Below are 72,089 nucleotides of genomic sequence, written 5' to 3'. Positions count from 1 at the left end.
TCCTTCTTGCCCTATTATTCTTCGTAGACCTTTCCTTACAACGGTTGGTGCGATTATTGATATGAAGGAAGGGAATATTAGATTTCAATTTCCATTAAAAAAGGGCATGGAACACTTTCCAAGAAATAAAATAAAATTACCATATGAAACTATCATGAGAGCCACTTATGGATTGCCTACCAAAGATGGCAATACCTAGATCTATCCTTGCTTGTTATGCCTAGCTAGGGGCGTTAAACGATAGCGCTTGTTGGGAGGCAACCCAATTTTATTTTTATTCCTTGCTTTTTGCTCCTGTTTAGTAATAAATAAATTATTTAGCCTCTGTTTTGGTTGTGTTTTTTTCTGTTTAATTAGTGTTTGTGCCAAGTAGAACCGTTGGGAAGACTTGGGGAAAGTCTTATTGAACTTGCTGTAAAAAACAGAAACTTTAGCGCTCACGAGAACTGCTGTCATTTTTATTTGAAGAGTGCTATTTAGTTAATTATTTTTGCAGATGATTAATAGATAAATTCCTCACGTCCATCAATTTATATTAGAATTTTTGGGGTTCCAGATCTTGCGCTAGCTACAGATTACTACAGACTGTTCTGTTTTTGACAAATTCTGTTTTTTGTGTGTTGTTTGCTTATTTTGATGAATCTATGGCTAGTAAAATAGTTTATAATCCATAGAGAAGTTAGATTACAGTACGTTTAACACCAATATAAATAAAGAATGAGTTCATTACATTACCTTGAAGTGGTATTTTGTTTTCTTTCGCTAACGGAGCTCACGAGTTTTCTATTTTGAGTTTTGTGTTGTGAAGTTTTCAAGTTTTGGGTGAATTCTTTTGATGGATCATGGAACAAGGAGTGGAAAGAGCCTAAGATTGGGGATGCCCATGGCACCCCCAAGATAATCCAAGGACACCAAAAAGTCAAAGCTTGGGGATGCCCTGGAAGGCATCCCCTCTTTCGTCCACTTCCATCGGTAATTTACTTGGAACTATATTTTTATTCACCAACATGATATGTATTTTGCTTGGAGCGTCTTGTATTATTTGTGTCTTTGTTTGTTAGTTTTCCACAATCATCCTTGCTGTACACACCTTTTGAGAGAGCCATACATGAATTAAAATTTGATAGAATGCTCTATGTGCTTCACTTATATCTTTTGAGCTAGATAATTTTGCTCTATGTGCTTCACTTAGATATTTTAGAGCACGGTGGTGGATTTGTTTTAAAGAAACTATTGATCTCTCATGCTCCACTTAAATTAATTTGAGAGTCTCTTAATAGCATGGTAATTTGCGTAATAATAATATGCTTGGTATTCAAGATTTGTGAAACTTTCTTTTGAGTGTGTTGAATACTAAGAAAAGATTGAAGCATGATAATTGTTCTGAGATATGGAGGTGATAATATTAAAGTCATTCTAGTTGAGTAGTTGTGAATTTAAAGAATACTTGTGTTGAAGTTTGTGATTCCCGTAGCATGCACGTATGGTGAACCGTTATGTGATGAAGTTGGAGCATGATTTATTTATTGATTGTCTTCCTTATGAGTGGCGGTCGGGGACGAGCGATGGTATTTTCCTACCAATCTATCCCCCTAGGAGCATGCGCGTAATACTTTGCTTTGATAACTTCTAAATTTTTGCAATAAGTATATGAGTTCTTTATGACTAATGTTGAGTCCATGGATTATATGCACTCCCACCCTTCCACCCTTGCTAGCCTCTCTAATACCGCGCAACTTTCGCCGGTATCATACACCTACCATATACCTTCCTCAAAACAGCCACCATACCTACCTATTATGACATTTCCATAGCCATTCCGAGATATATTGCCATGCAACTTTCCACCATCTAGTTCATCATGACACATCCATCATTGTCATATTGCTTAGCATGATCATGTAGTTGACATAGTATTTGTGGCAAAGCCACCGTTCATAATTCTTTCATACTTGTCACTCGTGATTCATTGCATATCCCGGTACACCACTGGAGGCATTCATATAGAGTCATACTTTGTTTTAGTATCGAGTTGTAATCATTGAGTTGTAAATAAATAGAAGTGTGATGATCATCATTAAATAGAGCATTGTCCCAAAAAAAGGGAAGGCCAAAGGAAAAAAAGAAGGCCCAAAAAATATAAATAAATAAAAAAGGGGAAATGCTACTATCCCTTTTTCCACACTTGTGCTTCAAAGTAGCACCATGATATAGCAAGTCTCATATATTGTGCTTCAAAGTAGCACCATGATCTTCATAGTAGAGAGTCTCTCATCTTATCACTTTCATATACTAGTGGGAATTTTACATTATAGAACTTGGCTTGTATATTCCAATGATGGGCTTCCTCAATTTGCCCTAGGTCTTCATGAGCAAGCAAGTTGGATGCACACCCACTTAGTTTCTTTTTGAGCTTTCATATACTTATAGCTCTAGTGCATCCGTTGCATGGCAATCCCTACTCACTCACATTGATATCTATTGATGGGCATCTCCATAGCCCGTTGATACGCCTAGTTGATGTGAGACTATCTTCCCCTCCTTTTTGTCTTCTCCACAACCACCATTCTATTCCACCTATAGTGCTATATCCATGGCTCACGCTCATGTATTGCGTGAAGATTGAAAAAGTTTTGAAAAAGTTAGAGTATGAAACAATTGCTTGGCTTGTCATCGGGGTTGTGCATGATTTAAATACTTTGTGTGGGGAAGATGGAGCATAGCCAGACTATATGATTTTGTAGGGATAACTTTCTTTGGTCATGTTATTTTGAGAAGACATAATTGCTTTGTTAGTATGCTTGAAGTATTATTATTTTCTATGTCAATATAAACTTTTGTCTTGAATCTTTCTAATCTGAATATTCATACCACAATTAAGAAGATTTGCATTGAAATTATGCCAAGTAGCACTCCGCATCAAAAATTCTCTTTTTATCATTTACCTACTCGAGGACGAGCAGGAATTAAGCTTGGGGATGCCTGATACGTCTCCAACGTATCTATAATTTTTGATTGCTCCATGCAATATTATCTACTGTTTTGGACTATATTGGGCTTTATTTTCCACTTTTATATTATTTTTCGGACTAACCTATTAACCGGAGGCCCAGCCCAGAATTGCTGTTTTTTTGCCTATTTCAGTGTTTCGGATAAACAGAATATCAAACGGAGTCCAAATGGAATAAAATCTTCAGAAACGTGATTTTCTCACTGAATGTGATCCAGGAGACTTGGACCCTACTGCAAGGGATCAAAGAGGTGGTCACGAGGGTGGGGGCGCCCCCCTGCCTCGTGGGCCCCTCGGTGCTCCACCGACGTACTCCTTCCTCCTATATATACACACGTACCCCAAACGATCAGAACAGGAGCCAAAAACCTAATTCCACTGCCGCAACTTTTTGTATCCACGAGATCCCATCTTGGGGCCAGTTCCGGAGCTCCGACGGAAGAGGGCCGTCATCACGGAGGGCTTCTACATCATCCTAGCGCCTCCGATGAAGTGTGAGTAGTTTACCTCGGACCTTCAGGTCCATAGTTAGTAGCTAGATGGCTTCTTCTCTCTCTTTGAATCTCAATACAAAGTTCTCCCCCTCTCTTGTGGAGATCTATTCGATGTAATCTTCTTTTTGCGGTGTGTTTGTTGAGACCGATGAATTGTGGGTTTATGATCAAGTCTATCTATGAATAATATTTGAATCTTCTCTGAATTCTTTTATGCATGATTGGTTATCTTTGCAAGTCTCTTTGAATTATCCGTTTGGTTTGGCCAACTAGATTGGTAGTTCTTGCCATGGGAGAAGTGCTTAGCTTTGGGTTCGATCTTGCGGTGTCCTTACCTAGTGACAGAAAGGGCAGCAAGGCACGTATTGTATCATTGCCATCGAGGATAACAAGATGGGGTTTATTTCATATTGCATGAATTCATCTCTCTACATCATGTCATCTTGCTTAAGGCGTTACTCTGTTTTTAACTTAATACTCTAGATGCATGCTGGATAGCGGTCGATGAGTGGAGTAATAGTAGTAGATGCAAAATCGTTTCGATCTACTTGTCACGGACGTGATGCCTATATACATGATCATGCCTAGACATTCTCATAATTATGCTCAATTCTATCAATTGCTCAACAGTAATTGTTCACCCACCGTAGAATACTTATGCTCTTGAGAGAAGCCGCTAGTGAAACCTATGGCCCTCGGGTCTATTCTCATCATATCAATCTCCATCACTTTTATATTGTTTTGCTATTTACTTTGCTTTTACTTTTTACTTTGCATCTTTATATCTAAAATACCAAAAATATTCTATCTATCAGATCTCACTCTAGTAAGTAACCGTGAAGGGCTTGACAACCCCTAATCGCGTTGGTTGCGAGTAGCTATCGCTTTGTGCAGGTACGAGGGACTTGAGCGTGGGCTCCTACTGGATTAATACCTTGGTTCTCAAAAACTGAGGGAAATACTTACGCTACTCTGCTGCATCATCCCTTCCTCTTCGGGGAAAACCAACGCAAGCTCAAGACATAGCAATGGACACCAAGTTTTTGTGATGAATATTGCCCAGCTCCTGGCTTCGATTTGGGGCTTGATGAAATTTTTGGAACAAGTATCAAGAAATATGTGGAAAGGCCCGCAGCAGCATCTGACCAGCATCAGCCCCCATGTGTTTCTGTTATTGCACCCGTTGATTTTACAGAAACAAGCTCTGATGACCAAGAGGGAAAGACCCTGTGACAATCGAAATACCTGATGATGACTATATGTGGGATTCAGGTGAAATCGATTTAGCATGTGAAGAAGCAGAGAAGATGGCTCAAGGTAGGAGAGTTATTGATAACAATGCCAACCTATCACCGACCAACTTCGAAACACCAGAGAAAACATGCTTCAAGGATGGAGAACTTGGATCCAGCAGCAGCTCAGGAGAAGTGACCAACAAATTTGGGAGGCGAATCATCAAGCCAACTGCATGCAAGAGGTCACCTTTCGTGGACTACAATGAGAAAAGGAATTTCCATTGCACTCCAGCAGTAAACAAGCTATATGCCTCTGTTATTCTGCACGCAAGACTAAGTGAAGAAGAGACTGGAGACGACGACAAGAGGTAAACTGGTTTTTTTCTTTTTCTTTTTCCAAGCAATTCTTATAATAAGTTGTTAGGCAAACAATACATAGAGAACAGGCAACTAGGTACACCTACCTGAAGAGTTATTCTTTTGAACCAGCCTTTCTAATTTGTTTCATTGCCTTTTTAGGCAATATATGAATAAGGAAGCAACGCAATAAGTAATTTTAACTTCCCTTCCTTTTTGTCAAGTCCATACATTCTCTGTTCTCACAGATTTTGCTCCAAATTATTATCTGCAGCCCTACTATCATACAGTACGATGGCTACCATGTCAGTCTCAGAGAACTTGCAAACTCAATGAAGAAATATGGGTTCGTCAACAGTCACGTCTTTGAACTAATTATTGAGTCTATAATGCGGAACTTGCCTCTAGATTCAAAGAAGATAATCATGCCCGTCAGGTTTTCGGTAAATCTCATTGAAATTCTCTTCTATCTTGTCAATATTGGTTCCTTAATGTTTTTACACATGCAGTTTTTGTTGGGTAACGTAGTAATTTCAAAAAAATTCCTACGCACACTCAAGATCATGGTGATGCATAGCAATGAGAGGGGAGAGTGTGATCTACGTACCCTTGTAGATCGACAACGGAAGCGTTTGGTTGATGTAGTCGTATGTCTCCACGGCCCGACCGATCAAGCACCGAAACTACGGCACCTCCGAGTTCTAGCACACGTTCAGCTCGATGACGATCCCCGGGCTCCGATCCAGCAAAGCGTCGGGGAGGAGTTCCGTCAGCACGACAGCGTGGTGACGATCTTGATGTTCTACCGTCGCAGGGCTTCGCCTAAGCACCGCTACAATATGACCGAGGTGGAATATGGTGGAGGGGGGCATCGCACACGGCTAAGGAACGATCACGAAGATCAACTTGTGTCTATGGGGTGCCCCTTGCCTCAGTATATAAAGGATGGAGGAGGAGGAGGCCGGCCAAGGCAATTGGTGCGGCCAGGATGTGGAGTCCTACTAGGACTCCAAGTCCTAGTAGGAGTCCACCAAGAGGGGAGGAAGGGAGAAGGAAGTGGAGGAGAAGGAAAGGTGGCCGGCCCCCTTTTACCTAGTCCAATTCGGACCAGAGGGGAGGGGGGGCGCAGCAGCCCCTTGGCCCTTTCTCCTCTTCCCACTAAAGCCCATCAAGGCCCATTGCTTCTCCCGTAACTACCCGGTACTCCGAAAAATAACCGAATCACTCGGAACATTTCCGATGTCCGAATATAGTCGTCCAATATATCGATCTTTACGTCTCGACCATTTCGAGACTCCTCGTCATGTCCCCGATCTCATCCGGGACTCCGAACTCCTTCGGTACATCAAAACTCATAATATAACTATCATTGAAACCTTAAGCGTGCGGACCCTACGGGTTCGAGAACAATGTAGACATGACCGAGACACGTCTCCAGTTAATAACCAATAGCGGAACCTGGATGCTCATATTGGCTCCTACATATTCTACGAAGATCTTTATCGGTCAGACCGCATAACAACATACGTTGTTCCCTTTGTCATCGGTATGTTACTTGCTCGAGATTCGATCGTCGGTATCTCAATACCTAGTTCAATATCGTTACCGACAAGTCTCTTTACTCATTCCGTAATACATCATCTCGCAACTAAGTCATTAGTTGCAATGCTTGCAAGGCTTATGTGATGTGCATTACCGAGAGGGCCCAGAGATACCTCTCCGACAATCGGAGTGACAAATCCTAATCTCAAAATACGCCAACCCAACATGTATCTTTGGAGACACCTGTAGAGCACCTTTATAATCACCCATTTACGTTGTGACGTTTGGTAGCACACAAAGTGTTCCTCCGGTAAACGGGAGTTGCATAATCTCATAGTTATAGGAACATGTATAAGTCATGAAGAAAGCAATAGCAACATACTAAACGATCGGGTGCTAAGCTAATGGAATGGGTCATGTCAATCAGATCATTCAACTAATGATGTGATCCCGTTAATCAAATAACAACTCTTTGTCCATGGTTAGGAAACATAACCATCTTTGATTAACGAGCTAGTCAAGTAGAGGCATACTAGTGACACTCTGTTTGTCTATGTATTCACACATGTATTATGTTTTCGGTTAATACAATTCTAGCATGAATAATAAATATTTATCATGAAATAAGGAAATAAATAATAACTTTATTATTGCCTCTAGGGCATATTTCCTTCAGTCTCCCACTTGCACTAGAGTCAATAATCTAGTTCACATCGCCATGTGATCTAATCATCAATAGTTCACATCTTTATGTGGTTAACACCCATAGTTCACATCGATATGTGACCAACACCCAAAGGGTTTACTAGAGTCAGTAATCTAGTTCACATTGCTATGTGATTAACACCCAAAGAGTACTAAGGTGTGATCATGTTTTGCCTGTGAGAGATGTTTAGTCAACGGGTCTGCCATATTCAGATCCGTAAGTATTTTGCAATTTTCTATGTCTACAATGCTCTGCACGGAGCTACTTTAGCTAATTGCTCCCACTTTCAATATGTATCCAGATGAAGACTAAGAGTCATCTGGATCAGTGCCAAAACTTGTATCGACGTAACCCTTTTACGACGAACTTTTTGTCACCTCCATAATCGAGAAACATATCCTTATTCCACTAAGGATAATTTTGACCGCTGTCCAGTGATCTACTCCTAGATCACTATTGTACTCCCTTGCCAAAATTAGTGTAGGGTATACAATAGGTCTGGTACACAGCATGGCATACTTTATAGAACCTATGGCCAAGGCATAGGGAATGACTTTAATTCTCATTCTATTTTCTGCCGTGGTCGGGCTTTGAGTCTTACTCAACTTCACACCTTGTAACACAGGAAAGAATTCTTTCTTTGACTGTTCCATTTTGAACTACTTCAAAATCTTGTGAAGGTATGTACTCATTGAAAAAACTTATCAAGCGTCTTGATCTATCTCTATAAATCTTGATGCTCAATATGTAAGCAGCTTCACCGAAGTCTTTCTTTGAAAAATTCCTTTCAAACACTCCTTTATGATTTACAGAATAATTCTACATTATTTCCGATCAACAATATGTCATTCACATATACTTATCAGAAATGCTGTAGTGCTCCCACTCACTTTCTTGTAAATACAGGCTTCACCGCAAGTCTGTATAAAACTATATGCTTTGATCAACTTATCAAAGCGTATATTCCAACCCCGAGATGCTTGCACCAGTCCATAGATGGATCGCTGGAGTTTGCATATTTTGTTAGCACCTTTAGGATTGACAAAACCTTCTGGTTGTATCATATACAACTCTTCTTTAAATCCATTAAGGAATGTAGTTTTGTTTATCCATTTGCCAGATTTCATAAAATTGCGGCAATTGCTAACATGATTTGGACAGACTTAAGCATCGCTACGAGTGAGAAAATTTCATCGTAGTCAACACCTTGAACTTTGCCAAAAACATTTTTCGACAAGTCTAGCTTTGTAGATAGTAACACTACTATCAGCGTCCGTCTTCCTCTTGAAGATCCATTTATTTTCTATTGCTTGCCGATCATCGGGAAAGTCAACCAAAGTCCAAACTTTGTTCTCATACATGGATCATATCTCAGATTTCATGGCCTCAAACCATTTCGCGGAATCTGGGCTCATCATCGCTTCCTCATAGTTCGTAGGTTCATCATGATCTAGTAGCATGAATTCCAGAACAGGATTACCGTACCACTCTGGCGTGGATCTCACTCTAGTTGATCTACGAGGTTCAGTAGTATCTTGTTCTGAAGTTTCATGATCATCATCATTAGCTTCCTCACTAACTGGTGTAGTAGTCACAAGAACAGATTTTTGTGATGAACTACTTTCCAATAAGGGAGAAGGTACAATTACCTTATCAAGTTTTCTACTTTCCTCCCACTCACTTCTTTCGAGAGAAACTCCTTCTCTGGAAAGGATCCATTCTTAGCAACGAATGTCTTGCCTTCGGATCTGTGATAGAAGGTGTACCCAACAGTTTCCTTTGGGTATCCTATGAAGACATATTTCTCCGATTTGGTTTTGAGCTTATCAGGATGAAACCTTTTCATATAAGCATCACAATCCCAAACTTTAAGAAATGACAACTTTGGTTACTTGACAAACCACAGTTCAGATTGTGTCGTCTCAACGGACTTAGATGGTGCCCTTTTAAACGTGAATGCAGCTGTCTTTAATGCATAACCCCAAAACGATAGTGGTAAATCGGTAAGAAACATCATAGGTCGCACCATATCCAATAAAGTACGGTTATGACGTTCGGACACACCATTACATTGTGGTGTTCCAGGTGGCGTGAGTAGTGAAACTATTTCACATTGTTTTAACTGAAGGCCAAACTCGTAACTCAAATATTTTACCTCTGCGATCATATCGTAGAAATTTTTTATTTTCTTGTTACGATGATTCTCCACTTCACTCTGAAATTCTTTGAACTTTTCAAATGTTTTAGACTTGTGTTCCATTAAGTAGATATACCCATATCTGTTCAAATCATCTGTGAAGGTCAGAAAATAATGATACTTCCGCGAGCTTCAACACTCATCAGATCGCATACATCAGTATGTATTACTTCCAATAAGTCAGTTGCTCGCTCCATTGTTCCGGAGAACGGAGTCTTTAGTCATCTTGCCCATAAGGCATGGTTCGCAAGCACCAAGTGATTCATAATCAAGTGATTCCAAAATCCCATCAGCATGGAGTTTCTTCATGCGCTTTACACCAATATGACCTAAACGGAAGTGCCACAAATAAGTTGCACTATCATTATTAACTTCGCATCTTTTGGTTTCAATATTATGAATATGTGTATCACTACGATCGAGATCCAACGAACTATTTTCATTGGGTGTGTAACCATATAAGGTTTTATTCATGTAAACAGAACAACAATTTATTCTTTTACTTAAATATAACCGTATTACAATAAACATGATCAAATCATATTCATGCTCAACGCAAACACCAAATAACACTTATTTAGGTTCAACACTAATCCCGAAAGTATAGGGAGTGTGCGATGATGATCATATCAATCTTGGAACCACTTCCAACACACATCGTCACTTCACCCTTAACTAGTCTCTGTTCATTCTGCAACTCCCATTTCGAGTTACTACTCTTAGCAACTGAACTAGCATCAAATACTGAGGGGTTGCTATAAACACTAGTAAAGTACACATCAATAACATGTATATCAAATATACTTATGTTCACTTTGCCATCCTTCTTATCCGCCAATCACTTGGGGTAGTTCCGCTTCCAGTGACCAGTCCCTTTGCAGTAGAAGCACTTAGTCTCAGGCTTAGGACCAGACTTGGGCTTCTTCACATGAGCAGCAACTTGCTTGTTGTTTTTCTTGAAGTTCCCCTTTTTCCCTTTGCCCTTTTCTTGAAACTAGTGATCTTGTCAACTATCAACACTTGATGCTCTTTCTTGATTTCTACCTTTATCGATTTCATCATCATGAAAAGCTCGGGATTCGTTTTCGTCATCCCTTGCATACTATAGTTCATCACGAAGTTCTACTAACTTGGTGATGGTGACTAGAGAATTCTGTCAATCACTATCTTATCTGGAAGATTAACTCCCACTTGATTCAAGCGATTGTAGTACCCAGACAATCTGAGCACATGCTCACTAGTTGAGCGATTCTCCTCCATCTTTTAGCTATAGAGCTTGTTGGAGACTTCATATCTCTCAACTCGGGTATTTGCTTGAAATATTATCTTCAACTCCTGGAACATCTCATATGGTCCATGACGTTCAAAACGTCTTTGAAGTCCCGATTCTAAGCCGTTAAGCATGGTGCACTAAACTATCAAGTAGTCATCATATTTAGCTAGCCAAACGTTCATAACGTCAGCATCTGCTCCTGCAATAGGTCTGTCACCTAGCGGTGCATCAAGGACATAATTCCTCTGTGCAGCAATGAGGATAAACCTCAGATCACGGATCCAATCCGCATCATTGCTACTAACATCTTTCAACACAATTTTCTCTAGGAACATATCAAAATAAACACAGGGAAGCAACAACGCGAGCTATTGATCTACAACATAATTTGCAAAAAACTACCAGGACTAAGTTCATGATAAATTTAAGTTCAATTAATCATATTACTTAAGAACTCCCACTTAGATAGACATCCCTCTAATCCTCTAAGTGATCACGTGATCCAAATCAACTAAACCATAACCGATCATCACGTGAAATGGATTAGTCTTCAATGGTGAACATCATTATGTTGATCATATCTACTATATGATTCACGCTCGACCTTTCGGTCTCCGCGTTCCGAGGCCATATCTGCATATGCTAGGCTCGTCAAGTATAACCCGAGTATTCTGCGTGTGCAAAACTGGCTTGCACCCGTTGTAGATGGACGTAGAGCTTATCACACCCGATCATCACGTGGTGTCTGGGCACGACGAACTTTGGCAACGGTGCATACTCAGGAGAACACTTCTTGATAATTAGTGAGAGATCATCTTATAATGCTACCGTCAAACAAAGCAAGATAAGATGCATAAAAAGATAAACATCACATGCAATCAATATAAGTGATATGATATGGCCATCATCATCTTGTGCTTGTGGTCTCCATCTTCGAAGCACCGTCATGATCACCATCGTCACCGGCGCGACACCTTGGTCTCCATCGTAGCATCGTTGTCGTCTCGCTAATCTTATGCTTCTACGACTATCGCTACCGCTTAGTGATAAAGTAAAGCATTACAGGGCGATTGCATTGCATACAATAAAGCGACAACCATTTGGCTCCTGCCAGTTGCTGATAACGCGGTTACAAAACATGATCATCTCATACAATAAAATTTAGCATCATGTCTTGACCATATCACATCACAACATGCCCTGCAAAAACAAGTTAGACGTCCTCTACTTTGTTGTTGCAAGTTTTACATGGCTGCTACGGGCTTAAGCAAGAACCAATCTTACCTACGCATCAAAACAACAACGATAGTTTGTCAAGTTGGTGTTGTTTTAACCTTCGCAAGGACCGGGCGTAGCCACACTCGGTTCAACTAAAGTTGGAGAAACTGTCACCCGCAAGCCACCTCTGTGCAAAGCACGTCGGGAGAACCGGTCTCGCGTAAGCGTACGCGTAATGTCGGTCCGGGCCGCTTCGTCCAACAATACCGCCGAACCAAAGTATGACATGCTGGTAAGCAGTATGACTTATATCGCCCACAACTCACTTGTGTTCTACTCGTGCATATAACATCAACATATGAAACCTAGGCTCGGATGCCACTGTTGGGTAACGTAGTAATTTCAAAAAAATTCCTACGCACACTCAAGATCATGGTGATGCATAGCAACGAGAGGGGAGAGTGTGATCTATGTACCCTTGTAGATCGACAACGGAAGCGTTTGTTGATGTAGTCGTACGTCTCCACGGCCCGACCGATCAAGCACCGAAACTACGGCACCTCCGAGTTCTAGCACACGTTCAGCTCGATGACGATCCCCGGGCTCCGATCCAGCAAAGCGTCGGGGAGGAGTTCCGTCAGCACGACAGCGTGGTGACGATCTTGATGTTCTACCGTCGCAGGGCTTCGCCTAAGCACCGCTACAATATGACCGAGGTGGAATATGGTGGAGGGGGGCACCGCACACGGCTAAGGAACGATCACGAAGATCAACTTTTGTCTATGGGGTGCCCCTTGCCTCAGTATATAAAGGATGGAGGAGGAGGAGGCCGGCCAAGGCAATTGGTGCGGCTAGGATGTGGAGTCCTACTAGGACTCCAAGTCCTAGTAGGAGTCCACCAAGAGGGGATGAAGGGAGAAGGAAGTGGAGGAGAAGGAAAGGTGGCCGGCCCCCTTTTCCCTAGTCCAATTCGGACCAGAGGGGAGGGGGGCGCAGCAGCCCCTTGGCCCTTTCTCCTCTTCCCACTAAAGCCCATCAAGGCCCATTGCTTCTCCAGTAACTACCCGGTACTCCGAAAAATACCCGAATCACTCGGAACCTTTCCGATGTCCGAATATAGTCGTCCAATATATCGATCTTTACGTCTCGACCATTTCGAGACTCCTCGTCATGTCCCCGATCTCATCCGGGACTCCGAACTCCTTCGGTACATCAAAACTCATAAACTCATAATATAACTGTCATCGAAACCTTAAGCGTGCGGACCCTACGGGTTCGAGAACAATGTAGACATGACCGAGACATGTCTCCGGTCAATAACCAATAGCGGAACCTGGATGCTCATATTGGCTCCTACATATTCTACGAAGATCTTTATCGGTCAGACCGCATAACAACATACGTTGTTCCCTTTGTCATCGGTATGTTACTTGCTCGAGATTCGATCGTCGGTATCTCAATACCTAGTTCAATATCGTTACCGGCAAGTCTCTTTACTCGTTCCGTAATACATCATCTCGCAACTATGTCATTAGCTGCAATGCTTGCAAGGCTTATGTGATGTGCATTATCGAGAGGGCCCAGAGATACCTCTCCGACAATCGGAGTGACAAATCCTAATCTCGAAATACGCCAACCCAACATGTACCTTTGGAGACACCTGTAGAGCACCTTTATAATCACCCATTTACGTTGTGACGTTTGGTAGCACACAAAGTGTTCCTCCGGTAAACGGGAGTTGCATAATCTCATAGTTGTAGGAACATGTATAAGTCATGAAGAAAGCAATAGCAACATACTAAACGATTGGGTGCTAAGCTAATGGAATGGGTCATGTCAATCAGATCATTCAACTAATGATGTGATCCCGTTAATCAAATAACAACTCTTTGTCCATGGTTAGGAAACATAACCATCTTTGATTAACGAGCTAGTCAAGTAGAGGCATACTAGTGACACTCTGTTTGTCTATGTATTCACACATGTATTATGTTTCCGGTTAATACAAATCTAGCATGAATAATAAACATTTATCATGAAATAAGGAAATAAATAATAACTTTATTATTGCCTCTAGGGCATATTTCCTTCAGTTTTTTGTGCAATCTAAAAAATGAAAATGAGTTTCTGCATCTGAATAGTCACACATTTTGATGTTGACCCTTTTTACATTACCCATGTGACAGTAGAAACTTAAGTATTTTCCTAAATTGTTGAGAACCACAAGCAATAGTTGCCCAATATTCACACATTTTTTACTTAGAACAATTTGATTAACTATAGTTTTTTTATAAATCCAACTGGAAACTTAAGCTGTAGATGTTATCCATGCATGTTGACCCCTTTTTAAATTACTCATCTAAACAAATTGACAGTAGTAAGCTGTATATATTACACATGCAGTTGCCTATAAAGTAAACATGAGTTGCCAATTTTTATGAACATGCGTGTGTTTTCCCACCTTTTTACCAGATAAGGCTTCAGCAGATGATCTGGAACACACAAGAGATAAGGAACAGATTCAACAAGAAAAATCACTTGGATCGAAAAGACATGGTCAGTAGGATCTTTTGTTTTTTACATCATTTTTTCTCTGCATGCGACCGCCCTTTTCTTTGACTTCCTCGAGCACACATTCATAGGATGTTGTTCTCACTTCATCTTCTTCCTTTTTTTTCACCCACATCATGCAGATAATGTTTCCAATTCTAGAGAACTTAGACAGTGCAAAACCAGTAACAGGGAACCACTACTGGTTATTTAATGTCAACATACGGGATCGGAGGTTCGTAGTCCTTGAATCATGGAGAACTCTAGCAAAGAGCAAAACCTTGGATGACAATGCTAGGCTGATCGCAGCAACAGTGCGTTCCTTATGGGATGAGCACTACCCTGATTCCCGTGTGAAGTTGGATGCCTTTAGCTTGAAAGAGATCAATGTCCCGAAACACGACAATGAGTAAGTGTTTTAGTCTGCATCCATGCCATCGTACATGTTCAAGAAACGCATTTGTCCCTCATATTTTTCTAGTTTTCTTTCTCAGTTCAATTTTTTTTCTTCATCATACTATGATTACAACTTGACTGCATCTTTTTTTTCGAATTGCAAGGTATGATTGCGGGATTTTTGCTACAACATTAGCAAATCTTTGGGAAGCTAGGGTCGTGCCAAACTTTGGTCCTAGCAATATCAGCAACATCAGAAGGATCTTGACAAGCGCGCTAGTAAATACTGATGATAACAAGGCACTATGGCGTGATATCCTCAAGCTCTCAACCTGAGAGGTGGCTAGCTTCAAGGTTTTTTTGCTTGAAACCATACATGCTTTTCTTACATTTTTTTGAATGCATGTTTAAATTTTCAATGTTTTTTTTATCACTTGTCCAGAATAGATAGAAATATCAGTACATATTAGTTGCTCAAGAATGTAGGAGCAGACATTTCCCCTACGCGTTTAGCATTTGATAAATATGTTCCATAGTAGCGCTTTTTAGAGGTTTTTAGTTGAAAGAAATTAACAACTAGTTAATGAATAACGATTACTAAAAGGGTGTAACCTTAAAAAGTAATTCTTATAGCAGAACAAATGGTTGCAAAATATGTTTCTAAAAGCATGAGGCAATTGTATTGCAGCGTTCAACCTTTCACACACCAGAAGCAACCATAGTTTTTGTAAACTCATAATTAAAACACAAAATAGCAGCAAAAATGTGTTGCATCAGCCATTGCGAACACAAGCCCTTTTCTTCAGCAGAATAGATCGCCTCCCTGACTTCACTGCCTTTTTATCCATCTCAAACCAACCGCCCTGGGCAACTTGCAGCATTGTGGTCAATTGGACTACAAAAGGAACATTTGTTTTTTCTTTTTGGATGCAACTCAAGTGCTGACTCAAGCCGTTTAGATTTCACACGCCCTTTAGTGGTTGACTTAGGTGGATCCCTAGGAACTCCTGCAATTGGTGCAGACCCGCTTGGCACTGGTGTAGGATCAACAGATGGAGTTGTACGACTATCAGGAGGTGGCATATGAGCACTAGTTGCTATTGGAGGGGCGCCATGCCCTGGATGAGCAGGCATTTTGGCCTTCTTTTTCTTGCACTTGTTGAAATGGTTAAGCTCTGTGCGCGCCGCTCTCATGTGTTTCTTCAGAATTGCGGTAGTAGCATCTGACCCACTAGCAACCCGAGCAAGACTAGAAAAATCCATTGACAAGTTTATATGCCGGAGTTGCTTTTTTGACGCCGGTGGCATCTCGTCAGGATCTGGCTCAACAGCAGATGCTGCTCCTGTAATTGCTTGTTGTGTCCACCTTCTAAGTATGTATCTCCCAGGTATTACATCAACCCCAAGATGTGTAAAAATTTTCAAAATGTGGCAACACAACATTCCATCATTACACATCTTGTAGCACTCACAATTGTATTCTTCAGCAGCAGCTTCCACTGTCACGAAATAGCTCCTATCACCATAACCAGCCACCCATCCTTCGTTGTTTTGATAAAGCTCATACACATGGTCATCATGGGGACGCACATTGTATCTCCCAATTAACTCAAACTCGGTACGAAATTTGTTTTAAATGTCTCTAGTGTAGGACTTATAAGCTTGCTTCTCAATTGGAAAATTGGACCACAACTCAACCTGTTGGTGGTCTGTCCTGTAGTCATCCCACCCTCTCGGACAAGCACATGCGTCTGAATCTTCTCATATTGTTTCACAAAGTTTAACACATAGTTGTGGGGGTTAACATAACGCTTCAGGACAGCATTGAATCCTTCACTACGTTGTGTTGATTGCAAGAAAGGGAAAAACCTATGTTTGAAGTAACATGGCACAAACATAGTTCGGTACTCATAGAGCTTATCAAAGTGAGTGCCAGCAACAACTGGCCACTTCAGCACAAAAGCAGCCCACTTACTCTCAAACTCTTCTGGAGTGAAGCTGAAGTCAATGCAATCATTGAAATCAGCTGACATTCATGGGTTTCTCCCCAACATGCCACCTAGTTTTTCTTGGGATTTTTTCATAATATGCCAATGACATCGACGGTGCACAGTAGTAGGGAAGATGTTTTCAATGGATTGCACCATCGCACCATCTTGGTCAGTGATTATATTATCAGGTGCTCGACCATGCATTGCTTCAAGGAATGTTCCAAATAGCCAATCAAAGCTAGTCTCCAACTCTTGCCTAACAAAGCCACAACCTAACATGAACGACTGGCCATGTCGATTGATCCCAATGAATGGAGCAAACGGCATGTTGTACATGTTAGTCATGTACGTTGTATCAAAACATATGCAATCATGATAAGCATCACTATATGCCTTCTGTGCTGGACCATCAACCTAGAAAATATTCTCAACCCTGTCCTCTGCATCATACTTAACCTTGTAGAAGAAATCAGGATCTGTCTTCTGCATCTTTTCAAAGTAGGCAATTGTCTCAATCAAATCACCCTCCTTCGTTGCATTTCTGTTCAAGTTTGACTTGAGGTTTGTGACGTGCTTGTTATTATAAGGAACAATCAGCTCTGTGCTATAGTATTCTGACATAATGTTCATCATTCGCCCTACGCACGAAAAAAACAAGGCAACTCAGATGACAACTATAAGCAAATAAACCATATATGAAAGCAACTATAGGCAACATAAGATTTTACAATTCAGGGGAACAATCAGATATGCAACATAGTACTCTTTCAACATAATGCGCATCATTCGTCTTGTGCGGAAAAAAAAGTAGGCATATCTTGACATGTTAAGCAATCAAGTCTTAGGTAGGAAGCAACTAACACCTAATTATTAAAGTATTTGTTTTAGTAATCAAAACAAGCAACAAAACACTAGTGGGGTAATATGAACTCAAACTAACACCTAATTCCTGGGTTTCGCAACAGGCAAGCAACTGTCACATACCTGAACTCAAGTTGCAGTTATGAAGGTTTGTCAGAAACAACCTCTCTTCTGGAGGAATGCCTTGGTGCGACCGCAAATATTTAGATAAAGATGGTTTGTCAACCAACGGATGGTTATGCTCAGAAATGTAGTAAGTCACCTCCCACCGACCATCAATGAATTTTACTATCATCTTGGCATTGCACCCTATTGGTATTATTTTCTCTCTTTTCCGTTTCTTGGTCTTCTTCTTTTGCTCAGCAGCATCATCAACAAATATGATAACATTGTCTTCTCCATCATCATCATCTGCACCTCCATGAGGATCTTCAACTCCACAAGGATCCGCAGTCTTACCACATTTGTCTTCATTTTTTGGTTTCCTGAACTTGTTGCAGACAAATTGATACTTCTCCATTTGACCAGTGATATCAGACCTCCTCGAAGTGTTCATTTTGATTGAAAAACCCTTTTGCAAAGCATAAGCATTGTAGTGCTCTCTGGCACCTTCCAAAGTGTCAAACCTCATGCCCAATGAAGGCTCTTTTGGCTGAGACCATGCTTCATCATCATTGTCAGCACCCTCTCCTGCACCTTCATGCCCAATAGCCCCCCCTGTTGCACCCAACGTATCTGTAGCATCAAGGGTGTGCTCCTCTATATGGACTGCTTCATCCTCAGCACCAACATTTTTCCGTGTGACCGAAGGATTAGGAGATTCAGCGACAAATTCCACAGTAGTTGCCCCACCCACACGTGTAGTAGGTTGCGTGTAGAACAATGGGTTACTAGTTTGCACCGACCCAACACTTGGTGGCAACTCGTCTTGATCATCATCTGGCAACTCATTAAGATCAATCATCTCCTCCCCTGTATAATATTGTTGGAATAAAGATAGAGAAGTACATGAGTTATTTTTTTTCTAACACGAGGTACCACGTTTTGCTTGTTGAATTACACAAGCATTCAAAAATGAACTAGTTAGTGGGTCAGAAGCAACTACTGAACACTTATACAACAACAATGTAGCAATCAGGAGCAACATTGGAATTTTTTTACTTATGTATCTACCCTTATTTGTTTTCCAGGAGGAGAGTAACCAGGAGCAACAATTGCATGACAAAGCTCATTTTTCTATATTTTTCGGTCCGAAGATAAAGCAGGATAGCATAAATCATGATGTTTCTCTATTTAGAAACCATTGGCTGGCCAATTTGTTGGAAATGAAGAAACCATACTGTACTAGTAGTTCCGAATGCTTGTTGAATTTTTTTAGTCCCATGAATGTTGTTCACTCTTTGTTCGTTTATCTACAATGAAGTGATGCTTTTTTGTAGTACCGAAAGTGGATGAAATACACATGTGGATCCTCCTTTGTCTGGCATATTTCATTTTTTCAGGGGGAAATTCGATCTAGATTTTTGTTTTGAAGGAGTCTAGCAAAAGTATCATGCATGAAGAACATATCAAAAAATCAAAACAACAAGCTCAAAAGGTACTATCTCATAATCTTTTTCTCCTACTAGTTGTGGCACATCTAATTTTTCCTGTTTTATCTTTTATTTCCGCACCAAGTTGCTTGCTATGACACATCTAATTGTCTAAATAAAAGCATGCAGACTTGGTTAAATTCAATCAAGTCCCTTTGCTTACTAGCACACCTACTATCGCCTACCCTCCATATGCAGAATTGCTTTTTCAGTTGTCCATGGACTGTATGCCCAATAAAGTCCGTGTTACTAGATATTTGCAGCGCAAGCGTGGACACTGATACGTCTCCAACGTATCTATAATTTTTGATTGCTCCATGCTATATTATCTACTGTTTCGTACTATATTGGGCTTTATTTTTCACTTTTATATTATTTTTGGGACTAACCTATTAACCGGAGGCCCAGCCCAGAATTGCTGTCTTTTTTGGCTATTTCAGTGTTTCGAAGAAACGGAATATCAAACGGAGTCCAAACGGAATGAAACCTTCGGAAACGTGATTTTCTCACCGAACGTGATCCAGGAGACTTGGACCCTACGCCAAGGCATCAGAGAGGCGGTCACGAGTGTGGGGAGCGCCCCCCTTAGGGCGCGCCCCCTGCCTTGTGGGCCCCTTGATGCTCCACCGACGTACTCCTTCCTCCTATATATACCTACATACCCCCAAACGAACAGATACGGAGCCAAAAACCTAATTCCACCGCCGCAACTTTCTGTATCCACGAGATCCCATCTTGGGGCCTGTTCCGGAGCTCCGCCGGAGAGGGCCGTCATCACGGAGGGCTTCTACATCATCATAGCCTCTCCGATGAAGTGTGAGTAGTTTACCTCAGACCTTCGGGTCCATAGTTAGTAGCTAGATGGCTTATTCTCTCTTTTTGGATCTCAATACAAAGTTCTCCCCCTCTCTGGTGGAGATCTATTCGATGTAATCTTCTTTTTGCGGTGTGTTTGTTGAGATCGATGAATTGTGGGTTTATGATCAAGTCTATCTATGAATAATATTTGAATCTTCTCTGAATTCTTTTATGTATGATTGGTTATCTTTGCAAGTCTCTTCGAATTATCCGTTTGGTTTGGCCAACTAGATTGGTAGTTCTTGCCATGGGAGAAGTGCTTAGCTTTGGGTTCGATCTTGCGGTGTCCTTTCCAAGTGACAGAAGGGGCAGCAAGGCACGTATTGTATCGTTGCCATCGAGGATAACAAGATGGGGTTTATTTCATATTTCATGCATTTATCTCTCTACATCATGTCATCTTGCTTAAGGCGTTACTCTGTTTTTAACTTAATACTCTAGATGCATGCTGGATAGCGGTCGATGAGTGGAGTAATAGTAGTAGATGCAGAATCGTTTCGGTCTACTTGTCACGGACGTGATGCCTATATACATGATCATGCCTAGATATTCTCATAACTATGCTCAATTCTGTCAATTGCTCAACAGTAATTTGTTCACCCACCGTAGAATACTTATGCTCTTGAGAGAAGCCACTAGTGAAACCTATGGCCCCCGAGTCTATTCTCATCATATCAATCTCCATCACTTTAATCTTGTTTTGCTTTTTTACTTTGCCTTTACTTTTTACTTTGCATATTTATACCAAAAATATTATATCTATCAGATCTCACTCTCGTAAGTGACCGTGAAGGGATTGACAACCCCTAATCGCGTTGGTTGCGAGTAGCTATCGTTTTGTGCAGGTACGAGGGAGTTGAGCGTGGCGTCCTACTGGATTGATACCTTGGTTCTCAAAAACTGAGGGAAATACTTACGCTACTTTGCTGCATCATCCCTTCCTCTTCGGGGAAAACCAACGCAAGCTCAAGAGGCAGCAAGAAGGATTTCTGGCGCTGTTGCCGTGGAGTCTACGCAAAAAGTCAACATACAAAGTACCCATCACAATCCCTATCTCTCGCATTACATTATTTGCCATTTGCCTATCGTTTTCCTCTCCCCCACTTCACCCTTGCCGTTTTATTCGCCCTCTCTCTCTCTCTATCTATCCTCCCTCTCCTTTCCGCTTGCCTTTCGTTTGCTTGTGTGCTAGTTTGTTTGCTTGTCGTCATGGCTAGTCTCATATCTTCTCCGTTGTCTCCCGAGAGTGAAGTTCTAAATTTTAAACAAAGGGAGGGAGAAAATCTAAAAGATGCTTGGTATAGAATTTGCAATGCTTAAAATAGATCTACCAGGAAGCAATCTACCTTAGTTCTTCTCTGCAATTTTTATGTAGGTGTTAATCCTTGGTATAGATATATCCTCAATACCATTACCGGAGGGAACTTCTTGGGTAGCCATACTTTCGATTCTTATAATGCTATGTTAAATTTATTTGGATCACCACCTCTTTTGGTTAATGGAACCATGTTAACTTTGGAGCATGTTATGCAAAGACTTGAAATTATTGAAAATAAAGTTGCTACTATTGAATCAATTGAAAATCTATATAAAAAGATCCACAATCAAATTACTCAATATGGATCTAAGGTAGGAATGACTTTGAAAAATATTAAGGAAAAGGAACCCATAGTTAATGAGAAGATGAACTTAGATTCTACTAGAATTGATAAACTTGAGGGTATCATTACAAACTTGGGAACCGCTTTTTCTTCCATAAAGAATACTCCAAGTCCTCCTACTAAAATTGCCAAGCTTATGTATGTTCCTAAAAATAAGGGTGAATCATCTAAGGAAACTGCGGATCTTAAATCTATAAGTATTCATCTCAATCTTTTTGATATCATTAAGGAACCAATTGCTACAAATGAATTTTTCGATCTTGTGCCTAAAAGTTTAATAATCACTAGAAAGAAAGAAATTCCTAAGGGAAACAGATGCCTCATCGAAGAATTGCCTACCAAAGATGGCAATACCTAGATCTATCCTCGCTTTTATGCCTAGCTAGGGGAGTTAAACGATAGCGCTTGTTCGGAGGCAACCCAATTTTATTTTTATTCCTTGCTTTTTGCCCCTGCTTAGTAATAAATAAATTATTTAGCCTCTGTTTTGGTTGTGTTTTTTTTGTTTAATTAGTGTTTGTGCCAAGTATAACCGTTGGGAAGACTTGGGGAAAGTCTTGTTGAACTTGCTGTAAAAAACAGAAACTTTAGCGCTCACGAGAACTTCTGTCATTTTTATTTGAAGAGTGATATTTAGTTAATTCTTTTTTAAGATGATTAATAGATAAATTCCTCACGTGCATCAATTTATTTTAGAATTTTTGGGGTTCCAGATCTTGCGCTAGCTACAGATTACTACAGACTGTTCTGTTTTTGACAGATTCTATTTTTCGTGTGTTGTTTGCTTATTTTGATGAATCTATGGTTAGTAAAATAGTTTATAATCCATAGAGAAGTTGGAATACATTAGGTTTGACACCAATATAAATAAAGAATGAGTTAATTACAGTACCTTGAAGTGGTCTTTTATTTTCTTTCGCTAACGGAGCTCACGAGTTTTCTACTTTAAGTTTTGTGTTGTGAAGTTTTCAAGTTTTGGGTGAATTCTTTTAATGGATTATGGAACAAAGAGTGGCAAGAGCCTAAGCTTGGGGATTCCCATGGCACCCCCAAGATAATCCAAGGACACCAAGAAGTCAAAGCTTGGGGATGCCCCGGAAGGTATCCCCTCTTTCGTCCACTTCCATCGGTAATTTACTTGGAGCTATATTTTTATTCACCAACATGATATGTGTGTTTGCTTGGAGCGTCTTGTATTATTTTTGTCTTTGTGTTTTAGTATGCCACAATCATCCTTGCTGTACACACTTTTTGAGCGAGCCATACATGAATTAAAATTTGATAGAATACTCTATGTGCTACACTTATATCTTTTGAGCTAAGTAGTTTTGCTCTATGCGCTTCACTTATATATTTTGAGCGCTATAATTTTGCTCTATGTGCTTCACTTAGATCTTTTAGAGCACGGTGGTGGATTTGTTTTAAAGAAACTATTGATCTCTCATGCTTCACTTAAATTATTTTGAGTCTTAATAGCATGGTAATTTGCTTAATAATAATATGCTTGGTATTCAAGATTTGTGAAACTTTCTTTTGAGTGCGTTGAATACTAAGAAAAGATTGAAGCATGATAATTGTTTTGAGATATGGAGGTGATAATATTAAAGTCATGCTAGTTGAGTAGTTGTGAATTTAAAGAATACTTGTGTTAAAGTTTGTGATTCCCGTAGCATGCACGTATGGTGAACCGTTATGTGATGAAGTCGGATCATGATTTATTTATTGATTGTCTTCCTTATGAGTGGCGGTCGGGGACGAGCGATGGTCTTTTCCTACCAATCTATCCCCCTAGGAGCATGTGCATAATACTTTGCTTTGATAACTTCCAGATTTTTGCAATAAGTATATGAGTTCTTTATGACTAATGTTGAGTCCATGGATTATACACACTCTCACCCTTCCACCTTTGCTAGTCTCTCTAATACCGCACACCTTTCGCCGGTATCATACACCTACCATATACCTTCCTCAAAACAGCCACCATACCTACCTATTATGGCATTTCCATAGCCATTCCGAGATATATTGCCATGCAACTTTCCACCATCTAGTTCATCATGACACATTCATCATTGTCATATTGCTTAGCATGATCATGTAGTTGACATAGTATTTGTGGCAAAACCACCGTTCATAATTTTTTTCATACTTGTCACTCTTGATTCATTGCATATCCCGGTACACCGCCGGAGGCATCCATATAGAGTCATACTTTGTTTTAGAATCGAGTTGTAATCATTGAGTTGTAAATAAATAAAAGTGTGATGATCATCATTTAATAGAGCATTGTCCCAAAACAAAGAGAGAAAGGCCAAAGAAAAAAAGAAGGCCAAAAAAGAGAAAATAAATAAAAAGGGGCAATGCTACTATCCTTTTACCACACTTGTGCTTCAAAGTAGAACCATGATCTTCATAGTAGAGAGTCTCTCATGTTATCACTTTCATATACTAGTGGGAATTTTACATTATAGAACTTGGCTTGTATATTCCAATGATGGGCTTCCTCAATTTTCCCTAGGTCTTCATGAGCAAGCAAGTTGGATGCACACCCACTTAGTTTTTTTTGAGCTTTCATATACTTATAGCTCTAGTGCATCCGTTGCATGGCAATCCCTACTCCCTCACATTGATATCTATTGATGGGCATCTCCATAGCCCGTTGATACGCCTAGTTGATGTGAGACTATCTTCCTCTCCTTTTTGTCTTCTCCACAACCACCATTCTATTCCACCTATAGTGCTATATTCATGGCTCACGCTCATGTATTGCGTGAAAATTGAAAAAGTTTTGATAAATTTAGAGTATGAAACAATTGCTTGGCTTGTCATCGGGGTTGTGCATGATTTAAATACTTTGTGTGGTGAAGATAGAGCATAGCCAGACTATATGATTTTGTAGGGATAACTTTCTTTGGCCATATTATTTTGAGAAGACATAATTGCTTTGTTAGTATGCTTGAAGTATTATTATTTTTATGTCAATATAAACTTTTGTCTTGAATCTTTCGAATCTCAATATTCATATCACAATTAAGAAGATTTGCATTGAAATTATGCCAAGTAGCACTCCGCATCAAAAATTCTCTTTTTATCATTTACCTACTCGAGGACGAGCAGGAATTAAGCCTGGGGATGCCTGATACGTTTCCAACGTATCTATAATTTTTGATTGCTCCATGCTATATTATCTACTGTTTTGGACTATATTGGGCTTTATTTTCCACTTTTATATTATTTTTGGGACTAACCTATTAACCGGAGGCCCAGCCTAGAATTGCTGTTTTTTTGCCTATTTCAGTGTTTCGAAGAAACGGAATATCAAACGGAGTCCAAACGGAATGAAACCTTCGGAAACGTGATTTTCTCACCGAACATGATCCAGAAGACTTGGACCCTATGCCAAGGCATCAGAGAGGCGGTCACGAGGGTGGGGGGCGCCCCCCTGCCTCGTGGGCCCCTCGATGCTCCACCGACGTACTCCTTCCTCCTATATATACCTACGTACCCCCAAACGAATAGATACGGTGCCAAAAACCTAATTCCACCGCCGCAACTTTCTGTATCCACGAGATCCCATCTTGGGGCCTGTTCCGGAGCTCTGTCGGAGAGGGCCGTCATCACGGAGGGCTTCTACATCATCATAGCCTCTCCGATGAAGTGTGAGTAGTTTACCTCAGACCTTCGGGTCCATAGTTAGTAGCTAGATGGCTTCTTCTCTCTTTTTTGGATCTCAATACAAAGTTCTCCCCCTCTCTTATGGAGATCTATTCGATGTTAATCTTCTTTTTGCGGTGTGTTTGTTGAGATCGATGAATTGTGGGTTTATGATCAAGTCTATCTATGAATAATATTTGAATCTTCTCTGAATTCTTTTATGTATGATTGGTTATCCTTACAAGTCTCTTCGAATTACCCGTTTGGTTTGGCTAACTAGATTGGTAGTTCTTGCCATGTAAGAAGTGCTTAGCTTTGGGTTCGATCTTGCGGTGTCCTTTCCCAGTGACAGAAGGGGCAGCAAGGCACGTATTGTATCGTTGCCATCGAGGATAACAAGATGGGGTTTATTTCATATTGCATGGATTTATCTCTCTACATCATGTCATCTTGCTTAAGGCGTTACTCTGTTTTTAACTTAATACTCTAGATGCATGCTGGATAGCGGTCGATGAGTGGAGTAATAGTAGTAGATGCAGAATCATTTCGGTCTACTTGTCACGGACGTGATGCCTATATACATGATCATGCCTAGATATTCTCATAACTATGCTCAATTCTGTCAATTGCTCAACAGTAATTTGTTCACCCACCCTAGAATACTTATGCTCTTAAGAGAAGCCACTAGCGAAACCTATGCCCCCCGGGTCTATTCTCATCATATCAATCTCCATCACTTTAATCTTGTTTTTTTTACTTTGCCTTTACTTTTTACTTTGCATCTTTATACCAAAAATATTATATCTATCAGATCTCACTCTCGTAAGTGACCGTGAAGGGATTGACAACCCCTAATCGCGTTGGTTGCGAGTAGTTATCGTTTTGTGTAGGTACGAGGGACTTGAGCATGGCCTCCTACTGGATTGATACCTTGGTTCTCAAAAACTGAGGGAAATACTTATGCTACTTTGCTGCATCATCCCTTCCTCTTCGGGAAAAACCAACGCAAGCTCAAGAGGTAGCAGACACAACCGTACATAACGTTGCTTGAGCACATGACATAAGTTGCCAAAATGCCTGGCAATAGTTGCTCACACATAGAGGAACTCTGAGGATTATGACACGGAGTTGCTTGCAAGACATACCAGTTTTTGCCTAAATATATCCAGTCTTTCGCATTACTAGTACAACTATTGTCGCCTACCCCCCATATGCAGGATAGAGAATTGCTTTTTCAGTTGTTCATGTACTGTATGCCCAATAGAGTCTGTGTTACTAGATGTTGTAGTGCAAACGTGGACACAATCATACATAAAGTTGCTTGAGCAAATCACATAAGTTGCCTAGTTGCCTGGCAATAATTGCTCACACATAGGGGAAACTCTGAGGATTATGACACCACATTTGTTGCTCAAACAAATGACATAAGTTGCCTGATTTTCTGTCAAGAGTTGCTTGAACTACTGAACCCTGCAAGTGTTCGCCCCAGAGTTGCCTGCCAAACATGTAGCTGTTGCTTCGACTTAACTGTCAACTTGCTAGTTTTTTCCTCATACTAGTCTTTGCGATTTGGCATGGGTTCCCTTTTGCCCATGTAGTTTTTCCGAAGTTTTAACATCTACTGCACTTTTTTTTTCTACATCTCATATGTATGTTCTCCAATTTCCAGGTGATGAACGAGCAAATAAGCATGAGATGAGAGATAGAATGGGAAAAAATAGAGGGGGGAGAGGTACAAATCTTACCTCTTGTGTTGATCAAGTTTCCCCCCTGCTTCAGTTTCCAGCCTCTAATGGCACAGGCATTGCAGATCTATGCAATTTCTAGGAGTTGAGAGGAGTTTCCTTGGGGAAGAAGGAGGAGGAAGGGAGGAAGAAGAGAAAAGGGGCGGTGGGCAATGCCAGTCGCGTGGTGGTGAGGCGAAGGGTGGGTTTTGGGTTTGGGGACGAGTCACGTGATCGGAGGGAGGAGGGCAGCAGGGGGAGGGGACCAGACCGGTCTGGTCGCGGTGGGATTTGGGTGCTTTTGATTCCCTTTCCTGTTTGCACGGGGGGACCAAAAGTTTCCTAATAAAGCAGGTTACCAGCAAATCCTAACGGGCACTTGGTTGCCCACTAGACGTGTCCTAATAAAAATCTCTTTACTGCAGTTTTTTAGGGGTCTTCACTGCAGTTCAGCATCATTTATTTTGCACCCACCGTGGGCTTTAATGTGTCCAGCCCACGACACCTAACCCTAACCCTAGGTGTTGGGCTGTGGATCGATATCTTCATCGTCGCTCTACTACTTCACTTTCACTCCAGCCGCCGCCGCCGCATCAGTAGCGAGGGTGAGATGACGACCAGCCGCCACCGCCATGCCCGCTCGCCGGCTGTCGCGCCGCTGTACAACGACGACCTTCTCTCCGAGATCCTCGTCCGCCTTCCCCCGCAGCCCTCCTCCCTCCCGCGCGCCTCGCTCGTCTGCAAGCGCTGGCGCCGCCTCGTCTCCGACCCCGCCTTCTGCCGCCGCTTCCGCCTCCGCCACCGCCGCAACCCTCCTCTCCTCGGGTTCTTCGACATATTTGGTAACATCTCCTTCATACCTACTCTGGAGGCCCCCAACCGTATCCCTCCCGGCCGCTTCTCCTTGCAGCTCGACCACGGGGACGGCGACTTCATGTCCCTTGGATGCCGCCATGGTCTCGTGCTCATCTACCTTACGAAGCGTCTCCAGATCCTGGTGTGGGACCCCGTCACCGCCGACCAGCACCGCCTTGCCATTCCCCCGGGGGTTGCGGCATGTGGGGGCAAGACTCCGATCAACGGGGCGGTGCTCCGCGCTCCTGGAGACGTCCAACACTTCCAGGTGGTCTTGGTAGTGGCATACGATGACGACCAACAACACAGACGAGCGCTCCCTGTGTTTACTCGTCGAAGACCGGCTTATGGGGAGATCCCATCTCAACACTCCTTCCATACCAGGCAGTCCAGGCCGATGTATTCAGTTTCCCCACCCTCGTTTCTACGGATGTCGCTGTGCTGGCTGGAGATTCCCTTCACTGGGTGCTTGCTGGGAATTTCAATGGCATTCTCGAGTTTGATTTGGAGAAGCAGAGGCTAGCTGTGATACGGCTGCCAGACGAGGTCAACTGCTGGAAGCTTATGCGGGCAGAGGGCGGTGGGCTTGGTCTCCTCGGGATGTCAGACTCAAACGGCAACACCCAGTTATGGAAGAGAAAGACCAATTGTGATGGTGTTGCTTCATGGGTGCTTGGAAGGACTATTGATCTGGAGAATATACTTCCTCTGAAACCAGAGGAGAAAGGGACCATTGCGATACTAGGGCTTGCTGAGGACAATAATGTGTTGCTGCTGTGGACAATTATTGGTCTCTTCGTGGTCGATCTTGAGTCATTAAAGTTCAAGAAGCTTTTTCAAACTATGATAATTTCTCAGTATTATCCATTTGAAAGTGTCTACACTGCAGGTAATACCATGTCTTACGTCGCGACTGTTGAAATTATGTTCACATCATTTTGTGTTAAGCCGACAATTTTAAGTAGTGTCGTACCATTTGTTTATTTTGCTGCTTCATGACCTGCAGTGTCATGTACTTATGTCCTGATGCTTGTGTACTCCCTCTGTTCCCTATTATAAGATGTTTTGGATATTTCAATATGGACTACATACGGACTGAAATGAGTGAACAAACACACTAAAGGGCGTCTATATACATCCGGTTCAGAAAAAATAGAACATCTTATAATAGTGAACAGAGGTAGCTTTTAATGTAATGATTATAATCTAGAAAAAATCTATTAGTGGTATCTAATTTACTTTATGTTCTTTAGCCTGCCAGTTCCTACCATATGAATATCCATACAATAAAACAATCATTACCTGTGTGAGGAAATAGACAATGATAAGCACTTTGTTGTACAATAACTTAACTAAGTGTTATCGTTACCTGCCTAGTGGTGGATGCAGTCCTATTTTTTTGACTGATGTGATGCACAACAGTTAGAAGTTGACTACATAAAAAACCAGCTTGAACCAACTAGGTAGCTCAATAGGTACATTTGGACGCTTAGTTAGGCCTAGCTATATTTCTTTCATTCAGTATTGTCATATCTGCTGATATTGTTTATATGGTCTTAAATCCATAATTAGGACCTGTTCGGAGGTACTCCGCTCCACAGCTCCACTCCCGGAGCTGGTGGAGTTATAGTTGAAATTTGTGGAGCGCCAGTTTACTGGCTCCGCAGCTCTCCGGAGCTGGTGGGATTCCGAACGGCCTCTAACTAGATTTTAAATTTTGGTGCATGTTCGAGAAAAAAAACAATGGACACCAAGATTGGCAAAAAAAGTGATAGCTATACTAAATTTCGCTGTTGCTGTGTTTTGATATCTGCAACATGCTGCTGCTATACATGACTTAGCTACTAATCAAGTCAGGGTGTTCACTTGTGACAATTGCCAACGTTCTGTTGTTTTGAAACCAGTGATAAATAGCATGTTTACTCGATGTTCAGGATATCGGTAACTTGTAGCTGCTCGGTCGGGTGAGGAATAGGGATTAATCGGTGAATCTATCGGCAACCCATTTACCGGTAGGTTAATTAGGGCCATATCTATATATCTTAGCTACATATAGCAATAATGCAGCAGCAGCAGCAATAAAGAAGAGGCAATAAGCAGCAGCAGCAGCAATAAAGGAGAGACAATAAGCAGCAGCAGCAGCAATAAAGGAGAGGCAATAAGCAGCAGCAGCATATAGCACAGAGCAGGAGCAGCATATAGCATAGCACAAAGCAGATTAGCATGTAGCACAGACTGTTATATGCTGATCTGCAGGTGCTGGTCTCGGGGAGGGGGGCGGCGAGCTCGAGCAGGAGGAATAGGCTCGGTACCTTGATCCTTGAGCAGTGCAAGCGCCTCTGCCGGATGGCGCCGGCAGATGCTTGGGACGGCGGCAGCTGCTCGGAGAGGGGGGCGGGGGCGGCTGCTCCTAGCCTCCTCAAATGAGGGTTACTACGGGAGGGGATGGAGAGTGAGAAGGGAGGGAATGGGCTGACCTAAAACACCCAGTTTTGGGGTAAAGGAGGGAATGGGCCAAAATTTTGGAGCCCAAATTTCTCTCTCCCTCTATTCAGTTAATTGGTCTAGTGGGATAAATCGGCCTGGAAGCCGATTAATCCCTCTCGACCAGTTAACGCGATGGATAAGGTGTTGTTTCATCCGTGACCTACGGATTCAGGATTAACTGGCCGGTTACCTTCAATATCGGCCGATATTTTTAACAGTGTGTTTACTAGTACTCAACTGAAAGAGAAACGAGTCTGACCTTTTTGGTAGGTACAATTTCAATGAAGATTATAGTTCTACTTGCAGACGAGGTGGATCCTATCTTCTGGGCACCTTGCCTATAGATCCTGGTAGAAGTGCCATCTGATTATGTCATTGCAGTTGGAGAGTCCCAGCTGTTTTTCTTTTCTTTGTGTTCGAACCTGTTTCTTGCTAGGACATACAGCTTTTTTTTTCATGCCAGGACATACAGCTGGCTGGATCAACTTTTTTTTATTCGATTAGTACTAGTTGCCTGCTGCAGGATCTAGGTGATGAACATTGCCGGACCACCTTTTTTTGTTTGATGAGTCATGAGTCTTTAGTTGGTTATTGAAGGATCTAGATGATCAATGTTTCTGGATCATTGATTAGTTAGGTTATGGCCAGCTTGTTTTCAGATGAGAGTCCATTTGGGGATTTTGATCTCTAGGTGTCCGATCTTGTTACGTGGACAAGGCTTCGAGATCAAGTTGGCAAGGGGTTTGCTTTATGCCTATATCAAGTGCAGGCTTTGGCCATATGTATCGAATTTCGTGTTGAAAAGCAGAAGGGTCGCATCAAATCCGTTACTTTTTAGTTGTTAAGTTCCTGAGAGGGTATGTGAGAGTTGCTAGTGTGAACATTGATCTAATCAATATGGGTGCCAGTTATGGCTTCAGTTCTTGCATCTTGCTTGATTTGAAGTGTATGCTGCGACTAGTTTATTGTTGCTTCGTCGAGCACCGTGAAAGATTGGGCGCCAACACCCTTGCTTTACCGTCTTGCTAGTTTGTGCCTCATCACAAAAATAATATCAGGTAGCCACATGTTTTTCCTCGAGATAAAATAATATAACAGTTCGAAGTTGAAGACAACTACATGAAAACTAGAATGAACCAACTGAAATATCAAATAGGTAGCTCACTAGGTGCGTTAGAAGCTAAAAGATAGTAATATTTCTTTCATTCAATATTAGTATCTATCATGGATTATGAGTCCAAGGACTAGTCAAGACTAGTCTATGAGTCTCAACTCCAGGGCCGACTACACTTCAGTGTCGACTAGTGCCGATTAGTCACACTTAGTCTATGAGTCTCAACCTCGGAACGACTCGTCAACTCGTAAACCTTGGTTTGGTATCTATACTTATCTCACTAGTAATCTTAAATCCATAACGATGAATTTTCATGAAATTTACTAGATAATTGTTCCTTTTACCACATTTAGGAGAGGGAGTAGCAAGTCTGTTTGTACTAGGGAAAACCAATGCATCGAGTTCATTTCTTTTTTCAGGCTAAATTTGTTTGAAGATAATCTAAATCTGAATCATAGTTTTAAATAGCGCGCTAAGCCTCTTAGCGGCGGACCTTTTCTAAATGCTATAGCGTGCTATAGCGAAGCTATAGCGAGCTATTTAAAATGTTTGTTCATTTGTTTGGATCAAAGTCTCTTAGCGCCAGACCTTCTGTAAATGCTATAGCGTGCTATAGCGGAGCTATAGCGGGCTATTTAAAACAGTGATCTGAATAGTCTAGGTCGCTTTTGTTGCTAGAATTTATTATGTGATCTTTTTCAGGCTAAATTTATTTATATATAATCTAAATATTAATAGCTTTGATCTATATTTTCCAATATGGCATGGACTGAGCTTAAAAGTTATGTCTCTTCTGAGTTCTGACCAGCTAATGGTCTGAGTGTGCATCTTCATTTTTGTGATAGTAATCAGTTTATACTGTTTTTAAATATTCATTAACTTTGACAGTGGGTATGTTTTTTTAATATATTCCTAATGTTGTTTCAAAATTGATTCCTTTTTTATTTGAACTACAACTGTGAGTTCATCTAAACATCTTCTTGATGCCTCTTGTATCTATTTGGCTTTTCATTGGTTTTGACTTCTTATGCTTGCAGAAGCAGACATTGCTGGTGGACATGATGGAGCTGATCTTTTGCACAAGACATAAGATGGATTGTCCAGTTATATATGCTATGTGATGTACCGGTTGAGCAGGTAAGCATATCTTCTGCATGTATGTTGTGGTATCTGAACTGTTCTTACAAAATGTACTACTTTGCCTTTTGTTGTCATTTCTCAAGTACCAAATTGCAAGAGAGAACTCTTCAGATTTTCTCAACAATTCTTTGCTTAGATATAGCCCACCTCCTATCATGCTTTGATGCCAGGCTAAATCTTGAATCTTTTCTCCATACTCCCCAAGTTCCTGCTAGTTGTGCTGAAGGTCGGGCCTGATGCAGTGGTAGTCTCTCCACTTGTGACCTGGAGGTCCTGGGTTCGAACCAGCCTCCTTGCAGAATTACTATGCAAGGGTAAGGCTGTCTAGAAATTCCCTTTCCCACCCCACCTAGTGTTGGAGCTTTCAGCACTGCCCCCCCCCCCCCCCCCCCCCCCCCCTCAAGTTCCAGCTGGTAGTGAGTGGGTTCTTCCCCCTCTGGTGATGTAGGACCGTTACTCCTTCCCTGTTTATGCATATATTTGTGCCTGCCCAGAGATTAGAGTGATTTCATGCAGGTAGTAGCAAATGAACTACCAACCCTCTGTTGTGCTTCTGCGATATAGTTCTGCTTTACTTTTACTCGTTGCTGCATTACCTTTAACTTCTGTTTTATGTGGCCATGGTTCTATCATGTCCTAGTTTGGTTTGAATGTTGTAGCGTCTACACATGTGATTTATAACTAACACTACCTGAGCATTTGGTTTCATATTTCTTTTTTTATATGGACTTATAGAATTGCCATTTCATGTTGCTGCTTATTTTGGATCATTGTGATACCTACTGAACTACGACTGTCACAATATTTGAAGAGTATATACCTTCGTTAAATCTTATACTGCTGCTTATAGAAGAGTTTTATGGATGACTATTTTAGTTTTAGGTTGTTTTGTTAAACATTTTCCCAGCATGTCATTTGGTGTCTGCCAAACTTGCGTAAATATGTAATTGGCTATTAGCCACTATTATTATTTGGCAGCTCCAAACTATAGGTAGTATGCTTTCTGTGGAGTATTTTTTTTCTTCAGTGTTGGCCACTCTTTAATACTTCATACAAAACACAAGATCAAAACAAAGTGACTAGATTCACTATAAAAACTGTTTTTTTATCAATAATGCCATTTTTTATTTTTACTAGCATGTTACCATTAAAATAGTGGTGAAAGTATTGCTTGAAACGGTAGAGAGTAAAACAGAAGTCATTTTAATTTGGACCAAATGAAGTTTCTGGTATAGTAAGAAGACGCCTGACCCCTTGCTTGACCCTTGTATTGCAAGAAGTTGCTGAAATTCGATTTGTTAGTGACTAGCTAGCTCATCTCTACTCTTATAAAAGACCGAGTTGGTGATGATGGTGTGTCTGCCATTGTGTAATATAGACTGTCCGATCTATATCTGACAGATAAAAAACAAACTATTACAATTTTGCAAAAAGATACCCGCACCTCTCTCCACACTTGCAGATAAGGACTTCTCTCGTTCATCCTTTTCTCTCACAAGATAAACTACTCATACAAATGTATCTTGATGTTCCGTGCAACGCACAGGCATCTTGCTAGTTCATTTCTAAAAAGCATGCCATGTGCTAGAAACCAGACATCTATGCTATCTTACTCCACGAGCCTCTACGCAGACCAAATGTAGCCATAAACTCGACGGTGTGCTACTGCACTGCAGATTACCTGTTCTCTGTTTCAGTTGTTTGTTCTGTCTAATAACTAATAATGCTGAGGGTTCAACATTTGGGACTTTTTGACATGATTTCCACAATTCTGAAGCTAATGTTTTTCTGTTTCAATAGTGCATTTTGTTTGACTGATGATACTGCTTGCTCCGCAGGATCTACAGTTACATTCTGTTGGCTGAGATGCAGAAGTTGGTTGTCAAGTGTAGTTTCTTCCATCTGTATGCTCGACGCCGAGATTGAGCCTCTATGTAGCATGCACTCTTCAGCTCTGAAGTGAACCTGTAGGAATTAATCGTTTGTTGCTAATGTCCTTAGACATTCGTCGACTGGCATGAAGGCGCATTGGCCTGCTTTCGATCTAGTACTTGCCTCGTGGTTTGCTTAGTTTGCCTTGTGAGGCAAGCATGTTGTCGTGAGCTTAACTATCAACTGACGTTGCTTGCATTTTATTATCTTCTGTGTTTCAATAGCTCAGTTTGATTCAAACTACATTGCGAACATCGTATTTAACAATAGATAGTATAATTAGGTTAAAACTACATTGCTCATTACGAATTTAAACTAGTCTGATGAAAGCTTGATCACTTCTGCCTCGGTCACCCTCCTGGGTGGCCTGGCCTCCTCGGCATCATCAAGCACCTTTTGGTACAGCTTGAGCAGACGGCGGTCCTCGACGATGAGCTTTGGATGCATACGCCGGAGGTTGGCCATGTACTCTTCATCGGTGCATGCTGCCTCGAGCTGCTCGAACGCCTCCAAGTGGCCGGAGACCACTCGGGAGTTGCGTGTGCTGAGGGGGAAGTTGAGCTTTCCTTTCATGCCATAGGGCGCTACCGCCTACGCTCCACTGATTGTTGGTGTCAGTGTCTTCGATTCAGACACCCATTCCCCCCACAGCCGCTGCCACATGTCATGGTACTTAGACATGTCGACTCTGAAGGTGTAGGATTGGGGGGGGGGGGGGGGGGGGGGGGGTGTGGCATCGTCTGCGCTGTAGATCCGTGCTTCAAATCAAACGCGATGCCCTACGGCTGTTCGATCCTGCCATTTTGAGGCAGCGCTGGCCGGTTGGAAGCATCGTCGGAGGTGGGGCGGATTTGGGTAATGATAGAGAGGAAGTGTTGCATGGGATGGATTTGAGCATCAGCGAAGAGGATGTGGTGTGGGGGATGGGGAAGGGGAAGGGTGCCCAATGTGTGGAGTAAAAAATTTACGCCTCTATAGCCTTGGAAGGATAGGAAAGGAAAAAAATTATATAAGACCAAGTCTTACGGTTAGCAAGTGAGACCGGTCCTGATGGATGACACGTGTCATTCACAAATCACAAAGCATCCAATCTCTCCCTCCCTCCTGATTTTAAGTGAGGGGTGGAGATGCTTTGTGATTTATGAATGACACATGTCATCCATCAGGGCGGGTCTCGCATGAGACCTGGTCTCATAGAATTCTTTTCCGATAGGAAAGGTCTGATTAATGCCTTTAAATTGGAATTTTATTCCTCTAGAGCATTTTAAGAGATAAACAACATGCAAACAAATGAAAAACATACTAATTTTTTTATTTTCCTATTCAGTTGACAAACCCAGGTACTTTTTCTGTTAGATCTTGAACAAAGACGCTCAGTACTTCGCCTCTCAACTCATTTGGACACCCCTTGCTTAAATAAGCTGAGGACTTGTCTAAATTTATTTTTTGCCCTGAGGCTCTGCAATATAATTCCAACGCTGATATTATTTTCTGGGCTGCCTGTACATTAGATTTTATAAAAAAAAAAAAGCTATCATCTGTAATACTATCTTCGTCTAGGAAAAACGTCTTATATATTATGGACGGAGGGAGTAGTAAATAACAAATGACTTATTTTTGTCGTTGTTGAGACTTGAGAGACGCTAGAATCACACTAGTTTCAGAATCATTTTATTTAGCACCCAGCGTGGGCTTTGAATCGTCCAGCCCACGACACCTAACCCTAACTGTTTGGGCTCTCGATCCATATCTTCATTGTCCCCCTGCGGTCTGCACCTCTACTTGACTTTCGCTCCAGCCTCCGCCGCCGCATCAGTGAGTGAGGAGGGCGAGATGACGGCCCGCCCCCGCTGGACGACGACGACCTGCTCCCCGAGATCCTCCTACGCCTCTCCCCGCAGCCGTCCTCCCTCCCGCGCGCATCCCTCGTCTGCAAGCGCTGGCGCCGCCTCGTCTCCGACACCGGATTTCTCCCGCCGCTTCCGCCTCCGCCACCGCCGCAACCTTCCTCTCCTCGGGTTCTTCGACAGGCACCTCTCCTTCTCGCCTACTCTGGAGGCCCCCAACCGTGTCCCTCCCGGCCGCTTCTCATTGCAGCGCGACGACGACGACGACGACCACTTTGTGCCCCTTGGATGCCGCCATGGCCTCGTGCTCATCTACATTCCGGCGCGTCTTTAGATCCTGGTGTGGGACCCCATCACCGCCGACCAGCACTACATCGCCATTCCCCTTGCGGTTGTGGCATGTGCGTCGAAGACTCCGGTCAACGGGGCGGTGCTTCGCGCTGCCGGAGACGTCCAACACTTCCAGGTGGTCTTGGTAGTGGCATACGATGACGACGAACAACATAGACGGGTGCTCGCCTGTGTTTACTCGCCGAAGACTGGCTTATGGGGAGATCCCATCTCAACACCCCTTCCATGCCAGGCAGTCCAGGTCGATGTAATCAGTTTTCCTACCCTCGTTTCTACGAATGTTGCTGTGCTAGCTGGAGATTCCCTTCACTGGCTGCTTGCTGGGAATTTCAATGGCATTCTCGAGTTTGATTTGGAGAAGCAGAGGCTAGCTGTGATACGGCTGCCAGACGAGGTCAACTGCTGGAAGCTTATGCGGGCAGAGGGCGGTGGGCTTGGTCTCCTCGGGATGTCTAACTCAAACTGCAACACCCAGTTATGGAAGAGGAAGACCTATTGTGATGGTGTTGCTTCATGGGTGCTTGGAAGGACTATTGATCTGGAGAATATACTTCCCCTGAAACCAGCGGAAAAAGGGGCCATTGTGATACTAGCGCTTGCTGAAGACAATAATGTGTTGTTGCTGTGGACAATTATCGGCCTCTTCGTGGTCGATCTTGAGTTATTAAAGTTCAAGAAGCTTTTCGAAACTATGATAGTTTCTCACTATTATCCATTCGAAAGTGTCTACACTGCAGGTAATACCATGTCTTATGCCACGGTTAGAACAAAACTAAGTTGTGTTTTGATAAGTGGCTGATGAAATTATGTTCACATCATTTTGTGTTAAGCCGACAGTTTTAAGTAGTGTAGTACCATTTGTTTATTTTGCTGCTTCATGACCTGCAGTGTCATGTACTTATGTCCTGATGGTTGTGTGGTACTCCCTCTGTTCATTATTATAAGTTGTTTTGGATTTTTCAATATGGACTATATACGGACTGAAATGAGTGAACAACACACTAAAATGCGTCTATATACATGCGATTCAGAAAAAAATTAGAACATCTTATAACAGTGAACGGAGGGAGTAGCTTTTAATGTAACGATTATGAGTAGAAAAAAAATCTATTAGTGGTATCCAATTTACTTTATGTTCTTTAGCCTGCCTGTTCCTATCATATGAATATCCATACAATAAAACAATCATTATCTGTGTTTGAGAAAATAAACAATGATAAGCAATTTTTTGTATAATAACTTAAACTAAGTGTTATAGTTACCTGCCTATTGATAGATGCAAGAATTGTCTACTGGTACTGTTTGTGCATGGCTTCAGCCCCATTTTTTTGACTGATGTGATGCACAACAGTTGGAAATTAACTACATAAAAAACCAGCTCGAACCAACTAGGTAGCTCAATAGGTACATTTGGAAGCTTAGTTAGCCCTAGCTATATTTCTTTCATTTAGTTTTCTACATCTGCTGATATTGTTTATGGTCTTAAGTCCGTAATAACTACTTGATTTTAAATTTTGGTGCATGTTCGAGCAAAAAAAACACCGGACATCAAGATTGGCAAAAAGAAGTGATAGCTGAACTAAATTTCGCTGTTGCTGTGTTTTGATATCTGCACATGATGCAGCTATATATATGCCTTAGCTACTAATCAAGTCAAGATGTTCACTTGTGACAATTGCCAACGTTCTGTTGTTCTGAAACCAGTGATAAATAGCATGTTTACTGGTAGTGAAACTGAAAGAGAAACGAGTCTGGCCTTTTTTGTTGGTACACTTCCAATGAAGATTATTGTTCTACCTGCAGACGAGGTGGATCCTAACTTCTGGGCACCTTGCCGATAGATCCTGGTAGGAGAAGTGCCATCCGATTGTGTCATTGCAGTTGGAGAGTCCCAGCTGTTTTTCTTCTCTTTGTGTTCGAACCTGTTTCGTGCCAGGACATACAGCTGGCCGGATCACCTTTTTTTTGGCCGATTAGTACTAGTTGCTTGCTGCAGGACCTAGGTGGTCAACGTTGCCGGACCACCTTTTTTTGTTCGATGAGTCATGGGTCTTTAGATGGTTACTGAAGGATCTAGATGATCAGCGTTCCCGGGTCATTGATTAGTTAGGTTATGGCCAGCTTGTTTTTAGATGAGAGTTGAATTTTGAGTTGAAAAGCAGAAGGGTCTCACCAAATCCGTTGCTTGTTAGTTACGTTCCTGAGAGGGTATCTGAGAGTTGCTAGTGTGAACATTGATCTAATCAATCTGGGCGCCAGTTTTGGATTCAGTTTCTTGCATCTTACTTGATTTGAAGTGTATGCTACCACTATAGTTCATTGTTGCTTTGTCGAGCACTGTGAAAGATTGGGCGCCAACACCCTCGCTTTAGCGTCTTGCTAGTTTGTGCCTCATCACAAAAATAGTACTCCCTCCGTTTCTAAATATATGACCTTTTAGAGATTTCAACACGATCTACATACGGATGTATATAGACGCATTTTAGAGTGTAGATTCACTCATTTAGTAGTCTGTATTGGAATCTCCAAAAAGGCTTATAGTATTTAGGAACGGAGGGAGTATGAGGTAGCTGCATGTTTTTCCTGAAGATAACATAATACAACAGTTCGAAGTTGAAAACAACTACATGAAAACTAGCTTGAACCAACTGAAATATCAAATGGGTAGCTCACTAGGTGTGTTTGAAGCTAAAAGACAGTTCTATTTGTTTCGTTCAATATTAGTATCTCTACTTATCTCGCTCCTAATCTTAAATCCATAATGATGAATTTTCTTGAAATTTACTAGATAATTGTTCCTTTTTCCACTTTTAGGAGAGTCCTGCTACGAGCGAGTAGCAAGTCCATTTGTACTAGGGAAAACTAATACATTGAGTTCATTTCTTTTTTCGGGCTAAATTTGAAGTTAATCTAAATCTGAACTTGCTAGAATTTATTATGTGATCTTTTTCAGGCTAAATTTATTTGAAGATAATCTAAATATTAATAGCCTTGATCTATATTTTTCCAATATGGAATGGAATGAGCTTAAAAGTTATGTCTCTTCTGAGTTCTGACCAGCTGATGGTCTGAGTGTGCATCTTCATTCTAAAAAAGAGACTATGGCATCTTCATTTTTATGATAGTAATCAGTTTATACTGTTTTTTGAATATTCATTAACTTTGACAGTGGGTATGTTTTTTGTAATGTTCGTAATGTTGTTTCAAAATTGATTCTTTTTTATTGGAACTACAGCTGTGAGTTCATCTAAACATCTTTTTGATGCCTCTCGTATCTATTTGGCTTTTCATTGGCTTGTTATTGGTTGTTTGACTTATGCTTGCAGAAACAGACATTGGTGGTGGACATGATGGACCTGATCTTTTGCACAAGACATAAGATGATTGTCCAGTTATATATGCTATGTGATATACCGGTTGAGCAGGTAAGCATATGTTCTGCTGTTCTGCATGTATGTTGTGTTATCTGAACCGTTCTTAAAAAATGTACTGCTTTGGCTTTTGTTGTCATTTCTCAAGTACCAAATTGCAAGAGAGGATTCTTCAGATTTTCTCTACAACTCTTTGCTTAGCTATAGCCCACCTCCTATCATGCTTTGATGCCAGGCTAAATCTTGAATCTTTTCTCCATACTCCCCATATTCCTGCTGGTTGTGCTGAAGGGCGGGCCTGGCGCAGTGGTAGTCTCTCCACTTGTGGCCTGGAGTCCTGGGTTTGAACCAGCCTCCTTGCGGAATTACTATGCAAGGGTAAGGCTGTCTAGAAATTCCCTTCCCCAGACCCCACCTTGTGTGGGAGCTTTCAGCACTGGGTACCCCCCCTCCCCCTTCCCCCCAAAGTTCCTGCTGGCAGTGAGCACCTCCAGTGATTGGTGATACAGGACCGTTGTGCCTGCTCAGAGATTAGAATGATTTCATGCAGGCAGTAGCAAATGAACTACCAACCGTCTTTTGTGCTTCTGCGATATATTTCTGCTTTACTTTTACTCGTTGCTGCATTACCTTTAACTTCTGTTTTCTGTGGCCATAGTTCTATCATGTCCTAGTTTGGTTTGAATGTTGTCCTGTCTACACAAGTGATTTATAACTAACAATACCTGAGCATTTGGTTTTGAAATTCTTTTTTTATATGGACTTATAGAATTGCCATTTCATGTTGCTGCTTATTTTGGATCATTGTGATACCTACTGAACTACGTCTGTCGCAATATTTGAAGAGTATACCTTCGTTAAATCTTATACTGCTGCTTATAGAAGAGTTTTATGGATATGACTATTCTAGTTTTAGGTTGTTTTGTTAAACATTTTCCCAGCATGTCATTTGGTGTCTGCCAAGCTTGCGTAAATATGTAATTGGCTATTACCCACTATTATAATTTGGCAGCTCCAAAGTATAGGTAGTATGCTTTGTCTGGAGTAAATATTTTTTTTTCAGTTTTGGCCACTATTGATGTTTAATACTTCAGCAAAACACATGATCAAAATAAAATTACTAGATTCACTATAAAAACTGCCTTTCTCAATAATGCCATTTTTTATTTTTACTAGCATGTTACCGTTAAAATAGTGGTGAAAGTATTGCTTGATACTGTAGAGAGTAATATAAAAGACATTTTGGACCAAAAGAAGTTTCTGGTATAGTAAGAAGACGCCTAACCCATTGCTTGAGCCTTGTATTGCAAGAAGTTGATGAAATTCAATTTGTTAGTGACTAGCTAGCTCATTCATTTTTACTCCCTTTGTTCCTAAATATAAGTCTTTTTAGAGATTCCAATACGGACTACATACGGAGTAAAATGAGTGAATCTACACTCTAAAGTATGTCTATATACATCCGTGTGTAGTCCGCATTGAAATCTCTAAAAGGGCTTATATTTAGAAACGTAGGGAGTAAAAAGCATGCCATGAGCTAGAAACCAGACATCTATGCTATCTTACTTCATGAGCCTCTACACAGACCAAATGTAGCCAAAAACTAATACTCCCTTCGTCCCAAAATTCTCGTCTTAGATTTGTCTAAATACGGATGTATCTAGTTATGTTTTAGTGTTAGATACACGTATCTAGACAAATCTAAGACAAGAATTTTGGGACGGAGAGAGTACTAAGTTGAAGGTGTGCTATTGCACTACAATTTTTTTTTTGAGAAAACGCAAAAGACTTGCGTTTCATTATATTGAAGAGAGAGAGAGAGAGATTGGGCGTGATCTGCCGCGTCGTGCGCCACCATCCGGACAAAGAGTCCTCGCCGTCAGGCGCGTTGCATGTCAAGCGCAGCCAAGAAAGAATTTCGTGCCATGCCTGCTTGGAGAAGGGGCATGCCAGGATCAGGTGATGGATCGATTTGGGCGCTTGATCGCAGAGTGGGTAGTGGGGAGGGTGCGGCAATCCATGGCGAGCAAGGCGATTGGCTGTCCAGCAGTGTCCCAGGTTAGCGAGAGCCATTGAAAGAACTTCACATGCGGGGGCCAGCCCTTCCATGCGAGCTTCCATGCGGGACAGTGGGTCGAGCCTTGGAAAGGTAGGCAGACTGTGCTGTGTATGTTCCTGCCGCGTTCGACTTCCATTGCAAGCGGTCTGGCTCAGACGTTAGGGTGATGGGCTCGATCGCCCGCCAGGTTAGCAAGTATTGAGCAATATCTTGAATGCCAAGGATGCCACGGATGTCCGAAGCCCATGGGTGCGCCTGTAGGCCGTGCGCCACCGTTCTGTTTTTGCGGCGGTGCTTGGGGATAATGGCGTACATTTGGGGCGCGATTTCCGAGATGGGGCACCCATTGAGCCAGCGTTTTTCCCAAAACAGCAAGCACTGGCCATTGCCAAGGATCATGGTGGCGGATGCGAAGAAGGCGTGTTCCTCGCTTGTGAATTATAGGTCAAGGCCAGTCCAAACTCTGTTGTCGTTGGTGCGGGCTAGCCATAGCCATCTGGTGTGCAAGGCCAGGCCTGTGTGCTCCAGGTCATGTATACCGTGGCCGCCAAGGCGGATGGGGCGGCAGACCTGTCGCCAATTAACGTGGTGGTTGCCACCATGTGCTTCTGGCGGCCAGCCCATAGGAATCCTTGTTGAATTTTCTCCAGGAACTTGATGATTTTCTTTGGGCCGGGGCGCAAGCACTAGGAGCTGGTGGATGGGGATCGTGCTTAGCACATCTTTAACAAAGGCGAGACGTCTGACTTTGTTCATGAGGTGTGCTTTCCAAGTGGGCAGCTTCCCGGCAGTTTTGTCGACGAGGGGTTGGAGCTGGGCGACGGTCGATCGGGCGTTGAAGGGTGAGAGGGATTCCCAGGTAGGTGATGCGGGATATCGCAAGCGGGCATCCAGGGTCACGACGGTCAGGACGACGACCTCCCAATCGCATTGGATCGCAGTGGCGGTGCTCTTCTGGAAATTAACCCGTAGGCCCGATGCACGGCCAAAAAACTGCAGGATCTCTCTAATGGCGAGTGTGTCGCCAACAGAGGGGTGGCAGAAGAGGATGGCGTCATCCGCGTACAGTGAGATGATCGGGATCACGCGGCGAGGGTGCAGCTATCGCAAGACGTTGAGCTCGGCGACGCGGTGAAAGAGGCGTCCCAGTGTGTCGACAGCAAGCACAAAGAGCTGGGACGATACGGGCTTTCCTCAGCGGAGCCCTAGTGATGCCAGATCGCCGGTCCTGGTGCCCCATTCGGGAGAATCCTGGTGCTTGTGGATGATAGGAGTATAGCAATCCAGTCGAGGAAGCGATCGCTGAACCCACAGTGGCGCAGGGCCTCGAAGAGGAGCGGCCATGGCACATAGTCGATGGCCCGCTTTAGGTCGAGCTTCAGGGGGATGTGCGGGGCGCCTAGATGGTGAAGTAGCCGCGTCGATTGCTGCACGAGCCTGAAATTGTCATGGAGGTTGTGCCGAGGGATGAAGGCGTACTTGGTGGGGCTGACCAGGTCATTCAGTTTGGCAGGCTCGATGAGGTGTTGTAGGTCAAGGGCGCAATCGCGGGGTAGATCGCATCAAGGTCGCCGAGGTTGGCAGGCTCGATGAGTTGTTGTAGGTCAAGGGCGCAATCGCGGGGTAGATCGGCCCCAAGAAGAGAGTCGAAGTGCGCGAAGGCCGCCGCGACCATGTCGTCTAGGTTGGTGAGCACGGCACCATCAACAGTTAGGGTGTTTATCCGGTTCTTGTGCTTGCCGTAGGTGCATTGGCGATGGAAGAAGGATGTGTTCGCGTCGCCATCCTCGATGGTCACGATGCGTGCGCTGTGGCGTGCCAGGGTACGCTCCAGCGATTCGAGCAAGGCCGGCTCTGAGGGGGGGCGTGAGGGGTGGCCGCCCCGGGCCCCCGAAAGCAAGGGGCCCCGCCCAGGTATGTGTGCACTTCTACCAGATCGGCGGCAACCGCTCGCTGGAGGCGCCATGAAAGAGCTTCGATCTGTCTCCAGGAAGAAGGCTGAAGCGTTATGTTTCTTTAGCAGATAGGCCTTGGGCCTTTTTCTTTCTTCTGCACGTGTACCGTGTCTTGTGGTAGCTTGTTGGGTCGGCTCTAACAAAACTGCCTTAAAATTTCAAAACTTCCTTGGCATCGTCAAGCACCTTCTGGTACAGCTCAAGCCGCTGGCGCTCCTCGGCGACGAGCTTCGGATGCATTCGCTGAAGGTCAACCATGTACTCTTATTCTGCGCGCGCTGCCTCAACCGTTCAGAGTCCAGGCAGTATCGGACGTCGGTGTCAGTGTCTTTGATTCGGCGGCGTAGATCCACGCTTCGAATCAGCCACGACGACCTGCAAATGTTCGATCCCGCCATTTTTGGGGCGGCGTTGGCCGATTGGAAGCATCGTCGGAGGTGGTGGTGGATCTGGGCAACAACAGAGAGGAAGTGGTGCAGGGGGTGGATTTGAGCATCAGCGGAGAGGATGTGGTGTGGGGGAGAGGAAGGGGCTGCGCGGAGATGGGTGCCCGACGCGTGGAGTAAAAAATATACTCCTATAGCCTTGAAAGGACATAGAAGGTCCGGTTTATGCCTTTAAACTAGAATTTTATTCCTATAGAGCGTTTTAAGAGATAAAAAACATGCAAACAAATAAAAACACACACTCCATTTTTGGATTTCCTAACCTCTGTTGGCAAACCCAGATACTTACATCCAGTACTTGCTTAACTTGTTCACTCCACTCATTTGGACACCCCTTGCTTAAATAAACTGATGACTTGTCTAAATTTATTTTTTGCCCTGAGGCTCTGCTATATAATTCCAACACCGTTTCCCTCCCGTCGTGTCCCTCCCGGCCGCTTCTCCTTGCAGCGCGACGACGATGACGACGACCGTTTTGTGCCCCTTGGATGCCGCCATGGCCTCGTGCTCATCTACATTCCTGTGCGTCTTCAGATCCTGGTGTGGGAGCCAATCATCGCCGACCAGCACTATATCGCCATTCCCCCTGCGGTTGTGTCAAGCCCGGGGAAGACTCGGATCAACGGGGCGGTGTTTCGCGCTGCGGGAGACGTCCAACACTTCCAGGTGGTCTGGGTAATGGCATACGGTGATGACCATCAACATACATGAGCGATCGCCTGTGTTTACTCGTCAAAGACCGGCTTATGGGGAGATCCCATCTCAACACCCCTTCGATACCGGGCAGTCCTGGCTGATGTAATCAGTACTCGCACCCTCGTTTTTGCGGATGATGCTGTGCTGGCTGGATATTCCCTTCATTGACTGCTTACTGGGAATTTCAAAGGCATTCTCGAGTTTGATTTGGAGAAGCAGAGGCTAGCTGTGATACGGCTCCCAGAGGAGGTCAACGGCTTGAATCTTATGCGCACAAAGGGTGGTGGGCTTGGTCTCCTTGGGAGGTCATGCACAAACTACAAGACCCAGTTATGGAAGAGGAAGTCAAATTGTGATGGTGTTGCTCCATGGGTGCTTGGAAGGACTATTGATTTGGAGAAGATACTTTCCCTGAAACCAGAGGATAAATGTGCAATATTAGGGCTTGCAGAAGACAATAGTTTGTTGTTGCTGTGGGCAATTACTGGCCTTGTCTTGATCCATCTTTAGTCGTTGAAGTTCAAGAAGCTTTTCAAAACTAATACGTTTTCTCAATATCATGCGTTCGAAAGTGTCTACACTCTACACTGCTGCAGGTAGTACCGTGTCTTAAGTTGCGGTTAGAACAAAACCAAGTTGTGTTTCGATAAGTGGCTGATGAAATTATGTTCACATCATTTTGTGTTAAGCCGACAATTTTAAGTAATGTCATGCCATTTGTTTATTTTGCTGCTTCATGACCTGCAGTGTTATGTTCTGATGCTTGCGTGGTGGTTTTTAATGTAATGATTATGATCCAGAAAATCTATTATAGTGGTATCTAATTTACTTTATGTTCTGTAACCTGGCAGTTTCTATCATATGAATATGAGAATATCCATACAATAAACAATCATTACCTGTGTTTGAGAAAATGAACAATGATTAGCAAAATTGGCAATTTTTTGTAGAATAACTGAACTAAGTGATATTAACATATCGTTAAATGTGTTTGTGCATAGCTGCAGTCCCATTTTTTTGACTGATGTGACGCACAACAGTTTGAACTTGGAAGTCGACTACATGAGAAACCACCTATATTTCTTTCATTCAGTTTGAACAAGCAAGTTAGCTCAAAATGTACATTTGGAAGCTTAATTAGGCTTAGCTATATTTCTTTCATTCAGTATTATTATCTCTGCTGGTGTTGTTTATGGTCTTAAATCGATAATAACTACTTGATTTTATATTTGGTGCGTGTTCTAGAAAGAAAAAAAGGACACCTGGTACTCGCTGTTGATTGGCAAAAAAGTAATAATCCATAATAACTACTTGATTGGAAAGAATCTGTGATAGTTTAACTAAATTTCGCTGTTGCTTCATTTTGATATCTGCAACATGATGCAGCTAGACATGCCTTGCTACTAATCAAGTCAGGATGTTCGCTTGTGACAGTTACCAACGTTCTACCTGCAGAAGAGGTGGATCCTACCTTCCGGGCACCTTGCCTATAGATCCTGGTAAGTGTCATTCGGATTGTGCCATTGTAGTTGGAGAGTCCCAGCTGTTTTTCTTTTCTTTTTGTTCGAACATGTTCCGTGCCAGGACAGACAGCGGCTGGATCACCTTTTTTTTTGTTTGATGAGTCCTAGTTGCTTGCTGCAGGATCTAGGTGACCATCGTTGCTGAATAACCTTTTTTTGTTCGATGAGTCTTAGTTGGTTATTGAAGGATCTAGATGATCAAAGTTCCCAAATCATTGAGTTATGTCCATCTTGTTTTTTGATGAGTGTCCGTTTGGGGATTTTGATTTCTGGTAGGTCTCTGATGTTGTTACATGGACAAGGCTTTGAGAACAAGTTGGCAGGGTGTGTGTAAGGCCTATATCAAGTGCAGGCTTTGGCCACGTCTAAGAAGTCGAATATCGAGTTGAAAAGCAGAAAACACCACAATGGTCGGGTGGCACCAAATCCGTTGCTTGTTATGTTCCTGAGAGGGTATCTGGGAGTTACTAGTGTGAACATTGATCTAATCAATCTGGGTGCCAGTTTCGGCTTCAGTTTCTTGCATATTGCTTGATCTGAAGTGTCTGCTGCCAGCATGCCACTGTAGTTCACCGTTGCTTTGTCGAGCACCGCAAAAGATTGGGCACCAACACTCTCGCATTAGCGTCTTGCTAGTTTGTGTCTCATCACAAAAATTGTATAAGGTAGCTACTGTTTTCCCTCAAAATAAGTACAACAGTTGGAAGTTGAAGACAACTACATGAAAACTAGTTTGAACCAACTGAAATATCAAACAAGTAGCTCAGCAGGTGCGTTGGTAGCTTAAAGATAGTTCTATTTCTTTCATTCAATATTAGTATCTCTGGTTATCTCTGGTTATCTCTCTACTAAACTAAAATCCATAATGATGAATTTGCTTGAAATTTACTCCCTCTGTTCCAGATTAGTTGTCGCTGATTTAGTACAAAGTTGTTATGGAACGGAGGGAGTACTAGATAATTGTTCCTTTTACCACTTTTAGGAGAGTCCTGCTACGAGCCAGTAGCAAGTCCATTTGTACTAGGGAAAACTAATACATTGATTTAATTTCTTTTTTTGGGGGCTGAATTTGTTTGAAAATAATCTAAATCTGAATAGTCTAAATCACTTTTGTTGCTAGGATTTATTAGTGTGATCTTTTTCAGGCTAAATTTATGCAAATATTAATCTAAATCTGAATAGTCTTGATCACCTGTGTTGTATATTTTTATGATTTTTTCCAATATGGCATGGAATGAGCTTAAAAATTATGTCTCTTCTGAGCAGCTAATGGTGTGAGTGTGCATCTTCATTTTTATGGTAGTAATCAGTTTATACTACCTTCTTTTACTATTCATTAGTTTTGACAGCAGATATGTTTTTTTTAATGTATTCCTAATGTTGTTTTGAAATTGATTCCTTTTTTATTTGAACTACATGGCATGTTATTGGTTGTTTGACTTCTTATGCTTGCAGAATCTGACATCGGTAGTGGACATGATGGAGCTAATCTTTGGCACAGTACATAAGATGATTGACCAGTTATATGTGATATGTGATGTACTGGTTGAGTGGGTAAGCATATCTTCTGCATGTATGTTAACCTGTTGAGGTATCTGAATGGTTCTTAAAAATGTGCTGCTTTGTCTTTTACTGTCATTTCTCAAGTACTCCCTCCGTAAACTAATATAAGAGCATTTAGGATACTAAAGTAGTGATCTAAACGCTCTTATATTAGTTTACAGAGGAAGTACCAAATTGCAACAGAGGACTCTTAAGATTTTTCCCCTACAACTATGCCTGCCCAGAAATTAGAATTCCTTCATGCAGTTAGTAGCAAATGAACTACTAACCCTCTGCTGTGCTTCTGCAAGATATTTCTGCTTGTTTTTACTCGTTGCTCCATTACCTTTAACTTCTGTTTCTGAGGCCATGGTTCTGTCATGTCCTAGTTTGATTTGAATGTTGTCCGGTTTACACAAGTGATTTATACCAACAATACCGGAGCATCTGGTTTCAACCTTTTCTTATATGGACTTATAGAATTGCCATTTCATGCTGCTGCTTATTTTGGATCATTGTGATACCAACAGAACTATGATTGTCAGTTGTCACAATACTTGAAGAGTATACCTTCATTAAATCTTATACTGCTGCTTATAGAGGAGTTTTATCGATGACTATTCTAGTGTTAGTCTGTTTCATTAAACATTTTCTCAGCGTGTCACTTGGTGTCTGCCAAACTTGCGTAAACATGTAACTGGCCATTAGCTACTAGTATTATAATTTGACAGCTTTAAACTATACCACTATAGGTAGTACGCTTTGTGTGGAGTATTTTTTCTTTCAATTTTGGCCACTACTGATGTTTAATAATTAATACTTCGAGTATTGTGAGTACTTCATAAGAAACACATGATCAAAATAAAATGACTAGATTCACCTAAAAACTGCGTTTTATCAATAATGCCTTTTTTTACTAGCATGCTATCATTAAAATAGTGGTGAAAGTATTGATTCATACTGTATAGTGTAAAAAAAAGGTCATTTGGATCGAAAGAAGTTTCTTGTATGGTAAAAAGAAGGCTTGTACTGCAGGAATTTGATGAAATTTGACTTGTTAGTAACCAGACGGCTATGCCTATGAGCTAGAAACCAGGAATTTGAGCCTCTACGCAGACCAAATGTAGCCAAAAACTCATAATGCTATAAATGTTAGTTCTGTAATAATACCGAGATGCTTCAACTTTGGAGTTTTTTTGACAGTTTCCACAATTCTGTAGCTCATTTTTCTGTTTCTGTCATACAAAATTATGAGAGCAACTCCAATAGCATTTCCTGATTGTTGACTGATGATATTGCTTGCTCTGCAGGAATCTACAGTTACATTCTGTTGGCTGAGATGCAGAAATGGGTTGTCAAGTGTAGTTTATTCCACCTTTATGCTCGGCGCCGAGATTGAACCCATATGTAGCATGCACACTCTTCAGCTCTGAAGTGATCATGTAGGAATTGATCGCTTGATTTGCTTATTTCCGTAGACATTCATCGACTGGCATGAAGGTGCATTGGCCTGCTTCGATTAACCAGTACCTTGTGGTTTGCTTAATTTGCCTTGTGAGGCAAGCATGTTGTCCTGAGCTTAACTATCAACCTATCTTGCTTGGGTTTTATTATCTTCTTGTTGCATCAGCATGGTGAGATTTTGACGTCACATTTTGTGTGTTTTTGCTGAATTTCTACCTGCTGGTTCTGAGCTCAGTATTTAGAAGCTCATTTTGTGTGTGTTTTGTTGAATTTCTACCTGCTGGTTCCGAGCTCAGTATTTAGAAGCTCAGTTGGCTTAGTTCTGACTACTGAATGTTGAACAGCATCAGTTTGACCTGGGATTTGGAAGATGTTCCTATATGTTGAAACGCAGCTGCGTACCTGGTGCTGGCGATGGTGGGAAAGGCTTCGATGAGTTGGCAAGAGCATCTACAGCCGGGCATCCCAAACTCCCCTCATTCGTCCGGGCGGACCGAAAAACGGAGCCAGACGGGTGCCTTTAGCGGGTTTCAAACACTCGGCTGACCAACATCCCTCATATCCAACCCAAATATAGGGTAGATATGAGGTCGTTTGGGCGCATCTGCCATATCGGACTGATGGCTGGGTCCCACATAAAAGCACTTGAAAACCAGGCGGTAAGATGCTCGTTCCCTCGTATCCAGCATAAATGTAGGGCGGATATAGGGTCGTCCGGGCGCGTTCGCCATGTCAGACTGATAGCCGGGTCCCATACAAAAACACTTCAAAACCTGACGGTTCGAAGCTCGTTCCCTTCGTCGTCGCATGGCGCCGCTCCGACGGGTCACATAGTGCCCTAGGACGGATATTTAAGCCGACCACGACATTGAAACCCTATCCATCCACATTTCCTCCCCCCCGTCCGCTGTCGCCGCCATTTTCTACTCGTCGTATGCCACAAGTAGTAGCCATGCCGCCGAGTAAGGAGCTACCCGTATCTAATGTCGGAGTGCTGGCTGCAGCTCCTTGAGCAGATCCGGGCAAGGGGCGTATCCCGGATCGCCGCGAGGCTACCTTCGGACGAGGTGGATCCGAAGGAGGACATGGAGGAGGTGGAGGAGGGGAGGAGGACACGGAGTAGAAGGAGAATGCGGGGGGCGCTAGGGACGTGGATCTGTAGGCGGAGCAGCAAGCGATCCTCGATTACCTCCGGTCAGAATCGATGGCGAAGGCCAAACGCTGCCGTCTGCAAAAGGCGAAGCCGGAGCACGCCGTGGACGTCGACGAGATGCTCACGTTTATGGATGAGGGGGAGGAGGAGGAGGCAGAGCCCTCCTAAGCGCCCATCTACCCTGCGCTCGGCACTGAACGTCATGGACATCTCGGATGACGAAGCTTAGTTTAGGCTAACCTGAAGTACGTACTACATAGAAAATCTTTTACATAATTTATATGAATTTAGAGAATGAAATATGAGGCATTCGGATGCATATCACCAGTTGGATTTGCTCCGCGGCTGCAGATGCTTTAACGGAAACGAAAAAGCTCCTGTGTACATCTTTGTTTTTCGAGGAAACACCTCCTTAAAAATTGAGTAGCAGAGGTGTTTTTGATGCATTCACGAAGAGCTCCATACCTCCGCCGACCTACATCATAAGGGACGTGTTTGGTTGCCCGCATGCAGTCTAACCAGGGTTGCCTGGGATATGCGCGGCCTATTTGGTTGCCTGGGTTGCATGCGGTTTATGGCCCGCACGAATCTTAAAGCAGCCTGCAGCCTGGCCTGGCGAAAACTGCCGAATCGACAGTTTCTCGCGAGCCTGGCTGGGCGCGGCCACACGTGCGAGGCAGTTGCACGCCTCGGACAACGCAGGAGACGGAGGGGACATCTCATAACTTGCCCCCCACTCTCGTGTCACCGCCCAGTCGCACTGTTCCCATCGCTCCCTCTCTCCCTCACCGCCCCTCTCTCCTCACCTCCGATGGCTCCACCTCGCCCACCGCCGTGCCGCCCTCTAACCCCCGGCGACCAGCGCATCGCCAGCATCCAGGAGCGCTGGGTGACCGGGCTGCAGAACTCGGGCAGGGACCTTGCGTCGGTGCTGCGAGCGCCGTCCCCCATCTGCTGCCGGCCACCACGAGTGCTGGCCAATGCGGTGCCGGCCGTTCCGGCCCTTCCTGCTTCGCCGCGGATTCCGGACCTCGTGGTCCTGAGCTCAGCGCCGGCGCTGTCGGCGGAGCCGCCGATTGTTGAGACCCCATTGGGCAGGGGGGTTTTCTTGACCCCCGTCCAAGGGTTTTCTCCTATCGGCGGGCCATCCTCCTCGACCTCTGGCATGGCGATGAGCATGGGGCTGATGCCGCAGGCTGTTGCCAGGGACGACTCCTCCTCTGCTCCGCCACCTCTCTCCTTCCCGCCAGGGTTTTCACCCCGGCCGCGGTTCGCTTGGACTGCGCGTGCTCCGGTGAGTCAAACCCCCTCAATGCTTGCTCGTAGATGTAGATTAGGGGTCTAATTCTTAGGCATGTGCTAGTAGTTAGTGGATTCGATAGGATTGGATTAGATCCGATTGGATGCGATCCCAATCGAATCCAATCGGACCGATCTGTTCTTGTTTTGTACAGTGTGTGTCCTAGGATCTGCTACTGCTACTGTGTCCTAGGATCTGTGTTCATGCTAGTAGTTGTATTCATGCTAGAATCCCAATGGTAGTGTGCTTTGCTAGGATCTGTGTTCATGATAGGGTCTTGCTAGGATGTGTGTTCATGCAAATGGCATGTTCATGTTCAAGCTAGGATCGTGTTCATGTTGTTGTTAATGTTGCTAACATACATGTTCAAGCTAGTGTTTGTGTTGATTGTTATATGTGCATGTAGTAGGACCATTTTAGGATGCTGCCAAATGTGCATGGCTCCACATGGATGCTATTGGCACTTGTTGTTGCTATTTTTAGATGTTTCCATGCTTAGGATAGTGCACTGATGAGTGGCAGTTGCAGAAAAGCAGATGCCACTGATCATTGACACTTGCTATTGGGCAAGTCCACTGATCAGTGCCACTGATCAGTGGCATTTTCCCATCAACAAGTGGCATTGATAAGTGGCTTTTGCCCATAGGCAAACGCCACTTATCAATGTTACTTGCTGTTGGGAAAGTCCACCGATCAGTGCTACTGATCAGTGGCATTTGCCTAACAGCAAGTGCCATTGATAAGTGGCATTTGCCCAAAGAGTTTGTGCACTGATCAGTGGCATTTGCTCTTGGGAAAATGTCTCTGATCAGTGCCATTTTGAAAGAGTTTGTCCACTAATACTTGTCATCTTACCTCACAAGATATTGAAGACTGACTGGGATGTGGCTGGTGGAGGAGCTCAGGTGGTGGCTGGAGCTGAGGGCGCCGAGTATTTCATCCCCACAAACAGGTGGCTCAGGACGGTGGACCTGCCTGGCAGGATCGCCTTCATGAGCCTGCCTCATTCAAGGGGACGATCTCCGAGGCAGGGCCACGAGGAGGGGGCCCGGGAGCCGTTGCGCTTCTACCAGCAAATCAAGGACAATGAGGACCTCGCCATGATCGTCATCCCTCGCAAGTTCATGGAGGTGATGAACACCTGGCTGGTCATCAAGCGGCTCCCGCGCGTTGTCAGGCTGTCGGCGAACAAGCGGTGCGTGTTCTGGGTGTAGGTCTAGAACTTCGAGGGGCACATGGTGCTTGGACGGGGCTAGAACTACTTCTGCCGCCGCCACCGGATTGTCCCGGGCAACCTCGTCATTGTGCGCATCTCAGGAATAAGACTGAAGGTTCAGATCTACAACCACGACTCCTCGGTCATGTGCAGGTTTCGTTGTAGCAGGCACAACTGCGTTGGTGACATCGAGCATGCTATTTAGTTAAGTTAAGTAAGGTGTTAGTGTTGAACTTTTAGGGTGTCTGGCGAGACTTATGGGTACTTGTGCTAGGAACTTGTTCATATTTTGGCCAGGAACAACACCCTGGCGTGGAGCAGGGAAGGAGGATGCCCCTGATGTTAATCTAGACTTATGCTATGTAGTTAAGTAGTTTGCTGTCATTTGCTTGCTTGCTTTGTTTGATTTCATTTGCTTGCTTGCCCTGTTTTGCTGTTGTGCTGATCATGTGGTGGTAAGGCCACCACATTTGAATGGGGTGAGCAGAACATAAACACTGTTTGCAACCAAACAGCTGAAGTTTGCATCTGCTCACACCCTAAGCACAAAAACGACAACCAAACAGCAGGGGGTTAAGTGCCCCTCCATGCGATGCAGTCAACCAAACAGGTTGCATCTGTTGCATATGAGGCTGCATTTGAAGAACCATGCTGGCTGGAGATGGACATGTGATACGTCTCCAACGTATTTAGAATTTTTGAATGTTCCATGCTATTATATTATCAACATTGGATGTTTTATATGCATTTATATGCTATTTTATATGATTTTTGGGACTAACCTATTAACCTAGAGCTCAGTGCTAGTTTATGTTTTTCCTTGTTTTTGAGTATCGCAAAAAAGGAAAACCAAATGGAGTCCAATTGACCTGAAATTTCACGGAGATTATTTTTGGACCAGAAGAAGCCCACGGAGTACCGGATATGGGCCAGAAGAGTCCCGAGGCACCCACGAGGGTGGGGGGCGCGCCCTACCCCCTGGGCGCGCCCCCTACCTCGTGGCCGCCTCGGAGACCCCCCTGACTTGTTCCCGACTCCAACACCTCTTATATATACCCAACCTTCCAGAACATAACCTAGATCAGGAGTTCCGCCGCCGCAAGCCCCTGTAGCCACCGAAAACCAATCTAGACCCGTTCCGGCACCCTGCCGGAGGGGGGAATCCCTCTCCGGTGGCCTCTTCATCATCTCGGTGCTCTCCATGACGAGGAGGGAGTAGTTCACCCTCGGGGCTGAGGGTATGTACCAGTAGCTATGTGTTTGATCTCTCTCTCTCTCTCTCTCGTGTTCTTGATTCGGAACGATCTTGATGTATTGTCAGCTTTGCTATTATAGTTGGATCTTATGATGTTTCTCCCCCTGTACTCTCTTGTGATGAATTGAGTTTTCCCTTTGAAATTATCTTATCGGATTGAGACTTTAAGGATTTGAGAACACTTGATGTATGTCTTGCATGTGCTTATCTGTGGTGACAATGGGATATCACATGATCCACTTGATGTATGTTTTGGTGATCAACTTGCGAGTTCTGTGACCTCATGAACTTATTGATGACCCACAAGTGTAGGGGATCTATCGTAGCCTTTTTGATAAGTAAGAGTGTCGAACCCAACGAGGAGCAGAAGGAAATGATAAGCGGTTTTCAGCAAGGTATTCTCTGCAAGCACTGAAATTATCGGTAACAGATAGTTTTGTGATAAGGTAATTTGTAACAGGTAACAAGTAATAAAAGTAAATAAGGTGCAGCGAGATGGCCCAATCCTTTTTGTAGCAAAGGACAAGCCTGGACAAACTCTTATATAAAGGAAAGCACTCCCGAGGACACATGGGAATTATCGTCAAGCTAGTTTTCATCACGCTCATATGATTCGCGTTCGGTACTTTGATAATTTGATATGTGGGTGGACCAGTGCTTGGGTACTGTCCTTTCTTGGAAAAGCATCCCACTTATGATTAACCTCTATTGCAAGCATCCGCAACTACAACAGAAGTATTAAGGTAAACCTAACCATAGCATGAAACATATGGATCCAAATCAGCCCCCTTACGAAGCAACACATAAACTAGGGTGTAAGCTTCTGCCACTCTAGCAACCCATCATCTACTTATTACTTCCCAATGCCTCCCTCTAGGCCCAAACAATGGTGAAGTGTCATGTAGTCAACGTTCACATGACACCACTAGAGGAGAGACAACATACATCTCATCAAAATATCGAACGAATACCATATTCACATGACTACTTATAGCAAGACTTCTCCCATGTCCTTAGGAACAAACGTAACTACTCACAAATCATATTCATGTTCATAATCAGAGGGGTATTAATATGCATAAAGAATCTGAACATATGATCTTCCACCGAATAAACCAACTAGCATCAACTACAAGGAGTAATCAACACTACTAGCAACCCACAGGTACCAATCTGAGGTTTTGAGACAAAGATTGGATACAAGAGATGAACTAGGGTTTGAGATGAGATGGTGCTGGTGAAGATGTTGATGGAGATTGACCCCCTCCCGATGAGAGGATCGTTGGTTATGACGATGGTGATGATTTCCCCCTCACAGAGGGAAGTTCCCCCGGCGGAACAGCTCTGCCAGAGCCCTAGATTGGTTCCGCCTCGTGGTGGCGGAGTTTCGTCCCGTGAGCTTGCTTATGATTTGTTACTCGACGAAAGACTCCATATAGCCAAAGATGGGCATCAGAGGGCTACCAAGGGGCCCACGAGGCAAGGGGGCGCGCCCAGGGCGGTAGGGCGTGCCCCCACCCTCATGGATGGTGGGTGGCCCCCCTCTGGTACTTCTTTCGCCCAATATTTTTTATATATTCTGAAACTTGCTCCCGTGAAGTTTCAGGACTTTTGGAGTTGTGCAGAATAGGTCTCTAATATTTGCTCCTTTTCCAGCCCAGAATTCCAGCTGCCGGCATTCTCCCTCTTCATGTAAACCTTGTAAAATAAGAGAGAATAGGCATAAGTATTGTGACATAATGTGTAATAATAGCCCATAATGCAATAAATATTGATATAAAAGCATGATGCAAAATGGAGGTATCACTTATGCATAGGGGTTGGCACATGTTTTCGTCTTGACTCTCCGGTAGAAACTTTGGGGCACTCTTTGAAGTTCTTTGTGTTGGTTGAATAGACGAATATGAGATTGTGTGATGCATATCGTATAATCGTACCCGCGGATACTTGTGGTGACATTGGAGTATCTAGGTGACATTAGGGTTTTGGTTGATTTGTGTCTTAAGGTGTTATTTTACTATGAACTCTAGGGCTGTTTGTGACACTTATATGAATAGCCCAATGGATTGATCGGAAAGAATAACTTTGAGGTGGTTTCGTACCCTACAATAATCTCTTCGTTTGTTCTCCGCTATTAGTGACTTTGGAGTGACTCTTTGTTGCATGTTGAGGGATAGTTGTGTGATCCAATTATGTTATTATTGTTGAGAGAACTTGCACTAGTGAAAGTATGAACCCTAGGCCTTGTTTCCTAGCATTGCAATACCGTTTACGCTCACTTTTATCATTTGCTACCTTGCTGTTTTTATATTTTCAGATTACAAAAACCTATATCTACCATCCATATTGCACTTGTATCACCATCTCTTCGCCGAACTAGTGCACCTATACAATTTACCATTGTATTGGGTGTGTGGGGGACACGAGACACTCTCTGTTATTTGGTTGCAGGGTTGTTTGAGAGAGACCATCTTCATCCTACGCCTCCCACGTATTGATAAACCTTATGTCACCCACTTGAGGGAAATTTGCTACTGTCCTACAAACCTCTGCACTTGGAGGCCCAACAACGTCTACAAGAAGAAGGTTGTGTAGTAGACATCAAGCTCTTTTATGGCGCCATTGCCAGGAAGGTTAGCGCTTGAAGGTATATCCTTAGATCTTGCAATCGAATCTTTTAGTTTCTTGTTTTATCACTAGTTTAGTCTATAAAATAAAACTACAAAAAATAGAATTAAGGTTGCCTCATATGCTTCATCTTTTTAATGTCTTTCATGAAAATAAGGATTCTGATAATTGTGCCAAATTGTTAGAAGAAGAATGTATTAAAATGTTTGGCACTAAATCTTTGGATGATGAGCATGATTGCAATGTTGTTAGTATGAATTCTTTGAATACCCATGATGCTAATGATATGCAAAGCCACAAGCTTGGGGATGCTATGTTTGATGAAGATGATATTTTTTTCCCCCAAGTTTTGATGAGCAAATTTATTATGATGATAGAATGCCTCCTATTTATGATGATTATATTGATGAAAGTGGTTTTGGAAGAGTGTCAACTTTAGGAAATAATGATCCCACTATTTTGGAGGGTGTTGAATCTTATTGTGATAATTATGAAAGTGGATTTGGAGAGGTCATGACTTTATTTAGTGATGAATCCACTATTTTGGAAGAGGTTCCAATTGATTATGTGAACAAAGTTGTTATCTATGATGATTATTATGATGACATGTATGCTAGGAAGAATAATGATAACCATGAAACTTGTCATCTTGATTTTAATTTTCAATTGGATTATGCCTCACATGATAGTTATTTTGTTGAGTTTGCTCCCACTATTATCCATGACAATAAATTTTCTTATGTGGAGAGTAATAAAATTTCTATGCTTATGCATCATGAAAATAATGCTTTATGTGATAGCTATATTGTTGAATTCATTCATGATGCTACTGAAATTTATTATGAGGGAGGAATATATGCTTGTTGGAATTGCAATAAAATCAAGTTTCCTCTCTATGTGCTTAAAGTTTTAAAGTTATGCTTGTTTTGCCTTCCTATCACTGGTAGAAAAAGGGCCTGTTGTCCCAGTTCGTAAGGGCCTTTTGTCCCGGTTCTGGAACCGGGACTAAAGGGTCGGTACTAATGCCCTGTCCCTTTAGTCCCGGTTCAATCCAGAACCGGGACAGATGGGCCTCCACGTGGCCTGTGCGCGGAGCCCAGGCAGGAGACCCTTTGGTCCCGGTTGGTGGCACCAACCGGGACCAATAGGCATCCACGCGTCAGCATTTCTGTGGCTGGGGTTTTTGTTTTTGTTTTGAAAGGGGGGGGGGGTTGGGGGTTTTGGGGGGTTAATTTAGGTGTTTCATATATTGTGTTAGCTAGCTATAATTAATAGAGAGAAGTGTCCTCTCTTATGTCCGTGCTTGGTCGACGCTACATACTATACATACGTATAGAGAGGACTAGACACGCTAGCTAGCTAGTAAGCAAACGAAGGAAACAGAAGATCGTCATGAACATATATGCATACAGAGAGAAGTGATATCGACCACCTCTCCTTCTCCGAGAGATTGGTCGACAACAAGTTCTCGTATATCTATCCGACACTACCGGCTACATATATACAATAATTATCTCTTACAAATATAATCATACGGACTCATGGTCCACATAGTATTCTTCGTCTTCAGCGATTACGTGGTCAAGAAAGAATGCCGCCAATTCCTCTTGAATTGCTCACATGCAAGCTGGTGCTAGGAGTTCATCCCGCTTCCGTAACATCTAATTTAAAGAAGGGGGTCAATATATATATATATTAATGGATGAAACTCAACACAAATGATGGTAATAAAATAAAATTGTGAATGTTGTTATTTACGTACTTCATATTGTTCGTCAGTGTAGCCCCGCTCACAGGTCGTGTGGCGGATGGACTCGCAAATGTAGTATCCACAGAAATCATTCCCTTGTTCCTCCCACAACCACTTTACAAGAAATAGAGGTCAATCAAACTGATAAGCAAGAATGCCAAATGGTATTGATGAAACTAGCGCTTGAATCACTAGTAGATGCGCGGAACATGCTACTATAGTACTTACTTTCGGGTGTCTAAATTGCAGCTCCTTCGGCAGTCCCGGAGCTTTTCTGGTGAATTTTCTCCAAACCCTGCCGGACAAAGAAAACAATTACTTGATATATCAGGAAATGAACAAAGTTGCTGATATGGTAGATAATGATCGATTTAACTTACTTCTCGAGTATTTGAGTCATGTCTGCATAGTCCTGGGGATCTTTTCGTCTTGAGTCTAAGACGGTTACTAGTCCCTGCTCAAGCTTAATCTCTAGGAGAATATAGTGGAAACTGCACATGCATGCATAATTCATCAATTACATTACTATAACCTTGACTAATATATAAGGGAAACCAAATACGCACAAGACAGTAACACTCACTTGAAGTTGTAAGGAAAGAGTATTATATCTTTGTTTTCATTTATTACCAACGATCGTAGCAAGTTGGCCTCGGTAGCTGCGGCATGAAATTTAACCTGAGTTGCATCTATGAGATATGTGTTAATGAACCCAATATCACCGACTTGTCTTTTCTTCAATTCGGCGATCTTCAATCTGCATAATATAGTGAGGATGATTATAAATACATGCAATGAAAGAGCTGAGCTATATAGAGAGACTTAATGACAGAAGTAGTACTACTTACAGACAGTAGCAGGCGACCGTTGTTTTATCGAGGGCCAATTGATTGAAAAACTGAAAGAACTCCTTAAATGGAACAGGCAACAGTTCAATTCCAACGAGGTCATGCTCCTTTTTAACTTTCACATACAAAGTACTCCTCCCCCCAGAGTCTCTGCAGATTTTCAAGTACCAATCATGCAATCTTCGCATCATCGTTGATAGAGATCTTTCATCTTTGACGAGAGGCTTCCCGTACTCGTATCTTTGTATCTGCACCTCCATGAAATCATAATGTACATCGTCGGGCAGGTAATCGCCAAGATTGCTATAACCGGGCACCATCCTCGGATCATTAGCGACGTTGTCGCCAGGCACCTTGAGCGGGGGGCACGATTGCTTCGCTTGTTCGCCGAGCTGGGCAATTTGTTTCCCAGCTCGTCGTTCTTTCAGCCTTTGATCACTGACAGTACTTCCCGACCGCTCCGCTTCGGCAAATTCCTTTCCAATAATGCGCTCATAGTTTCCTTTCGGCGGAGACTTGGGTGGTTTTGTCAGGGCAGCCAGAGTGCGCTTCGCTTTCACCGGATCTACCTTCTCCTCCGGAGGTGGATGTTTCTTTGCTTTCACCCCTTCAAAGTAGTTCCTCACTTCTTCTCGTGCGATCTCGGCGTTCTCCTCCGGGGTCCTCTCGTATGGTAACTTCTGTGGAGTCTTCAGAGAAGGACCAAATCTGTATTTCCTCCCGCCTCTGGCTGTACTGCTAGACGCCGGCCGAGCAGACGGAGCGGTTGTCTTCTTTACTTGCTTACGAGGCGGAGGAGAAGGACTACGACGCGCCGGAGCAGCCGGAGCGGCGGCAGGTCTCTTCCACCCTTGCTGACGAGGCGGAGAAGGAGGAGGCTGGCTGCTCGGGCGCGTCGGCGCAGGCGGAGAAGGAGGCGGAGTGCCGCCACGCGCTGGAGAAGGAGCCGGTCGAGTGCCCTGATCGTCACTCGCCGGAGGAGGAGGCGGTGGAGGAGGCGGAGTGCCCTGACTCGCCGGAGGAGGAGGCGGTGGAAGAGGCGGAGTGCCCTGACTTGCCGGAGGAGGAGGAGGAGGCGGAGGCACCAGTTCAGAAGGTTGATGAGCTCCTTCCGCCATAGGCATGGAGTCTTCAGAGCAGACCCCAGCCTAGTCTCCCCTTCACCGGTAGGGTGGTCAAGCTGGAGGTCCTCAAATCCCTCCATTATTTCATCCACCATCACCCTAGCATATCCTTCTAGAATCGGCCGGCAGTGAAAAGTTGCGCCGGGTTCAGTAGGATAAACGGAGCCAACAGCCGCCTTGACCTTCAAATTCATCCATTGCGTCATAAGGTGGCAATTTTGAGACTCTGTGATAGCATCCACGGGATAGCTGGCAGGAGCCGTCAAGGCATGCTCCGGCTGAAGCAGCTCGGTGGAAGCCACGCTGCTTCTTCGCTGAGATGGCGGGGTAGCTTCGGGGGAAGCTTCGGCAGTACGTTTGCTGCGATTTGCTTCTCATTCCTCTATCGCTTGTACCCTTGCTTCCAGCGCCTGCATTTGGGTCTGCTGCACTTTTTTCCTCCTCTCATGGGATTTGTAACCGCCTGCGTCCGGAAACCCAACCTTCCACGGAATGGACCCTGGCATGCCTCGTGTCCGTCCAGGGTGCTCAGGATTCCCGAGGGCCATTGTGAGCTCGTCATTCTCTCTGTCTGGAAAGAACGTCCCTTGCTGTGCTGCTTCGATATACTGCTGAAGCTTCCTGACTGGTATGTCCATTTGATCGTTCGTCCAAATGCATTTCCCTGTTACAGGGTCCAAGGTTCCGCCAGCCCCGAAGAACCAAGTCCGGCAACGGTCTAGCCAGTTAATTGTCTCTGGTTCGATCCCTTTATCAACCAGATCATTCTCAGTCTTGGCCCACTTAGGCCGGGCTACGATGTAGCCACCTGACCCCGTGTGATGGTGATGCTTCTTCTTCGCAGCATTTTGCTTGTTTGTCGCCGACATCTTCTTACTCTTTTCCGATGTCTTGTGGGCCACAAATGCGGGCCAGTGATCTCTGATCTTCTCATATCTGCCCTTGAATTCCGGTGTCTCATTATTTTCGACAAACTTATTCAGCTCTTTCTTCCACCTCCTGAATAGTTCTGCCATCCTCTTAAGAGCAAAAGACTTGATTAATTGCTCTTTAACTGGCTTCTCTGGATTATCCTCTGGCGGTAGGGTGAAATTTGACTTCATCTCAATCCAAAGATCATTTTTTTGCATATCATTGATATAAGACACCTCAGGGTCTTCTGTAGCCGGCTTAAACCATTGCTGGATGCTGATCGGGATCTTGTCCCTAACCAAAACCCTGCACTGAGCAACAAATGTGCTCTTTGTCCGGAGGGGTTCAATCGGTTGGCCGTCGGGCGCGATTGCTATGATCTCAAACTTTTCATCCAAGCTCAACTTTTTCTTCGGGCCTCGTCTCTTTACCCAAGTTGTGCTCGATCCGGAGGGCTAGAAAAAAGAACAAAGACTTAATTAATATGTGTACATACCAAAACAATGAATGCATCAATTTGCTAGTCAGCAGAAGCTTAACTAATATATATACCTGGCCGGACTCGGTTCGGTCACCGGAGACGTCATCACGGTCTCCTTCTTGCACCGGCATTGGGTCACCGGAGCCGTCCTCATGGTCTCCTTCTTGCACCGGCATTAGGTCACCGGAGCCATCATAATCATAGCTAGCTGCTTCCAGACCATCGGTGTTGTTGAGAAACAACGAGCAAATGGCATCACTTCCTCGTGCGATTATGTCCCCCAACAACTCTTCTTGTACTTCGTCTCGGGCGGTGTCCATAGTTTCTACAAATATTGACAACATGGCAATTATTATTCAAACATGACAGATGGATATATTAGTGGCAAAAACGTAGAACTAATATTAATTAGTGGCCTCGACGCTGCTTCTCTAGGGTTTGGGGTGGCCTCGACGCTGCTTCTCTAGGGTTTGGGGTGGCCTCGACAACGCTTCAAGGATAAAAAAAGAAGAGGAAGAAGAAAAAAAAGAGGAGAAGAAACAATAGATGAGTAAGAACTCCTCTATTCTTTCTTCTCCTCTTTTTTTCTTCTTATTCCTCTTTTTTTTTATCGGGAACGAGGGTCGTCGAGGGTCACCGAGCGATAGAGGAAACCCTAAATAGCAAGTATCGTGGGTGTGAGATACATGTGGCCGTCAGTGTCGGACACTACATCCACGTCCCACAAGTGACGTAGGCGTCGAAGCCCGCGCCACTTGTGGGACGTGGATGTAGTGTCCGACACCGACGGTACATGTATCTCGCACCGACGATACTTTCTATTTAGGGTTTCTCCTCTAACGCTCGGCGACCCTCGACGACCCTCGTTCCTGATAAAAAAAAGAGGAAGAAGAAGAAAAAAAAGAGGAGAAGAAAGAATAGAGGAGAAGATCTCCTCTATTCTTTCTTCTCCTCTTTCCTCTTCTTTTTTATCCTCTTCTTCCTCTCATGTTCGAGAGGATCGCCGAGGGGTCGGGAGGTTGCCTAGTGTCAAAGGATTCAACAAAACCATGTCTTCATCATTAGGCGAAAGTAACAGGTGCATGATGGTACGAAGCTCTCCAAAGTTATTTTGGAACGGAGTCCCAGATAAGATAATTTGCTTTTTGGTACAAAGTTCAGCAAGAACCTTCCAAATATCGTTATTTGGAAGGCCTTTGCTGAAATTCATACAAAAAGGCAAATTATCCTATCCAGGACACCATTCCAAAATAACTTTGGAGGACTTCGTCATGCCCTGGTTACTTCCGGCTAATGATGAAGCCATGGATTTCTTCAATACTTTGACACTAGGAAACCTCTCTCGACCCCTCGGCGATCCTCGACCCCTCGAACCCTCGACGACCCTGGAACCCTGGAACCCTAGACGACCCTGGAACCCTCGATCCCTCGACCCTATAGAACCCTCGAAGAAAGGAATAGCTAGAGGAGAAGATCGAAGAAAAAAAGAACAAAAAAAAGAGGAGAAGAAGAAAGGAATAGTGGAGAAGAAGAGAAAATAGAATATTCTATTTTCTCTTCTTCTCCACTATTCTTTTCTTCTTCTCCTCTTCTTTTTCTTCTTTTTTCTTCTTCTTATTTATTTCTCCTTTTCTTCCTCTCCTCTTGTTCTTTCTTTCCTCTTCTTATTTTCTTCTTTCCTATCCTTCTTTTCCTTCCTTTCTTAATATCACTTAGCAAATGCACTAACCTAAAATGCAACAAACATAAAATGCACTAAATCGATCAACTAACCTAAAATCAATGATAAAATGCACTAACCTAAAATCTATATCTACTAACAACTTAAAAAAATTAATACATATATGAAAAAATGCATATATGAAATAAAACATCATCATATCATCAACAGAAAAAATAGTATTTTTTCTAAAAATCTATCTTTTCAGCACATACATATACTCATACATCATCATATACTCATACATATACTCATACATATACATATAATCTGTAGGAAAAAAACATATATGTGTTTGCAAAAAAAGGGGGAAGAGGGGGGCGGTGCCGGCCCAGACCACAGCGAGGCAGAGGCGACGGCGGCGTGGGGCAGCTAGGGCGCGGCGAGGCAGAGGCGACGGCGACGCAGAGGCGGGGCGGCGACGGCGTCGGGGCGCGACGCGGGGAGGCGACGGCGTCGGGGCGGCGCGGAGAGACCGCGACGGCGCGGGGTGGCACGCGGCGACGGCGTCGGGGCGGCGTCGGGGTGGCGACGGCGTCGGGGTGGCGCGGGACGGCGTCGGAGGTAGGGCGACGACGGCGACGGCGAGGCGCAGAGGGGCAGCCTGGCGTCTTCGTCGGGGCGCGATCGAAGAACTGAATTTTTTTTTCACAAGTCTTGCTTATATAGACGGCACATTGGTCACGGTTCGTGGCACCAACCGTGACCAATGCCCCCCTTTAGTCCCGGTTGGTGCCACCAACCGGGACCAAAGGCCTCTTTTCAGCAGCCCAAAGGGCGGGAAGCGACGGCCTTTGTTCCCGGTTGGTGGCACCAACCGGGACTAAAGGGGGGCATTGGTCACGGTTGGTGCCAGGAACCGTGACCAATGCCCCCCTTTAGTCCCGGTTGGTGCCACCAACCGGGACCAAAGGCCTTGTGCTGCCCTGCGCCCAAATGTTTAGTCCCACCTCGCTAGTTGAGAGGGAGCCGCACCTGTTTATAAGGTGCGGTGCGCCTTCCCTCTCGAGCTCCTCTCTAAAGCAGGCTTTCGGGCCTAACTGTGCAATGTGTGCCTGTGGGCCTACTGGGCCTCCTGCGGGCCTGAATCCTGGCCCATGGTAGGGTTTCTAGTCGTATTCAGGCCGTGGGTGCCTAGTAGGTGGCACTTTTTTTTGTTTTTTTGTTTCTACTTACAAAAAAATACTTATTGTTGCTATATTTAATTTTTTTCAAGTTTTTTTGTTTTGTTTTCTGCATTATTTATTTTCTTTTGTTTTTTTTTCTTTATTTTTAATTCTTTTTTGCTTTTAGTTTTAGAAAAATTATAAACTTTTTGTTAGTGCCATTAGTTTTCAAATTTGAAAACACTTTTTTTTGTTTTCTTTGTTGCTTTATTTATTTTATTTTGTTTCTACTTACAACAAAATACTTATTGTTGCTATTTTCATTTTTTTCCAGTTTTTTTGTTTTGTTTTCTGTATTATTTATTTTCTTTTTTCTTTTTGCTTTATTTTTTAATTCTTTTTGCTTTTAGGTCAGCAAAATTATAAACTTTCTGTTGCTTTATTTATTTTATTTTGTTTCTACTTACAACAAAATACTGATTGTTGCTATTTTTTCCAGTTTTTTTGTTTTGTTTTCTGCATTATTTATTTTCTTTTGTTTTTTGCTTTAATTTTTAATTCTGTTTGCTTTTAGGTTAGCAAAATTATAAACTTTCTGTTAGTGCCATTAGTTTTAGAAAAATTATAAACTTTCTGTTAGTGCCATTAGTTTTCAGATTTGAATAGTTAAAATTTGAATTCTTTGAAAATTGTTTGAATCACAAGTTTGTGATTAACTTACTAAAAAAATGAGAATAGATGCGCTTATAGAGAAAATTCAACCTAAATTCCTAGTAAATTTCTATGAATTTCAGAGAAATTCACTATGAATTTAGGTTAAACTTTTCTCTATTAGGGCATCTATTTTCACTTTGAGAGGAGCTCAACAAGGCAGATAGGGAAGGGTTTATAAACCGGTGTGAGCCCCCTTCGGTTGGCGAGGTGGGACTAAACTCTGCCCGCAACAAGGACCAACCCTTTAGTCCCGGTTTGTGGCACAAACCGGGACTAATGGTCATGGGCCAGGGGCGAGGAGCAAAATTATAAACTTTCTGTTAGTGCCATTAGTTTTAGAAAGTTGAAAGTTGAAAGTTGGCATGGGCCAGGGACTAATGGTCATGGTATTACGAGGGCCGAACCATAAGACATGAAAGCATTTCAAATGAACTCTGAAAAAGTTGAAAGTTGGCATGGTATCATAATTTCACCCACATAGCATGTGCATGTACAAAACGGACAATGGTAGCATGTTCGTGTGTTACAAAGTTGGCATGGTATCATCATAATATTTGCGGGAGAAAGTCTTCACTTTTTCTTCGCTTGTGTCATTTGCTTATTGCGCCGTAACCATGGATAATCTTCATTGTTTATCAGGATGCTTGGGTCAGCCTTGACATTGAAGGGAGGAATTTCATGAAACTTTTCATAATCTTCAGACATATCTGTCTTGCCGTCCACTCCCAGGATGTCCCTTTTTCCTAAAAGAACTATGTGGCGCTTTGGCTCATCGTATGATGTATTTGCTTCCTTATCTTTTCTTTTTCTCGGTTTGGTAGACATGTCCTTCACATAGATAACCTGTGCCACATCATTGGCTAGGACGAACGGTTCGTCAGTGTACCCAAGATTTTTCAGATCCACTGTTGTCATTCCGTACTGTGGGTCTACCTGTACCCCGCCGCCTAACAGATTGACCCATTTGCACTTAAACAAAGGGACCTTAAAATCAGGTCCGTAATCAAGTTCCCATATGTCCACTATGTAACCATAATATGTGTCCTTTCCGCTCTCAGTTGCTACATCAAAGCGGACACCGCTGTTTTGGTTTGTGCTCTTTTGATCTTGGGCGATCGTGTAAAATGTATTCCCATTTATCTCGTATACTTTGTAAGTCAATACAGTCAAAGATGGTTCCCTGGACAACAAGTACAACTCATCACAAACAGTGTTGTCACCTCTGAGACGTGTTTCCAGCCAACTGCTGAAAGTCCTGATGTGTTCACATGTAATCCAGTCGTCGCACTGCTCCGGGTGTTTGGAGCGCAAACTGTTCTTGTGTTCATCGACATAGGGGGTCACCAAGGTAGAGTTCTGTAGAACTGTGTAGTTTGCTTGAGACCAAGAATATCCGTCCCTGCATATTATTGAGTCTCTTCCAAGAGTGCCTTTTCCAGTCAGTCTCCCCTCATACCGCGATTTAGGGAGACCTATCTTCTTAAGGCCAGGAATGAAGTCAACGCAAAACCCGATAACATCCTCTGTTTGATGGCCCATGGAGATGCTTCCTTCTGGCCTAGCGCGGTTACGGACATATTTCTTTAGGACTCCCATGAACCTCTCAAAGGGGAACATATTGTGTAGAAATACGGGCCCCAGGATGACAATCTCGTTGGCTAGATGAACTAGGACGTGCGTCATGATATTGAAGGAGGATGGTGGGAACACCAGCTCGAAACTGACAAGACATTGCGCCACATCACTCCTTAGCCTTGGTACGATTTCTGGATCGATCACCTTCTGAGAGATTGCATTGAGGAATGCACATAGCTTCACAATGGCTAATCGGACGTTTTCCAGTAGAAGCCCCCTCAATGCAACCGGAAGCAGTTACGTCATAATCACGTGGCAGTCATGAGACTTTAGGTTCTGAAACTTTTTCTATGGCATATTTATTATTCCCTTTATATTCGACGAGAAGCCAGTCGTGACCTTCATACTGAGCAGGCATTCAAAGAAGATTTCTTTCTCTTCTTTCGTAAGAGCGTAGCTAGCAGGACCTTTGTACTGCTTCGGAGGCATGCTGTCTTTTTCATGCAAATGTTGCAGGTCCTCCCGTGCCTCAGGTGTATCTTTTGTCTTCCCATACACGCCCAAGAAGCCTAGTAGGTTCACGCAAAGGTTCTTCGTCACATGCATCACGTCGATTGAGGAGCGGACCTCTAGGTCTTTCCAGTCGGGTAGGTCCCAAAATATAGATTTCTTCTTCCACATGGGTGCGTGTCCCTCAGCGTCATTCGGAACAGCTAGTCCACCGGGACCCTTTCCAAAGATTACGTAGTGTAAATCATTGACCATAGCAAGCACGTGATCACCGGTGCGCATGGCGGGCTTCTTCCGGTGATCTGCCTCGCCTTTGAAATGCTTGCCTTTCTTTCGACATTGATGGTTGGTTGGAAGAAATCGATGATGGCCCAGGTACACATTCTTCCTGCATTTGTCCAGGTATATACTTTCAGTGTCATCTAAACAGTGTGTGCATGCATGGTATCCTTTGTTTGTCTATCCTGAAAGGTTACTGAGAGCGGGCCAATCGTTGATGGTCACGAACAGCAACGCCTTAAGGTTAAATTCCTCCTGTCTGTGCTCATCCCACGTACGTACACCATTTCCATTCCACAGCTGTAAAAGTTCTTCAACTAATGGCCTTAGGTACACATCAATTTCATTGCCGGGTTGCTTAGGGCCTTGGATGAGAACTGGCATCATAATGAACTTCCGCTTCATGCACATCCAAGGAGGAAGGTTATACATACATAGAGTCACGGGCCAGGTGTTGTGATTGCTGCTCTGCTCCCTGAAAGGATTAATGCCATCTGCGCTTAAAGCAAACCATACATTCCTTGGGTCCTTTGCAAACTCATACCAGTACTTTCTCTCAATTTTTCTCCACTACGACCCGTCAGTGGGTGCTCTCAACTTCCCATCATTCTTTCGGTTCTCACTGTGCCATCGCATCAACTTGGCATGCTCTTCATTTCTGAACAGACGTTTCAGCCGTGGTATTATAGGAGCATACCACATCACCTTCGCAGGAACCCTCTTCCTGGGGGGCTCGCCGTCAACATCACCAGGGTCATCTCGTCTGATCTTATACCGCAATGCACCGCATACCGGGCATGCGTTCAGATCCTTGTATGCACCGCGGTAGAGGATGCAGTCATTAGGGCATGCATGTATCTTCTCCACCTCCAATCCTAGAGGGCATACGACCTTCTTTGCTGCGTATGTACTGTTGGGCAATTCGTTATCCTTTGGAAGCTTCTTCTTCAATATTTTCAGTAGCTTCTCAAATCCTTTGTCAGCCACAGCATTCTCTGCCTTCCACTGCAGCAATTCCAGTACGGTACCGAGCTTTGTGTTGCCATCTTCGCAATTGGGGTATAACCCTTTTTTGTGATCCTATAACATGCGATCGAACTTCAGCTTCTTCTTTTGACTTTCGCATTGCGTCCTTGCATCGACAATGACCCGGCGGAGATCATCATCATCGGGCACATCGTCTGGTTCCTCTTGATCTTCAGCAGCTTCACCCGTTGCAGCATCATTGGGCACATCGTCTGGTTCCTCTTGATCTTCACCAGCTCCCCCCGTTGCAGCATCACCGTATTCAGGGGGCACATAGTTGTCATCGTACTCTTCTTCTTCGCCGTCTTCCATCATAACCCCTATTTCTCCGTGCCTCGTCCAAACATTATAGTGTGGCATGAAACCCTTGTAAAGCAGGTGGGAGTGAAGGATTTTCCGGTTAGAGTAAGACCTCGTATTCCCACATTCAGTGCATGGACAACACATAAAACCATTCTGCTTGTTTGCCTCAGCCGCATCGAGAAACTCATGCACGCCTTTAATGTACTCGCGGGTGTGTCTGTCACCGTACATCCATTGCCGGTTCATCTGCGTGCATTATATATAATTAAGTTTCCAAATTAATAGAAGTTCATCATCACAATAAAACCAAAGTGCATACATAGTTCTCATCTAACAACATATAGCTCTCCAGAGCATCTAATTAATTAAACCATACATTGAAACTATGTAAAACATTTCAATGCGAAAACAAATGCGATCATAATCGCAACCAAGGTAACAATTGATCCAATGGCATAATGATACCAAGCCTCGGTATGAATGGCATATTTTCTAATCTTTCTAATCTTCAAGCTCATTGCATCCATCTTGATCTTGTGATCATCGACGACATCCGCAACATGCAACTCCAATATCATCTTCTCCTCCTCAATTTTTTTTATTTTTTCCTTCAACAAATTGTTTTCTCCTTCAACTAAATTTAACCTCTCGACAATAGGGCCGGTTGGCATTTCCGATTCACATACATCCTACATAAATAAAATCTATGTCACGTTGGTCGGCATAATTTTCATAAACAATAAATGAACCAATAGTTATAAAGATAATATATATACCACATCCGAATCATAGACAGGACGAGGGCCGACGGGGGCGGATACCAAAACCATCGCACTATATAAGATGCAATAATAAAAGTAATAAAATAATACAAGTATCTATGTAAACATACAAGTAAGAATATTTTTCCTTTCAGAAAGAAGATAAGAACAAGAGGCTCACCACGGTGGTGCCGGCGATGAGCTCAGCGCGGGTGATCGACGGCGGTGAAGACGGGGACGGGGCGTGACGGACCGCTAAACCTAGACAAATATTATGGAAAATGGAGCTTGGAGGTCGAGCTTGGAGAGGAGAAAGCTTAAGTAGTGTGGCTCGGGCATTCCATCGAACACCTTGTGTGCATAGGAGGTGAGCTAGAGCACCACCAAGCCCTCTCCCCCTCGGCCAGAGAAAAACAGAGCACTGGGGTGCTCTGCTCGCGAGTGAGGGGTATATATAGGCACCTCATTGGTCCCGGTTGGTGACTTGAGCCGGGACTAAAGGGGATCCTTTGGTCCCGGTTCAAGCCACCAACCGGGACCAATGGTGGTGGGCTAGGAGCGAGGCCCATTGGTCCCGGTTCATCCCACCAACCGGGACCAAAAGGTCCAGATGAACTGGGACCAATGGCCCACGTGGCCCGGCCGGCCCCCTGGGCTCACGAACCGGGACCAATGCCCACATTGGTCCCGGTTCTGGACTGAACCGGGACTAATGGGCTGACCCGGCCTGGACCAAAGCCCTGTTTTCTACTAGTGTATGCTAGTTGATTATTGTTCCCATAAATTGTTTGCTCACAAAATCCCTATGTACAGGAAGTGGGTTAGACTTAAATGTGCTAGTAATATTCTTCATGATACTCTCTTTATGTTACAATTCTTATCTTTTATGTGAGCGTCATTGAAATCATCATGCCTAGCTAGGGGCGTTAAACGTAAGCGCTTGTTGGGAGGCAACCCAATTTTATTTTTGTTCTTTGCTTTTTTGCTCCTATTTAGTAATAAATAATTCATCTAGCCTCTGTTTAGATGTGGTTTTATGTTTTAATTAGTGTTTATGCCAAGTAGAACCTTTGGGAAGACTTGGGTGAAGTCTTTATGATCTTGCTGTAAAAAAACAGAAACTTTAGCACTCACGAGATTAGCTACCATTTTTTACTAGAGAGTGCTATTAAGTTGATTCTTTTTGCAGATGATTAATAGACAAATGCCTCACGTCAAACAATTTATTTCAGAATTGTTTGAGTTCCAGAAGTATACGCATGATACAGATTACTACAGATTCTGTTTTCATTGTGTTGTTTGCTTATTTTGATGAATCTATGAGTAG

The 72,089-nt window shown here is 43.3% G+C and overlaps 1 protein-coding gene and 3 pseudogenes across 2 annotated transcripts; 3 read left to right on the top strand and 1 right to left on the bottom strand.

Annotated features, from left to right (window-relative positions):
- Positions 1–17,970: 17,970 nt before the first annotated feature.
- On the bottom strand, positions 17,971–18,794 carry LOC147963896 (protein FAR1-RELATED SEQUENCE 5-like; annotated as a pseudogene).
- Positions 18,795–27,827: 9,033 nt separating this feature from the next.
- Positions 27,828–35,070, top strand: LOC125529794 (putative F-box/kelch-repeat protein At1g15680; annotated as a pseudogene). Its single transcript, XR_015609548.1, has 3 exons — positions 27,828–29,063; positions 32,813–32,912; positions 34,754–35,070. The product of XR_015609548.1 is annotated as a putative F-box/kelch-repeat protein At1g15680 (transcript).
- Positions 35,071–35,731: 661 nt separating this feature from the next.
- Positions 35,732–40,645, top strand: LOC125529795 (uncharacterized; annotated as a pseudogene).
- Positions 40,646–45,227: 4,582 nt separating this feature from the next.
- LOC147963895 (uncharacterized) lies at positions 45,228–46,082 on the top strand. Its single transcript, XM_087529747.1, has 2 exons — positions 45,228–45,564; positions 45,763–46,082. Exons 1-2 carry the CDS (start codon positions 45,228–45,230, stop codon positions 46,080–46,082), a joined length of 657 nt encoding a protein of 218 aa, XP_087385873.1.
- The last annotated feature ends 26,007 nt before the right edge of the window (positions 46,083–72,089 follow it).

This window comes from Triticum urartu, chromosome 6A (genome assembly GCF_056163025.1).
Source record: "Triticum urartu cultivar PI428250 chromosome 6A, HENAU_Tu73, whole genome shotgun sequence".
Classification (NCBI taxonomy): Eukaryota; Viridiplantae; Streptophyta; class Magnoliopsida; order Poales; family Poaceae; genus Triticum; species Triticum urartu.
This window is presented reverse-complemented; position numbering and strand designations above follow the sequence as displayed.

Bases quoted from the DNA above. Each gene is read 5' to 3' on its own strand.
- LOC147963895 (XM_087529747.1), top strand. From the start codon at position 45,228: ATGACTTGTCTAAATTTATTTTTTGCCCTGAGGCTCTGCTATATAATT. The intron at 45,565-45,762 runs GTGATGACCATC...GGAATTTCAAAG, and splicing joins GGTCTGGGTAATGGCATACG to GCATTCTCGAGTTTGATTTG.